Source organism: Musa acuminata, chromosome BXJ1-8, assembly GCF_036884655.1.
Source record: "Musa acuminata AAA Group cultivar baxijiao chromosome BXJ1-8, Cavendish_Baxijiao_AAA, whole genome shotgun sequence".
Taxonomy (NCBI): domain Eukaryota; kingdom Viridiplantae; phylum Streptophyta; class Magnoliopsida; order Zingiberales; family Musaceae; genus Musa; species Musa acuminata.
Window position 1 is genome coordinate 8,894,061 of NC_088334.1, and position 70,768 is coordinate 8,964,828.

The 70,768-nt window shown below is 38.9% G+C and overlaps 6 protein-coding genes and 1 long non-coding RNA gene across 11 annotated transcripts; 4 read left to right on the top strand and 3 right to left on the bottom strand.

Moving 5' to 3' along the window:
- The first annotated feature begins 525 nt into the window (after positions 1 to 525).
- LOC103993217 (mitochondrial inner membrane protein OXA1-like) lies at positions 526 to 8,760 on the top strand. Of its 5 annotated transcripts, none has more exons than XM_065078825.1 (10): positions 526 to 794; positions 897 to 972; positions 2,180 to 2,270; positions 3,689 to 3,730; positions 3,946 to 4,004; positions 6,005 to 6,080; positions 6,213 to 6,344; positions 7,559 to 7,666; positions 7,937 to 7,991; positions 8,121 to 8,760. In XM_065078825.1, the coding sequence occupies exons 1-10, from the start codon at positions 716 to 718 to the stop codon at positions 8,381 to 8,383; spliced, it is 981 nt and encodes a 326-aa protein (XP_064934897.1). In that variant the 5' UTR covers positions 526 to 715; the 3' UTR covers positions 8,384 to 8,760. The 5 variants fall into 5 exon arrangements, with proteins under 5 accessions (XP_064934897.1, XP_064934898.1, XP_009411465.2 ...); XM_009413190.3 differs by lacking the exon at positions 526 to 794 and adding an exon at positions 1,432 to 2,078 and having other exon boundaries at positions 916 to 972; XM_018829569.2 differs by lacking the exon at positions 526 to 794 and adding an exon at positions 1,093 to 2,078 and having other exon boundaries at positions 921 to 972.
- A 2,646-nt stretch (positions 8,761 to 11,406) lies between these two features.
- On the bottom strand, positions 11,407 to 16,258 carry LOC135587424 (E3 ubiquitin-protein ligase At4g11680-like). Its single transcript, XM_065078827.1, has 5 exons — positions 15,590 to 16,258; positions 13,911 to 14,030; positions 13,697 to 13,829; positions 12,715 to 12,876; positions 11,407 to 11,790 (listed from the first exon to the last, which is right to left on the bottom strand). Exons 1-5 carry the CDS (start codon positions 16,123 to 16,125, stop codon positions 11,617 to 11,619), a joined length of 1,125 nt encoding a protein of 374 aa, XP_064934899.1. The 5' UTR covers positions 16,126 to 16,258; the 3' UTR covers positions 11,407 to 11,616.
- Positions 16,259 to 19,593: 3,335 nt separating this feature from the next.
- On the bottom strand, positions 19,594 to 22,413 carry LOC135587425 (protein IQ-DOMAIN 22-like). Its single transcript, XM_065078828.1, has 5 exons — positions 22,264 to 22,413; positions 21,651 to 22,155; positions 20,655 to 20,849; positions 20,495 to 20,566; positions 19,594 to 20,422 (listed from the first exon to the last, which is right to left on the bottom strand). Exons 2-5 carry the CDS (start codon positions 22,089 to 22,091, stop codon positions 19,703 to 19,705), a joined length of 1,428 nt encoding a protein of 475 aa, XP_064934900.1. The 5' UTR covers positions 22,092 to 22,155; positions 22,264 to 22,413; the 3' UTR covers positions 19,594 to 19,702.
- A 1,054-nt stretch (positions 22,414 to 23,467) lies between these two features.
- LOC135587426 (COP9 signalosome complex subunit 1-like) lies at positions 23,468 to 30,138 on the bottom strand. The gene is made up of 6 exons (XM_065078829.1): positions 29,595 to 30,138; positions 27,052 to 27,372; positions 24,940 to 25,056; positions 24,760 to 24,845; positions 24,040 to 24,274; positions 23,468 to 23,874 (listed from the first exon to the last, which is right to left on the bottom strand). The coding sequence occupies exons 1-6, from the start codon at positions 30,021 to 30,023 to the stop codon at positions 23,698 to 23,700; spliced, it is 1,365 nt and encodes a 454-aa protein (XP_064934901.1). The 5' UTR covers positions 30,024 to 30,138; the 3' UTR covers positions 23,468 to 23,697.
- A 4,717-nt stretch (positions 30,139 to 34,855) lies between these two features.
- On the top strand, positions 34,856 to 38,832 carry LOC135587427 (F-box protein At4g00755-like). The gene is made up of 5 exons (XM_065078830.1): positions 34,856 to 35,227; positions 36,411 to 36,827; positions 36,919 to 37,097; positions 37,548 to 37,666; positions 38,110 to 38,832. Exons 1-5 carry the CDS (start codon positions 35,101 to 35,103, stop codon positions 38,432 to 38,434), a joined length of 1,167 nt encoding a protein of 388 aa, XP_064934902.1. The 5' UTR covers positions 34,856 to 35,100; the 3' UTR covers positions 38,435 to 38,832.
- A 15,225-nt stretch (positions 38,833 to 54,057) lies between these two features.
- On the top strand, positions 54,058 to 63,559 carry LOC135587428 (uncharacterized). Its single transcript, XR_010475877.1, has 2 exons — positions 54,058 to 54,359; positions 62,914 to 63,559. It is a non-coding gene; the product is annotated as an uncharacterized LOC135587428 (long non-coding RNA).
- A 3,794-nt stretch (positions 63,560 to 67,353) lies between these two features.
- On the top strand, positions 67,354 to 69,457 carry LOC135587429 (protein DETOXIFICATION 49-like). Its single transcript, XM_065078831.1, has one exon. The coding sequence runs from the start codon at positions 67,546 to 67,548 to the stop codon at positions 69,157 to 69,159; it is 1,614 nt and encodes a 537-aa protein (XP_064934903.1). The 5' UTR covers positions 67,354 to 67,545; the 3' UTR covers positions 69,160 to 69,457.
- The last annotated feature ends 1,311 nt before the right edge of the window (positions 69,458 to 70,768 follow it).

Sequence of the window (70,768 nt, forward strand, 5' to 3'; positions counted from 1 at the left end):
GGGCCCATGACATTGGCCCAAACCAGCCAATTTTGATTCCTTAAATCAAGGATCAAATGAAAAATTAAAACACTTTGCCGAAGACAAGTCAGTAAAAAAAATGATTGTGTATTTATTTGATTAGGAATGTATACCATACTACATATTGCAATAAATTAAATTGTGATTTATTGTTGTTATTATTGATGAGATGCTGTGATGTTTGATATTAGCAAAATATTTTTATAAATTAAAAAATACGAGCAAGAATATATACCTTCTGATTTGACAAATATATACGAGCAAGAATATATATATATATATATATATATATATATATATATATATATATATATATATATATATATATATATGTGCGTGTGTGTGTATTACAAATTTTCATAAATTGTTGCTTCTAAGTTTAAGAATTTTAGTTAATAGACGAACACGGTCACGATTTCCTTTCTCGGTTATAAACTCACGGAGTTAGTTAGCCCATGGACTGTAGCCCATGGACCATTTTCACGGACTCCGCTTCCCAGACATACCCCCGTCTCTCTCTCTCTCTCTCTCTCGTTTGAGACGGTCTCTCTGGTTCGGAGGCATCGGTGGAAAGAAGGCTCCTCCGCCTTGTTGAACCTACTCCTCTCTCTGGTTCTTACCAAGCGGCAGTCCCGTCTTGGGCAGGCGAGAGCTCCTCGCCGTCGTCGCCATCTCGGAGACTTTGCAGCGATTCATGTTTGTATGTGGGAACACGAGCGCCTTCTTGGGGATTTCCTTTCCACTGATGCGGAGAGGGGCTTGCGATGATCCTGGTTTATGTTCTTCCTCCCCCTAATCTATCTGTTGGAGAGTATGCTTCTTGGATTCTTCTTGTTTGTTGATTATTTTCTTCTGGGGTTTTCTTCGAGAATCAGCCAAGAAGAGTCGGGAGTTGGATGCCGCTTTGTCTGTGGTGAGATGGCGAAGGATACTTTGGACAAGGGAGCGCAGGTATGACTAGTTGTCTTCTCGCTGTTCTCCTACATTTCTTGATCTTCGTTTTCGCCATGATGATGAAAAATCTCCCAGGAACGGTAAATGAATATTCATCTGTTCTGGTTGTTGCCTCAGTATGATGCTTCGGTTGCAGTTGAATTCCAAGAAGTCCTGCTGCGACTTGCTTGTAGGGTTTCTTAAGTCTGTTGAGAAAACAACAGACCGCAGAATAAGATCAAGACTTGGGTTCAATAAAATGCTCTAAAAGAAAAGAATACTATCTGTCCTTTTCTTCCTCCTCGAGGAAAGATCTACAGTAATCAAATTCATGTCCTACATATATATGATTTGTGTGTTGCCATCCATTTTAATCGGTCATGAACCCATTTCAAATCCATGTCCATATGCATCCGTCTCGTCGTACAGACCGTCTTGATTATAATTTGTCGAGTCAATTAACTCGATCCGGTGTAGGTTCGGCATGTGTCAGACGGTTTCCGGTTCGCTCGACCCATTTTTCCTCGCGAGATCGACCATAAGCCTGCACAGAAATCGTAGCTCTCGCCGCCACCATAAAGCCTGAACAAGAGATCCCTCCTCTTGGTCGCCGGCCTCTCTTTCGTCCAAAACCCTAACCCACCTCAGATCTTTCTTTCCAGAATGGCTTGCGGCCGGAGAACCCTCACCTCCAACTTCACCCATCTCACCCGCCGCTTCCACCCGTCCTTCGCCCACATCCTCCGCGACGACCGCGAATACACAGAGCCCTCAAACCCCCTGCCTTTGCCCCCAACTCCATCCCGTCGCCACGCTTCCTCCTCTGCCCGATCTGTCTCCGGATTTGGCAGGTGGAGAAGTCTCGGCTTCTCTCTCCCGCTCGGCCTCGAACCCGGCCTCCTTCGGAGCTACTCCTCGGGCGCAGAGGGATCGAATGAGATCTACATCAAGGATGTTGCGGAGGTTTTGTCGGACAGCAGTTTGGAAACTGCTACCGTGGCCGCTGCGGCGGTTCCGACTCCGTTTCCTGGAGAGGTAGCAGCTGCGGCGGCTGATTCGTTCCTCCCCGTGGCAGCTCTGCAGCACTTGATTGATGCAGTCCATTCTTTTAGCGGTCTGAACTGGTTGGGTCCTTCGCCCGTCTTTCCTTGATATTAATCAACGATAAGGTGCTTGGACTTCGGGGGGTTGACAGGAAGTAATATACTTTCTATATATATCTCAGGTGGGCTTCTATTGTTCTGACAACTCTCTTGATTAGAGGGGTTACCATCCCACTTTTGTTGAACCAAATGAAGGCCACGGTGAAGCTTAACGTAAGTGAGTTGTAACTTGTCGTAGCTTCATGTTTTTTCTGATTTCTCTTTTATTGATTGGTGATTTCCATCGTCTTTTGGAGATTAATGTGCTATTTAGAGTTTAGATGTCTTGTATTCGGCTTTTTTATTTTGACGTTTATGGTCAATCAACATGCAAAATCTGATCGACTGTGCTATCTATGCTTACCTCATCAACTAATTATTGAGTTGTTGTACAATTAAGTTTTATCAAATTAGCACCTTTTTTTTATGTTTGACGCATATTCCCAGCACATTTTATAAGCAAGTTCTAAGTCCAAGTATGCTATGTGGATCAAAGTGTTAGGTAGTTGGAAAACACATACAAAAAATTATGATGAAACAAGAGTGTTGAGTTGGATGTATGGGATTACTAAAAATGAGACACTAAGAAAGTATTTTGCATTTGTGATAATCAGGGGTTGTGCTGATTAAGGACAAATTATTTTAGGTGGTATGAATTTGTCTAAATGAGATCTATCGATGCTCTTCTTATATGAGGTGAGTCAACTGGATCAGTTAGTGCTAGGACAAGTATATGAAGATCTAAGTAAACTTGAGCAGAAACATTAATAATAAGCTTTAGTTGCTTTGTCCTCGATAGAGCCTAGTTGCAGGAAAATATAGGCTATCCAACATTTTGGTACCTTATGTCTTGTTGTTGTTCTGTAATAGCCTTAGGAGAATGAGACAGTGAGGAACAGCTGGACAACGTGGGGATTTTTAACAGATGCTCTTAGCCATAGTCTTATCATTGCCACAGCATTGGGCTATGGCAATATGCCAACATATATATTGAGAAGGAACTGCCAATGGCTTCTGTCGGGTTGTTTTTTGTTCTAAGAATTCATCCTATAAATAAAGACATATTTCTTGTGTTTTCAGAAATGCTGTTGAAAAAATTGTATTAGTGAGTTGGAGCTGTTTGATTGAGTGCACCGTAGATATCAATGAAAACCATAATATAATATGAAATGTTATAAATAAAGAGTGTAAAGGTGATATAACATTTTTAAAAAGTTCAAAACACCCAACCACCAAAGTGTAACATCAACGACACACGTCCACCAGATACTGACCTTCACTTCACTTTGTTAACATTTGATAACTATATTCAGTTCTTTAACAGAGCACCAACTCGTTTTCTCTAACGACTACTCACCATGTCAGCTGATAGCATGACATAGTTTTTGACCCTTAATATTTGACACATATCCATCAAATAATTCTTTTCTTACCTTCTTTAGTTTTAACACATTATTGTTTTTCCATTGACAAGTGTTGTGTGTACTATCTTGTACTTTCTAATATCAGGTTATCACACTTTTTTGCAAGTAACCTTGTAGTTACTAAAAACTTGAAATAAATATCTATTTTTCCGTATTTTTTGGTTGCAGGTGATGAGACCAGAGTTGGAACAGCTAAAGGAACAAATTAATGTATGTTTTTACTCCCAAACATGGATTCACTGCCTAATCTATAGAATGAACCATATTCTGAATCTTTTGTAACATGGATATAGTTTAATCATCACCGACGTAGCTTGATCTTAAATTTGATAGATGCTTTTGGTCAATTGCTGCTACTTGATTTTTTTCTTTGTTTTTTATTTATCCTTTTTTTCATTATGCACTTATTTGATAATCTGCTGCAGTCAATGGATCCCGAATCAGTGCAGGAGGGTCAGAAACGAATGAAAGCTTTGTTCCAAAAGTACGTTTCTGTTAGTGAGGGCCTTATTTTTTCATCACTTGTTCTGTCTTTCGTTCCTCTGCTATAGGAAGAGGTTCCTTACTTTGCTAAATTAGCATCATGCTTTGGAATACAAAAAATGTCATATTCTTTTTTTATAGTGCACAGAACCACATGAAACTTTGTCATTAGTGTAAATCTTAGAATTATGTTAACATGTTAGTAGCAAAATGTGAAAAGGTGATGGATAATTGAGCATAAATGTACAGCAACAACAGTGCGTCAGCTAATGAGAACTGTGTTGCATAACCTGACCACCTATCTGGGTCACTGGTTTCCAAACTAAAGATTTGACAAGTTGTGGTCAAGCAAGTTGCACTTAATTTGACAACTTTATAGTGGAGGCTAGAAATAGGAGAATCACAATAAGAAAAGAAGAGAGAAATATGACCTATTTGTGATGGTAGCCATTATTGAAACTTTAGCTTCTAGTGCATGGTGATAAACAGAGAAAGGACTTCTAGTTATCGGTTGCTGGGAGGCATATAAACAAATTTCTTTTGGTTCTGATTTGGGTCAGTTTGAATTGGAATCAGTTACTAAGTTTCCTAACTGGAGACAATACCTGTATTTTGAATTTGCCGGAGCGGAAGAGTTTTTCTAGTCCAGATGCCCTTTCTTGGCTTAAAATGTAGTGGCTGAAGAGGGAAAGAGAAAAAAACAAAAAGAGGGGGATGATTGGCAATTGGCAGGCATTGATGATGATTGGTCCAGACCTATGGTGACAGTTCATCTATTTTTGCAGATGTCTAGTCTTGCAATTTAGGGCATATTCCTGTGAAAGTTGCATGCGGCACTGTATACCTTGCTGGTACCATTATGCCACCATAACAGGATATTTTCACACACACACACACACACACATAAAGTAATCTCCAATTCTAGTTACATTCCTTGACAGCTGCATTTTCTTGACAACTTGTAGGCCAATGGTAACTTGATAAAACTAAAGCGTTAATTGAACGGGCATTCACCTTAAAACTTGATCCAAGGTGGTCTTAAACCTGCTTTTGGATTGGAACTTATACTCTGCAAACTTTACACTGTTTTACTAATATTGAAAGAAAATTGTTCTTAAAAATATTTCATAATTCTACTTTTAAAAATATTTTATAATACATTTAGTGAGACTACTCTTCCACAAATCCTCTTGATGCTGGTTCTCACCTTGCTGATGGTAAGATGAGGGATTGAGAGATCTCAGATTATTTTGAAGCAAGCCCTTAGCCTAAACCATATAAAGTTTTTGACATGGCTCCAACCTTTTAAAGTATTAAAACAATCAACCAAGTTGATTGATTCAAGTTCTGAAATTGCTCGAGCTCAAGAAAAGGTCAAAAAGGTGTGTTCAATATTATATTTGTAATATTTATTTTCCAGAATGCAAGTAAATGCACTTTTTAAATGAGACATGTAATAAATGTGTTCAATATTATATTTGTAAACCTTGAAAACTAACTGGAGTTGAATTAAGTTTCTGATTCATGGGCATGTATTGAGTAAATGAATATCTCAGTAGCTACAAGAGTTCAAGAATGCTGATTAGGTGGCAGTTTGTCAAATTTGATATTTTAAAACCTATATTGAAGCAAGATTCCATACCAGCAACCACATATGATGGCTATTTGTGCTATTACAGTTTTTTGTGCTTAATTTCTTTTATCTGTTCATTGATTTTGTTAAAGTATGAAAAACACAAGTAGTATATAGACTTGGACTCAAGGTTATGCTATAGTTTAGCTACATATAATAAATAATAGGGCTGATGTCACATAGTGCATAAGTTTCATGACAAATCGTGTAGTGCCATGGCTTGTTTCTCATGAATATTCAGTTTATCAAATTTTCATTTTTTGCCATGGGTTTTCACATCATCTTTGGTTTATTAAACAGTGAACTTGTTTTCTCTTTAGATGACATTGTCTAATTGCTTATTATGTGCTTTTTGTTGGTGATTCTAGGCATGGGATTACACCATTTACTCCATTGAAGGGACTTCTTATCCAAGGGCCAATTTTTATCAGTTTCTTTTTAGCTGTAAGTTTATTGACCTCATTTAAGGAAGTTTTTTGTTGTGGGAACTACTTGATATATGCTTGGCATGGCCACATTCAACCTTTAAACTTCTAATGCTTTACAGATAGGTTAATTTGTTTTTGTTTCCTATAGATCTCAAACATGGTTGAGAAAGTTCCTTCTTTTAAAGGAGGTGGGGCATTTTGGTTTACTGATTTGACAACGCCCGATCCTCAGTACATGCTTCCAGCGCTAACGGGATTGACCTTCTTAGCAACTGCGGAGGTAACTTCCTACAATGCTTATCATTACATGGAAAGTATGTTAGTGGATAATTAATTGGACAACTTAGTATTTTGTTGACTCATATGTATCTGAATTATAAAATCTGTTGTTTAAGTGTAATGTTTTATATGTAGTCTTTGTGACTGGCTTTTCTCTAAATCTTACATATAAGTTGTCAATTGGTCTAAGAGGGACATTTTGGCCGGCCAAGTTATTGGGCTTTCTTTTATGTTTTCTAGTTCACTCTTTGTCAAGATAAGGTACATATACTTCTTGCTTGACTGAGACCTTTGTTGATTGGTACAACTTGTGCCAGCATGTTATTTATTTATTTTTTTTCTAAAAACGAAAAGAAAGCTATCTTACTGTGTCAAATGAGTTTATAGAGTGCCCCTAAGATCAGAGCATATCAATATTCAGTTCAAGGGGGAACTTTATATATCTTATTGATCCTACTGTGTGTGGGAAAGTTAGCTAGCCAATCAGCTGATCGATTTTCCTCTTTAAATACATGTGTGGTTCTATGTTCGACAAACATGCCCAAATTATAGCATAAATTTTTATTTTTGATCAGAGATTCTACGTCTATCTCCATCGTATCATTTGCACCCTCCTTTCTCACACATATGGCAGGCCTTCCCTAATGGCAAATGCTTCATTGAATATAGTTGACCTATTCCTTGTGTATCTGCACTCAACAAACAGAACAAACCCATTATTGTCATGGATAATGTAATTAAGCTTTCTAATTTTATTTGTTTTCTTGCCCTCCACCTTCAATAGTATCTACCTCTGTCTGAATGGGATAAAGTAATCTTCATTGAATTTAGAATCTTCTTTTGTTTGTGTAATCTCAATTTTATATTGTTTTTCATTTCCAAACAAAATCTACTTCATGGCTCTCCAACTTTTCTTTGGTCTTTGTTTGTTGGATAATTGATTTGATATGGTTATCCTGAGGCCAGTGAGGTATCTTTCTACACGTCCGAGTGTCGTATGGGTTCTTTGGCATAGTCATGGGCTTAATTTGTGGGTCACAATGTGGTTTTTATGGTCCATGTTGATCCTTTTTTTGGTAGCCTCTCATAATGATGTTGTGATATCAAAGGATGAAACATTAAAATTTGATTTGAGTAGAATATTTTTGTTAGTTTGGCTTTGTATGATTCTTAGTTCTAGTTTAGGCAAACTGAGGTAACTTTCTGACCATTCAGCTTAACATGCAAGAAGGAATGGAAGGAAATCCTATGGCGAATACCATGAAGAACTTCTCCAGAGTTCTTGCATTTATGACCGTCCCGTTTACTGCTAACTTCCCAAAGGTAATACACCTATTGAAATCTTGTTAAAACTTAAAACCATTAATCGTTTCTTTATTATAGAACAAATATCTTCTCTATCAGTTTGATGATGCTTTAGATGAAAGTGTACACCACTTACCATTTGCCAGAAAAAGAAAGTGTTTTATTTATTTTGGTTCTGAATGAGTTCAAAGCTCGAAATCCCGCTAACTGCTGTTATACCATGATTCCATCTTTTGAATTTTATTTATCCATGTAGTGATGTTCTAATTAACTTTTTGTCTTTTCCAGGCCATCTTCTGTTACTGGATTACGTCAAACCTTTTCTCACTTGGGTATGGCTTTGGTGAGTTGTATAAAAGCCAGCCCTTTCATGTAGTTCTGTTTTTTTTATGATCCTTTGTTGCTTCTCTGCCATTACAGGTTTGGTAGCCAAACCCACATAAATATAATTTGTTTTTTGACTTGTTGACAGTGCTTAGACTTATACGGGTGAGGAAGTTCCTGAATCTCCCTGATTCAGTTCCTGAACCCACCAAATCTGCAGCTCAACCAAACTTTACCTTGTTTGGTGCATCCAAGCCAATCTTACCGGCAGCCTCTCCACTACCACCAGCAAAGGACTCCGATCAAACTAACACACCTGCCAGAAGGCTATCTTCGTCTTCTGTTATCAGCCAACGGATAAGAAACCTAGAAAAGACGGTAAAGGCTAGAAATAAACATAAGAAAAAGTAAAACCTGCAAAGCTCATGGAAATTTTTGGCTACATAATGGAGGGTATTTCAGCATGCAAACCGTTCAGTGTTATAATAATTAACAACTAAATAGAAAATAAAATTCTTGAATGTATTTTTTATATTGAATTATGCTTTAACCGCAAGAACTACTTGTATGTGTGTATTATCCTCAACCTCTTTAGTGGAGGATAGCCGTGTGGGAGATGTAGGCAGCTTTTTTTGTTCTGAAAGAAGAAATTTTGCTTAGGCAAAAACATGCAGCAGGAATTGAGCGGTGATCAGTCGATTTGGTACTTCGTTCTCTTGGCGTTTGAGAGTTTGTACCTCTGTACATTTATAAAAAAAAAAATTTTGGCGTTTGACAGCCTTTCCTGATTTTACTAAAATTTGTCAGGAACACATTATTGCACAATAAGTCACTTTTGACGGTGATTCTTGAACAGGAATGGGTTATAGACATGACGAAAATGGATTGATTTGGCCTTAAGACAATAGCAGTAGTTAACATATGGTTAGCTATTGAAGTTCTAGTTTATTAGAACATACCAGGTGTTTTCCAAATAACAGTTGCCGAACAGTGTACGCATACTGCCTTCAGGATGCTCCTGGCATATCGATAAAATGTCTTCTTTCTCAGTGACTGCATTCAGGGCCTTCGCTAGCATGGCAAAGAGAACAAGCCTTTTCCAAATTTTCTGCATCCAGAAAGTAGAGGACCCAGACGTCTAAGATGACTAAGTTCACATCTGAATGTTACATGAGTTACCATAATCGAACAAACGTTACTATAGTCAGCTGAGAAGTCTGAACGATCATTATGATGAACAGTTTATATTACAAAATAGAAAAAGAAACCACAATCAGAAGTTAGTTGCTGCTAAGTAAAAACTTATTCAGTATCTCACTTGTGAGCATATCCTTTTCGACCAGTAATAGATTCTGAATAACTGGTTTGATTATTTTTTTCTTTCTAAGAATCCTTTTCTGTAAATATACTTTAGTCATGATATTACGGTATGATTATGCTACCCACCACTCCCCTTTTAAGATCAGAATAGTTATGAAGCCCACTCATATATAAAGAGGCTCACCACATATATAGTCAATCCATCAATATGTTAATTCATAATTACATATCGATATATGTAAAATGAATCATATTCCCTTTTTACGCTCCATGACAATTTGCATCAGTAGCAATAAAATAGGAACTAAATTCCGACAACACATCTACAAAACTATAACAGCTCTATCCAGTACGTACTTCCTTGTATCACTAGCTCCTAAAAAGGTTGATTGCACGAAAATACAAAAATTCTGAATTAATATTTTCATCTCACAGAGGCCATGTCGGCATCAAGCACGGAAGCTAATCATTCATACCTTGTGCCACGCAAGAAATGAGCATTGACAACAAGAATGACTAAAGAAAAGCATCCATAAATACCGCATGCTATGCTATGATGATGCACATCATACATGACGCAAATACGAGTACATCTCGACAACCAGAATGAAAGCGGCGATATTTGAGAAGGCTCAGCTGAAACTGATTCTGGCCCCCCATTCTGCACCTATTCTTTCTCTAAGACTCCTCGCCGACTGACCATCAAATAATATGACACGAGAATGGAACAACCAAACAAGACACGGACCAGAAATGATAAGCAGATACCGAAGTCTCGAGGCATAGGCAGATAGGCAAAGAAGGGTACATCACTTTTGTACCTGATGAGGCATGCCCGACCGCATTGTAAACATCATGGTGTGATCCATGATGGTATTATACAAGAAAACGTTCTTGATCGTAGCATTCATGCAGCCGTGTTTCATGATAGCATTGCAAACTCATGAACAAACCCCCCCTCCCCCCCAGCAAACATATCTCAAGAACTTAGAAGCACGAGTAGATGGGCTTAGCGGGGTAATTCGAATGAGAAATGTCTAATCACGGTATCACATGTGGTATACAAGACAAGAAAACATGCTTGATCGTAGCACTCGTGCAGCGGATGTCTCAAGACAAGAAAGCAATGAGAAATCGTGAACAGAGCTAATATCCTTACCATGATCGGGTAATCCAGCCCCTCCCCCCTCCTCCAAGGACAACTCTCAGAATCTTCTCAAGGGTCGAAATCTCCGCCTGAGATCACACCAAAAGGACTCCAAGAACCGAAACCAAAGCAGCGACATCCAAGAACCAAGAAACGAAATCTCGGATTAAAGGTTCCGGATCCCACCGCGTAAGGTCATCACACCAAGAACTCCAAGAACCGGAACGAAAGCAGCGACAAGAAACGAAAGCTCAGCGGAAACGTACCGGATCGCCGCAGCCATATCCAAGTCGGCGCCAGCCAGCCAACCAGCCAGCCTAGACAAGGACGGCTGTAGGAGACGCGTCGAGAGGAGTCACCGACGGCGGCCATACCGCTGCAGAAGAAGACAGGATTGATCCTATCCGCCGACGAGTGGAGGCAAAGTGCTCCAAGAAATGCCCTCCTCCTCCTCCAAAGAGACGAATTCTTGGAGGACTACCGGAGAATAAGTGCTCTAAGAAACGCCCTCCTCCCCGTCCAACGAATTCTTGGGAGGAAGTTTAGAGGACGATAACAGAACATATGGAACCTGCCGGACCCGTCTTTTTTATTCATTACAGATAATAAACACACACGTTTTAACAAATATAATAATATTATATAACAAAAATATTAGCTATACTTACTTGCATGATAATAAAAGGAAATACGATATCGTCGATAACACAGAAAATTTAAAGGTCTCTTATCCGAGAGCTATACCCAGAATTGGTAAACTGATTTAAGGCTACTGAAATCCGATTCGACCAAATTGACTCGGGTCGATCAGTACTGAAAATACCATTCTACAAATAAATGCTAGAACAGATTATGGAGTATGAAGCAGGTCCTCATCTTATTTGACAATGAAATGCTGAACTGGAGAGAACAATATGAAGCAACACCAATAACATTGTAATTGAAATGAGGAACAGAAAGAAACAGATGCTGAACACTACTTTTATTCGTGATGAAGCGTGTTTCACATCATAGTTTTATACTATTGACACAAATAACATATCATTCATGAACATTAGGCACACAACACACAAAACATGAGGTTTCTGTTTCTTTTTCTTTTGCAATCATACAGAGTCCACTTCGAATTGCGAGCTAAGTAGGCAAATAACAAACATATCGCATAAGCAGGCATCATCTATACCTCCTCCCTTCCGTGGTTGTTGTTCTTTATTATGTTAAACTTGCAGAGCGGGCAAGTCGCATTTATGTGCAGCCATTTATCTATGCAGCCGCAATGGAAATGGTGCCCGCATGGGAGTTCACGCAGCTCTACACCATCCTCGTAGGTACAGAGGCAGATGCAGCACTCCTGCAGGTAGAGGAGACAGACTGGTGGCATTGGCTTTCATGCAAGAAAATAAAGCTCATAATTTCAAGCTATCAAATTAACAAAACAGATATAACCCAAACAAATCAACGATAGAATATAACTAGATACAATATTTTGGATAAGTTAACATCGGTTGGTTCCCTTGAAATATGTTGAATTTAAAATGGATAAAATCTCATGAAATACCGACACTGACTGCAAAGAGGCACTCGAAACAAAGTGAAATATCCGTCCAAAGCTTTGGATGATATCACTTCCAACGACAGTACCAAATCATGGTCAAACCTACATACTGTTAGGAGCTTATATAAACAATCAGATGACATTGGTGGGAGAAGGGTACTCAAATCAAACTAATACTAATCTGGAGTGTAAAGAGTATTACAGGCACTCTAAAACATGCAAGTTGCTGACGACGAACAAAACTGTGGTGATGTAAACTGCATCAAAAGATTACAGAAACCTCTCTTTCTTGGAAATGTTTTCATGTTTAGTAAGTGTAAAGTAAGACGCAGAGGTTCACAAGAAAAGTTGGATGAAGAGAAGTCCCCATGATTACAGTACTAATAGCATAAAGACTCTTCATACAGAGGAGCCCTTATTTTTTACATCATTATAGTGCTAATAAAATAAAGATGATCCATGAGAGCTTAACTGCAAGTGACAAATAGAGTAGAGAGAACACCAGGTCTTAGAAAAACAAAAAAATTAAGATATTAACAGAATCAACCAGTAGTAGTATCTTCGCACTTACAACTCTCATTGAGATCTACAAGTATTTAGAGAATTTTACTTACTCTGAATTCTTAGGTGCCTGACTAATAATAAATCCATACATGATTAAGCAAAGTAACTGGAAGTAAAAAATGTAAATCTTAAGAGTAGACAGACAGGAAAGCTTACAGCATCGTCTGCTGAAAGAGTGCGCTCAATGGGTGGATCACTGCCACACTCTGTCATGATTCCACCAAAAGGTCCTGAAATCTCATCAATTTTTTCAGAATCTCCAATCTTACGAAATTTGTACTTTGAAAGTTGGCTTATATCATCTTCAGATGCCCCTTCCTGTCTTGGAAGTGAAATGAATGCATCACATACTAGACATCATAAATTCATGGATTGAGCTGCCACACTACCGCACCATATGCTCCCATCAACCACATGGCATATTGGATATTGTTTCTCATGCCTCAAAATATAATCCAAGAACTACGATGGCACAGCATGCCATAAGTACCACAGAAAAAATTGTAGATATGGCCAGCAGACACAACATGCAGCATACTAATGTACACCCTTGTCATGATGGTAAAATAAATCTCCATATCCCCCATTAGTAATTACAAAAAAACCAATTATCGGACAGATGTTTAGAAAAATAACCCATGTAAAGCTGGTCCAGCAGTTAGCATTACAATAATTTGAATATTTTATTAAAAAGGTATTGGACAAGGAACCTCATGTGCCATAAAAAAGGCAAATTAATATAAGATGGAGAACACGTCAATGAAACTACAAAGACTATTGCCTAACAAGAAAAGTTAGGCGTGCAAGAAAAACAAAAAAAACACTAATGATAATACAATAACAATGAAGTATTAACTGGGGTTGGCGCCTGTAATTTTACTAAATCAGATCCAGATCATACAATTACCACATAAATGACAACTGCAACAAATTTAAGAGATAAGGGCATCTATTAATTTATTCCAGTTACATACAATAGTTTATTTTTCAATCCTTATCTTCATTATGGATGAAATTACTCTGACAAGAAAATAAATTTTAGGTCTTAACAAATTGCTCCAAGTCACATTCATCAAGCAAAGGCTGTAGATACAACATTACAACATGATATAGATATGAAAGCATAAAGGTGGCACACCTGATCAGCAATGGCATACAAAATCGCAATGATGCAAGGCAGACAGCAGCAAACAGCTATGCCAATCACACACGCCAAAGCAACGCAGAAAACGACAAAGAACACATCAAACGCCAGAAAAACTATGCACAGCCTGCAAACAAGAAAGGTGCATAGTTATTCAATACTAGAGTTTAAAAATGACAAGAAAAAAATATCTATATTTTAGCAAAACCAGTAAAGTTGGGGTGCATCACGGGTCAGCGCTTGGCCTCCAGCAGATACCCAGTAAAATCCAATAATCCACCATATAAATGAGAACATTGTATTTACTGATTCCAGATGCTTTATACAACTGCCAAAACAGGTAACGAAAGACGTGATCAAAAAGTAAGCATGGTATTCATGATTAAAAGGACATACAAACTTGAGATAGTCTTGTATCCCTAAAAGATACAAAGGTTAAGCATCTGAAGACATACAAATCTGATAATTTACAAGGGACATTTATTCCTAACTATGGCCCTTGTCCTCTTAGAGTGGGGATCTATTTGCAATACAAGTGTTAGAGTTAAATCGCAACACGGTGCAGCTTACAGCATCAAGACTTGCCATTCCAGCAAAAATAAAGTGGCAAGTTATAGCGGACATCATATATCAAAATTTAGATAGATGTAAATTATTAACTAAGTTAATAAATTTACTTCCATATTTTTAAGTCTTTTAAAACTAAAAAAAATCTATGCAGCAATCAGGTGATAATTGCATGTATGGCTACTACGAAGCAAACACATGCGGTAGGATATTTCATTGCCTCCTCAGCATATTTTGGAAGCGACAATTAGAAACAAAGCATAGACAAAGGCAGCCAATATATGGGATTCCTATCACTTTACAGATAAAGGAGAGTCAGATATACGTGGTGATACACCTCTCTGAAAGGGTATTTTTTCGTGCTTCCGACCAATGCAACTACCGTCAGACTAGTCTTCTAAACAATGAAAACAGAAAAGAACATTAAATCAGAGAGACACTAGACCCTTTATCTTTCACAAATCCAAGTTCATACAGCTTCAGATATATTCAGGAACACATATTTTACATTCTGTATTGCTATTCCTGCACCAAAACTGCCTTTTGGAGTTCTATTTTAAGCAATCAGCCCTTAAACTGATCAAACTCAATTCAACCATGACTATAGATAACAATAAGAATGGTTATAGAGGACCAAAATGTGACAAAGAATACATGAGTGAAGAATCAATGAAGACCAAGAAAATAGATTTTTTTTTCTTTACTCTCATGGTTTTTTCACGAACAAGCAACAAAGCCCCAGAAAGAAAAGAAAGAAGTTGATATCTGGGAACATTATTATCCTGAAATGAGGTTTGGAAAATGCATTGTTTTCACGTTTGAACATTTCCGTATTTTGAGGCTTCTCAGTTCACTGGTATCAATTTATGAAACTGTTTCTATGGAAGGATAAAAAATCATAATAGAATTAGTCTCACAATCAAAATGATCTTTTACAATAACAAGTCATGCCAATTACCAGACAATAAAGTTGGATATGTCAGTCTCTTTGTCCAGTTACTCATGTTGAATCACATAGTACATGTCATTCCTACAATCTTCTTGCCATACCATAAAGAGAATCTAACATACTGAAAGATAGCCCATGCAGCGCATATCCTACGGTGACAACCGATGTAAATTACAAGATAATAATAATAATTGAACATTAAAGGAAACAAGCATACCTTTTATTCAAAATCAATAGAAAACCACCAATATATAAAATGATTCTATGTGCATGCTATAAAATGATTCTACGTGCATGCCCATAACAAGAAGGGGAAAAAACTCTAATAGTTTGTTAGCATTATAGTATAAGCCAACATTTAAGCCCCTTACCTAGGATTATCATCGTATCGGCCTTGCTCATTTTCTGAAGCTTCTCCCACCCGCCTTGGTGAATTTGAAGCCGAGCTCCTTCCACTCCCACCCTCTTCCTCGTCCAAAATAGCTCCCCCGCGTAAGTGCCTCCGCCGGTACTCAATACAAACACAGACCATATGAAGTACGCACTGCAGCGCATACCCCACGATCCACGCTCGAAGAGGCATCAACGGCGTCTCATTCCGGCTCAGGATGAGCACCCCAACGGCCACGCCCACAAACGCCAAGTTCCAGAGGATGTCGAGGAACACCACGGGCTTGGAGTAAGCCCAGTCGGTCTGCCGCTCCTCCAGATGCTCCGCCGCCGTCTCCCGCACCATCATCGACGGCTCCCGCATCATTTGCCGGCTGCTCGTCCGGCGGAAGAACCAGGCGGCGCGGAGGAGTCCACCGCGCCGCCCGGACCGTCTGCCGCCGTTCTGGGTGCCGAGTAGCGGAGCAGCGTCGACGCTGGCGTTCCCGCCCGGGTTCGAAGACCTCGCCGTCGCCATCCTCAAGATCGACGAATTGTAATCGGAGAAGGAAACCCTTAACCTAGCCCTAATCGATCCGATCCCCTCGATTCATAATCCGAGACCACGAAACCCTAAGCGAAACAAAGGGAGGAGAGAGCCTTCGATTTAGATAGAAAGGAATGGGTGGATCGCAGTAGCGCCAAGAAGAGCGACGCGAAACCGTACCACCTCGAACGTGACCGGCCGTGTGGCCAAAGAATTGTTGACACGTAGCCGTAACAACGTACAGAACTCCCGGGTCGCGGAGCACTGGAACAGCTTAATTCATGTGCGGTGTATGAAATCAATCGTACACGTCGCGGTGGCTGAAGCGTTACTTTAATCACTACATAAACAGTTACTTAATTACCAAATAATGGCAATTTCTGAACGCATCAGTGGATTAATTATCACCATACTGCATCAAACCTTTTGATGTCCCAATTATCGATCAATGCAAAAAAAGAAAAGAAAAAGTTATATATAAGATCGATAATCATTTACGACTTAAAATATTTTGTCGAGATTGAGATTTATAATTATTTAGTTAAAAATATTTATAATTTAATTAAAAATAATTATTTTTATTTATAATTTTGATAAAGGTGTTTTTCGATGGTGACGGGTGGATGGCTGCCATGAATCATATGAGCCTCGTGATTCTGCTATATTGGCAGTCACCACCACAGCAGACTGTTTCAGATTTCTTGGATTCTTCCATTAAAGTATGCCTTCTTTTTCTTGCACAGATGAGACCATGACATGGATCATGTTAAGACTGTTGCATCTATTTCTTGATGTTGTGCACAGGTACAAGGCACAGCATCGGTTGAGGAGAAATAGACCTGTTATGGTTCATTTCTTATGTAACAACAATACTATCTTGGATTCCTTATCATGATTGGTTCAATAGCACTAAAAGATTGATACATGATAGTTATTTAAAGAAATTGACCTGAAAATGTAATCAAAATAGAATGAAGTTACTAAAAGATTAAATTTAAGTTGAAAAATAATTTTAATTTGAGATAGTATTCTTTTTAATTCAATTATATTAGGTGTTAAACTCATCGGATGAGTGGCTAAGTGGATTTGGTATACTGTCGCAATGTGTCAAAAGAAAAGAGATATGATATGGATACGATGCACTAATTTTATACATACTTTTAAATCCTATAATCAATTGATCGACCTATGCTCCAATTCACAAAGTTATGTTTATCTTAATAATATTAATGGCTAAAGAAGAGGGTGGGTAGAATAGATACGAGATGTTGTTTTAGTACACCGGAGCTTCATTTGATTGCCATCGGTGGTTCCATCCATCTGCCATTCAAAGTCAAATTCCTCATAAAATTAACTTCAATTAAACTATGCACTCGGGTGGCCATCTAGATTTTTTTTTTCTTAAAACTATTATTATTATTATTATTTATTATTATTATTATTATTATTATTGACAAACGATCGATTATCTCAATTATTTTGTTATGTGATGAGGCATATTTTGGGTCCCAGCCATGACGCACACCACACCCTCACCAAGTCAACACTAGGAGTACTTTCATACGTCAAACAAGATCCGTACCAAGACACTCCTTGGCACATCTTGTCTCGAAAAGCTTGAGACGACATGGTATGGCGTTGTTCCGTGCATTCCGGGACGACGACCGCATGAAGGTACCTCCTCACCTCTTGGGGATCAATTGTCATGCTAAACCTATGTACGATCGACCCTCATACAGTAGTATAAAAACCCTAATCGGCATTTGGCCAAGGGGAGATAAAATAGAGAGAGGAAGAACAATCGCTAACTTAGTTGTCAAAGGGCCAAAATCGGGAACCACCCGACAAGGGCCTTGTATACAAGAGCACGGTCGCCTTTGAATGTCTAACCACCCCGATTGAGAGACGTATCCTCCTCAAACAGCATTGGTACCCCGACCTGTGGACAAGATCAATCTCGGCACCTAGCCCCCCTCCCCTCCCTATTGCGAGCTCTCGACATCGACCTGTATATCAGGCCATGCTGATTCACCAGCCATAGTACACCAGTTCACCAGCATTATGGTAGATTGCTCATTGGAGTAGATAAATTATGACAAGCAAGTTCAATCCTTAATGAACTAGAGATGCTCTAATAAATCTTTAAAATCATATATATATATATATATATATATATATATATATATATATATATATATATATATATATATATATATATATATATATAATCACCATCAATTAATTATTACTTTATTATTAATTGATATTGATATCTTTATAATTTTATTATTATATAAAATATTATGCATGCTTTAGATATTTTAATATCTTTTAATTTAGGGTCGTTTGAGATCATCAAATAGCTTTGTGAATAAAAAAATTATAAAATAGTTATTAGATCAATAATAATTTTTTTTGATATGAGTGTTAGACATAAGAAATATGTCTTACTAAGATGAGAATATTAAGATGTATGTATGAGTTATAAAAATAAAAATATATTTTTATTTATGAATAATTAGGTATTATTGAGCATATACTATATATTGTTAGAAGAGATAAAATAATTATTTATTAATGATACGATGAAAATTAGAAGAATATTAAAAAAACCTTAATAAAAATTATAAATACTCTTAGCTTAGTTAAAAATATGACTCTTTATAGACTTTGATGGTGGCATATAGATCTTGATTTAAGTACTCTTTATATATCTTGATTTAAGTGCTCTTTATATTATGAGACTTTACGAGTTTGATATTATTATTGAAATATCTTTTAGTTTAAGTTGACTAATGATAACTAAATTAAAGACTCATCCCCTCCGCACAATTCACCGTCCCAATACCAACGGCGGTAACAACAGATAGCCCCTGTTCCATGGCCATGGATCAGAACGTGGAGCGCTACATTCCAAGTCACCTCCATGCCGGTGTTGTCGCCGACGGCTTGAGCCAGCGTTGCATTCTATTTTGGTCCCTCCCCCTCCGGAACACGTATCGATAAGGACGATCTACACGCACGGCCGCTGCCACCGCTCCTAATAGCCGGTGTGAGGTCGCTGACCATGTTGCGAAGAACACACTCGGTAATCTTTGGACCCAACAGCTACGCCAAACCTATCGCGAACAGCAGCCATCCATCCACGCGTACGTACTCGGAGGTGGGGAGGCAGAGGAGTGCGGTGGAGACGAGGAGTCCCTTCTTCCTTCCACGGGGCCGTCGGATCCACGCGATTGGACTCGTAAGATTACAGTCACTTGCTTCCATGGAACAAACAAAGGCCTGGGGAAACACTAAAGCATTGGAATTGGTGGAATGGCACGATCAGGTAGCAGTCGCTCGATTGAATGCCTCGTTAATGGAGAGAACGTGGAGTAGCCGGCAATCCCCCACCGACACCATTCAAACCCCCGACCTGCTTTGTCCTCTGATTTTAATTGGATCAACACTGTTGACTCGAGGAAATCACAGATTTGAACTAGATAGATACAAGATGACATTGTTAGTTTGACATCATTCAAGAACAGCCATGAATCTGTGAAGCAGGATTTTGTGTTCGAGGTCATCAGATTCTGAGAGGCATCCCTAACCTGTCCAACCTGCCTGATCCAGGGTAGGCCTTGCTCGAGAACTTGGCGCGCAGAGAAGACGAGCTTTGAGCTGATGATCTTTTGAGAGAACCAGGCTTTTCGCTCTCGGGCCTCTGCTTCGGTGCGCTCTGAGACCGCGCTTTCGCCCTCGACGACTCCGTGTTGGCCATGTAGTTCGGGTAGTCTGCGTATCCACTGAAGAGGCTGCGCGAGCACTCGCTCCGCGAAGGCGTGAAGAGGCCCTTCCTCGCGTTGCCGGGGAGGGATGAGGCAGAGTAGAACTGCGGGCTTTCACCGACGCCGGACTCTATCGGGAACCTGAGGGAGCCCAGGCATTGCTGCATGTCGACGGAGGAAGGGCTGGGAACAGAGTGGTGCAGGGTGGTGGAGTCCTTCGAGGGCGAGTCTGGTGCGGCGGCCGTGAAGCCGCGGCTGTTGTGCTCTGAGGTCAAGCTGGAGCACGAGTGCTGGTGGTGGCTGCTCCTCTTTTGGCGGAATTGTGGCTTCCCAGGGTCTACTTCCAGGATCTTAGCGTTCCTCTCGTCGTCCATGGACGCGAAGCTTCCTGCCTTCTTGGCGGCCTCTCGACTGTCCCAATACCTCTCCTCCATCCACCGATCCAGCCAGTTCCATGCTGCCATATCTGCTCTGTCGCAATCGACTGCGTCCCTTCCAGCGGGCTTCGAAGAGTTCCTCTGCAGACGACAGCAGCATGAAGCGATCACTCACGCAACCTCCAACACCAGGGTTCAAGAACTGAGATTTACCTTGAGCATGCAGGACCTATCAGTGGCATTTGTTCGAACACTCGGTTCGTATTTCTCAGGAGTTGGAGGACCCTGAACGCAAAAAGGCAAACACTCCGGAGCGATCGAACTGGAAAAGGAACGACGATTAGAAGAACAGGGATCGGAGAAGAAGACTTACAGCATGAGGTCGAGGAGCTTTCTCAGGCCTGCTCCTCTCGGAGCGGAGGGCTCGGCAGGCCCGAGCTCGGGCCTGGACTCGCACCAACGCCTGCATGCATCGCAGAGTCTCTGCGGCCTGTTTCCTCACGATGTTGCCTCTGACCAACGCCTGGAGCTTCACCAGCCCTCTCAGCGCCCTCAGTGCTCTCCTTGCCTTCGCAGAACCGATTAATCAGTCATCTAACCCAAAAAAATATGCAATAAATTTCAGCAAACAGGGAAATAGGCTCATTTGCTGAAGAAATCGGATTGGCGCGTTGATACCGCACTAGTTGTGAGTAGGGAATCAAGCCCAAAAAATAGCCATCTTTCTCAGACAGGACCAGAGAATTCATGGCGTCACAGTGATCATTGCAAACACGAGAGACGAACCCTATGACAAAGAAGGCGGCTATGATTCTAAGTCCATTTGTGGCTATTACCACCGTGAGATGATACTATAAATGCAAAAGCTAAAGCGACGGAGCAAAAGAGCTATGCTTAAATGAACCGTGTCACTTTCCCCTCTGCGAGAGAGAGAGAGAGAGAGAGAGAGAGAGAGAGAGCTTGAGCCAACTAAAAGGAGGGAAGGTCTGCGATGCAAAAAGATGGCAACTTTGAGGTAAAAGGAGCCATTGGAATCACAGGCCAAAGCTTTACCCATGGCGTGCAAGTATCCAAATGCTTAGTTAATCCGAGATCAATGGAGTGCAATTTGGGGGTGAAATCGCATCTTGCAGCTTCGAGCAGTAACTCCAAATGATACACTCAGTTCACACAAAAAAGATGTAATATGATAAAGAAAATGAAGAGCTTAAGATGGAAAAGAAGCGGATTTTCTTGTAGATTCACATCAAACTTCGAACTTTATGGTTCCAATCGTTGCGAAGTGTTCTCAATTGAAACTTTCAGTAATTTTTCCCTCACTCTTCGAGTTGATATCGAGAGAAGGGAAGAGAAAGGGGGGAAGACTAACCAGATAACCACGGAATGCAGACTGGATCTTGACCGCTGCCCACTTCTCCCGCTTCCCGCAGACGAGCCCCGTCACAGGCCGCCCGCTGCTCGTCAGCCTCACCACCACGGCCGCCGCCTGCGCCGCGGCCACCGCGGCCTCGGCCACCGCCGCAGTCGCGGCCGCGACTGCGATCGCCTGCTTGTTCTGCTCCTCCTCGTTCACCACTGGCGCGGCTGCCGCCCGATACGGCCTCGGCGCGTCCATGTGCGGCCCCTTCCGCTCCTCGGAGGCCGCTGGCCGCGGAGGCTCTCCCCTCCGCTGCTGCGGCCGCCGCTCCTTCTCCCGGAACGATGTCACGAAGCCCCACCTCCGCTTCTCCTTGTGTTCCGCCGGGCGCTCGCCGCGGTCGGCCTTCTTCCCCGCCAGGAGCCCCCGGAGCCACCTCGCGGCGCGTCCCATCCGCTCACCGGTCCACCGCAAGCGGTGACCCAAGTTCTCCGGTTATGGCCCGGCTCTGTTCCCCCTGTAATACACGAAAAGGACAACCAAAGAGCGGGAAATCAAATCCGAAACGAGAAAAAGGAGAAAGGCGAAGGAAAGAAGAAGACTTGGAAGAGTGGGAAAAGTGTACCAAGTAGTCAGGGCAGGGAGACTACAGCGTGGGGGGACGGAGCACTCTCATAACTCTCATTTATATTAACATCAGTTCTCTCACGCTATCTCTCTCTTTCTCTCAACCTGTAATTGTCGTGGTAATAATCAACCTAATGTTCAACGAAGAAGAACGCGTTCTCACGTGAAGTACCGGGATAGCCCTGCATCCGCTTCCTCCTCGTCCGCTGTGTCGGCCGTACAATTCGCTGACCTTGCTGCTACTCGCTTCTAGCTTCACGTGAGCAACCCACGCTACACGACGCTGCAGGGCCGACACGCTGGTTCGATGGCAAATGGCAGCGGCTTCGGCCACCGTTGGATTCGTGATCCAAGTCTTAGGGTGTCCTTTGGCATGGATGTGCGACGGCGAGCGTCTGCTTGGCGCCTTGCTTTTGTTCAACAACTTCTGGTTCCATACAAAAGTAGGCAACAATGGTGCTGACGACAGGGAGAGAAGAGCAGGGAAAGGCGATGTGACGCTTTGGTTGGAGTTCTTCAATTCTCACACGATTTATTCTCGGAAGACCAAAAAAAAAAATGAAACCGAATTCGAGTATGAAGAACGATACAACGGGGGAAAAGCGAGTTCGATTCTCTTCTTCACGTTTGGAAGAGAACATGCGCCAAGGAGTTTAATGATGTAGATTTGGATTGTTCATGAGCGACCAGCCTCTGGCACCAGATCATGTGATTTAATATGTTTGTTAGTGATCCGAGGCAGAGATCGTTACAGCTTATCACTACCACCGACAAGACATCCGACGACGGAAAAGATGAAGTGGTAATTAAAACATTTGTCATCATTCCACCGAATAATTGAGAGTCAGCACCAGTTCACGGTGGTCTTCCTCTCTTCTTCCCTTAGTTTACCCGATATCCATCACCTAACAAGTTGTGTACCCATTAAAGCAGTGCTTTTTATGTCCGGTGCTATAATTTTAAGCAGAATTTATAAAAGAGCAAGACTGGAATCTAAGTTAATTAAAGCATACAGTAAATATTAAAAAAAATTAAATGCCATTCCTAGTCAAAATATTATACTAAAAGCTTATGCACAGTAGAATTATACTAAAACCAGAATGTAAAATTACCAGTTAACCTGGACCGGAATCTCATCATCTTTCTTAGATTTCAGATAAAAAGAATTGTCATGTTAATCAACATGCAAAGTACTCCGATAATTGCCTGAACGGTTATATGTGTGAAGGTGTTTTCATCCTCAAAAGTATGTACATAACCGCTATTGCAACAAAATAGATTACCGACGCACAGGAGTCATTGTCCTGCAAATACATATCAATGTGCCGACGTGTACAATGGACTTGAATACAATGCAAAAGAATAACAATCATTTTCCATCCATGGTGGGTGCAAATCTAAAATCTCCAGTCATGAGATCACCTTTAAGCTTTCAAGGTTTCCTTGCTGCCCTGGTGATGCATTCATGTTTGACCAAATTTGCACGGACCAACATGGCCCTAACATCTCTCTCGAACTCGACACCGGTTTGTAGGACACGCTGGAAGGTTGCATTTCTTTGATCAGCATGCCTCGCATAAAGAATTTTGTTGTGAGAATCTATCCGAGCCTGTAGCCAATCCACATACCAACAAAGTTATAATATCCAACCAAACTGGAGACTTAACATGCAGAAAAAGGAACTAATTCGGATATCTTCTTAATTAACAACAAATATAAAGCAAGCATTTCACAGACATACTTAGGTTCAATCAAAAAAGAGATGTCGACTTACTTGAATTTGGTTATCAGTAATTAAAGCTTCCAGTTCTTTCTCTAACCCAACAACATTAGTTTTGAAGGCACCAGCCATCGTATGCAGATCAACAGAAATGAATGGAATTGTATACTGAATAATGGCTTTGTGGCGAATCTCAGTGTAAAGTGTCTCAACATGATCATGCAAATGGATATCCAGTAGTAGATTTGGTTTAAGGTTCTCGAGATACTCCAGGCATGAGGCATAGCGACTGCAGTGAAACATTGTTCTCAGAATGAGCATAAAAAATGTTAAACCCAAAATTAGAGTTCTGGAACTCTAAAAAGCACACATATCCCATTAAGTGACAACCTACAAAATTTTAAAGCAATCCAGCACTATGTAACTTGCAGTGAGATTAAAGGAATGCTAATTTTAAGCAAGTGATTCGACATGTAAACATGTTGAATTAATTTAGCAGGATCTAATGCGTTTCTTCAGGAAGCTTATGGATCTCATGGTGAAAATATCTTTTCATATGGTAAGTGCCTGAATCTGAAAAGTGCATAGAACTTTAAACAATAAGAAATCTATGATAAATAAGCTAAAAAAATAAGCTGGATCAAGAATTTAGACTAAGACTGATGCATCAATTAATTAGACGGATACATGTCGAGGAACTTTCAAATGATCAATATCTTTCTGTGTTCTACTTCATCTCCAAAAAGGTGAAAAACCTGAAAAGTCCAGTCTCACCTTGCATAGAAGTCATTTATAAGTTCTCTTACTTCAGGCACCAACTCTAAAAAATTTCTGAAAGTAACATTGTCAATGACTTTGTTCTGGCAAAGAAAAAAAGAAACAGTAAATACAGGATGGATGAACGGAAGGTAAGAAGGAAAAACAATTAACATTTAAAAAAAAACAAGGAAAGACCTTAAGCTCTGTTCGATCAAAAGAAGCAAGCGCACAAAGCCCACCATATATAGCAACATCTTGTGGTGCTATCACCTCAGTGTAGTTATTTCCTAGTTCATGCCCAGTCTCCAAAAACTGTAGAATTATTTGAAACCATTAATTAGAATATACAAGAAAGGGCCTAATAAGCAAAAAATATCATTTATGTTGGCACTGATGTAACATGATAGGTATCTACGAATGGAACCCCAAAACAAAAAAGCAATTTTAGATTTTAAAGAGATATCATAACTGCAGTTATTACAATACTATTCACCTCAGATTGTCCATAAAAGCAGCAGATTCCACAAACAGAAACATCAGAAAAACTTCCAATCAATTGTGATGAAATAATTAAATTTAAAAATTACATGATGGGAGAAAGTAAATAAAGCCTACACATTGTTCAACCTTTGAATATTCTGTTCAGCATCAAAATAGAAAATAAAAAATTCAATGTCACACCCAATTATAATAAATATGAGATAACAGAATGTAAACAGATAGACAAAAACTACCTCTGTAGTGTGAGTACAGTTACTAATAATCTCCTAAAATTTTCTTATGATATTTTCTAATTTGACATAGTCAACAGGAAAGAAATGTTGTTCTGAAAATTAAGTTCAAGATCAGCCTAATAGCCTTGGTACAAACTCTTTACATTGATAACACATCAGAATTCTGAAGGCACAAATGGGTGGGCATAAAGACCATAAATATATGAAAACAACAATCTTTCAAATTCCCAAGAATCAGTATCTAAGGACCCTACCATAAAAGTCATATAGCATACCACGAAAGTTCCATAAGGCCACTACTGAAGTAACTTGTCAGATTGATCAAAAAGGTGATACCAGTGAAATTAAGAGGGTGCTTATCTAGATGCTCAGGCTAGGCGAAGCAAGACCTGAGCACCTCAATAAATCCTAGGCGAGGCACATTTTAGGTGATTACCTTAACAGAAGAGCTAGGCATCCCAAGTGCTCATCTGGGTTGGCTTGAGCTACCCAAATCCCCAACCTGGTCCAAATCCAATTTATCAATTCCCTCCTCAGCCTAATCAACATTTTTCAATCAAGAAGAAACCTCCTTATAGTGGAAAATCCTTCTTTTTCGGCTTTCCTTTTTTTTCCTTGGGAAATCATAACGAATAATGTAGAATTATGGAAAACGTTACCAATTGACAATTTACAATGTTTGCAAATTACCTATAAAACAAATAGGAGTTATTCAAACAAGAAATAAAGTACAATAATCTTGCATAACTTCTCCCTCCCAAACCCAATCTGGACCTGATTCAAACCAAACACCTGCCACAAATAACCAACAACTAGGCTCTGCCCTATCATTTATCATTGACCTTCCACCCCCAGCTTCTCTTTCCATTCAGTAATATCTTATTTCCTCACCTCTCTCTTCTCTTTCTACCCTCTTCTCTCTTTCCTCCCTCTTTCTCTCCTCTCCATGGATGCTAGGCTGCCATCATCATCATCTTTTGTCTCTTGTCTATTCCCTCTTTCCTCCTTTTACTCTCCTTCCTCTCTCTCTCTTGACCCTCTCCGCTCTCATCTCTCCCATCCCTCTTCTTCTCTGCATACAGCAATCAGCATTGTCGATGCCCTCCTTTCTCTTCCCGTTCTCTCCTCTTCCTATCCCTTCTCCATCCTTCTCTTAATGGCTTAACTAATCAATTTAACAAGACAATTTAAGCTAAAATTTAGGTACAATGATAATTATAGGTTAGTCAAAGAAAACATCATCGGCTAACATTAAAAAGGATCTTGTGTGAAGGTACACCTATCTAGGGGATCCAAAAGACACTAATGTTATCACTTGCACATTTCGTGGCTATACCACTAGAAGCGGAATATTTTGGGTAGAACAATAACAAGTTCTTGTATTGATAAAATGATATGAAGATCATTTTGATTAGAGTTATATTCTTGATTACCTTTGCTTTGCTTGGGCAAGTACCTAGGGGAGTGCCTAGCGCAATGACCAATAAGGGATAGTATAGTGCCTAGTGCTTTTGACATCATTAGATGATACTAACAATGGCATTAAAAGATACAAATGTTGCAACAAACTTACCTTGCGGGCTGCAAGCTTATATTTTTTTGTTTCTAGGTGAGCCAACCCTGCAGCACATCGCAGTTTTGAATGGGTTACAGGATCCAACTGTTCTGGTGTTTGCTCTGCTTTACTGACATAATTGGAGACATGCATGAACTGGCTCAACTCGATGCTGACCAGAATAACATTCAAACACATGTGGATAATGTGTTTTGAGGTAGTGCAATAGTCACGTGTACGAACATAATTCTTGAAGGCATCACCAAGCTGACCATGAGCATAGAAAAAATCTGCTAAATCATTGTAACCCATTCTGATGCTTTCTTTGATCAAATTTGTCTGCACAAAAAGTTCAAGAAGACAGTTGATAATTCATGAAGAGACAAAAACATAAGATAATGTAGTACATGAACTTAAGAGGAAGCATCACACAAGAGCTTCTAACAATGTATTGATACATTAAGACAATGATTTTAAGAACTTCATAAGTACATACCTTAAGGGAAAAAAATAAAGATCAGTCAAACTTGCTAAGGTAATTTAAAATCAAGCATTAGCTAGGACAATAAAAGGAAATTTAAAATTATCAAGATCAAGTTAAAAAGTTGACAGAGGACTTGACAATCATGTGTACACGCTATATCTTCAACAAATTCAGGCAGATAGTGAAGATTAAAGATGCTTACAGCAAGACACTATGATGTTAGAAGTGGAAAAAGGAAATAAATTATTCATATATGCTCTAAATAAGATTCTTAAGATAACAATCATTCAAGCTTTAATGGTACATTCAGATTCATCTATCCAAGGTTCGTAATTTCATACCATACCGGAGCTTCAAGCTTTGCTTGGTATGATACGGTACGGACGTACTGAGCAATACACCAAAGTATACCACTATATATATATATATATATATATATATATATAAGGAGGTGTACGCTACCTCGACGACATCACTTTCCTTTTTCTTCTCCTCGTCGTATTAGATGAGGAGAAGATGTGGTCTTCTCCTCATCTGCAATGTTTGGCGAAGACGTCGAAGGCCGCAGACATCTCCGACCTTCGGCAAAAAACGTGGCGAAGGCCGCAAGAGTCTTCGGCCTTCAACGAAGAACGCGACAAATAAGAAGTTGAGCCGTCACCTCTTCGTTACCTCCTAGATCGGGATCGTCGAGGGTGGGCAACGTCGGATCAGGAAGCGTCGAGGTTCTCCCGATTCTCCCTCTTCTTCGAGTGCCTTCTCCCTCTTCTCCCTCGACGCTTCTTCTTCCCTCACTACAGCCAGGCCACAGCTAGGTTGATACCGCTCGATAACAAGCGGTCTGCGTATCGATCTGCTAGTGAACTAGTACGTACCGCCCGATACGAACGATATCATTCGAAATTAAAATCATTGCATCTATGACTTTCATAATTTCAACTTTCACTAGTAATATAAAAAATTTAAGGTTTGTGCTAGGATATTTTTAATGTGGTTTTGTTATTGAGTTTGGGAAGATTCTCAAGAAACTTCTCAATGTGTATTTCCAAAATTTTGGCCAGCAGCAAGAGGAAGCTTGGTTGTGTGAGGGTGCCAATTTATCCAACAACAATGCTTCCACGCATGAGGTCCTGATTGCTGAAGGGTTGTGGGTGCTTTGGAAGGCTTGGAATGATAATCCATTCCATAGCATTCATCCCAAGCTTAATGTGTTGATTGGTAGACTGTGGCTTCATTTCATAGCTCGGTGTTGAAGCCAGAGTCTGAGGTGCCAAATGTGATTTGTCTTAGAAGTATAGATGGGATCATCATGATGTGAGATGGTTCGAACTTAATTAGGATCATGAAATTGATGAGGGTATCGATTTTGTGATCCAAGATGAGACTATTGCAGGTATTATTTTTTTGGTGCAAGTACTTGACCGGTAGAGACAACTTATACTGTGAAACAGCCTTAAGGGATGACACATGCCAGAAAGACTATACTGCTTTGGCTAATTTGTTGCAGGCAAGGAGCACTCATCCTTGGAGGATTTTAAATCTCGGTGGAGCATTGTATTTCTTTCAAAGGAATTTATGGGATTTCAGGTTTCGCATGTACTCCGTAAGGGGAATCGGGTTGCGAGTTAGTTGGCTAAGTTTGATCAAGTTTAAGAAACGTGATGTTTCGTTTAGATTTAGTTCCTTTCAGCAAAGTTTAGTTTCTCTTTCCTTAAGATGTGTGCTAAGAACTTATGAGTACTGAAAAGAAAATAAGTATTTGACTAATCACTACAATAAAATAAAATAATTCGCTTGAAAAATATAGAGTCTAAACATCTTACGGTCTGTCATATTGTCATGCAAACTTCAGATGGCAATCTCAAGCATGATTAATGATCTCCTCATTAGAATGCCATACCTTATTCCTTAAACTATTATCTAGCATGGTCAATCCCTACTTCTAGGGCACTGCGGCTGAACCCTACAAGCCCTATTACAAGGTTGTGGATCATTTCACCAGGAGTCACGAAGAACAGATCGGGGGTTTTCACCAAGGGCGACAAGAATCGGAGAGAAAGATGAAGGCGGAACGCACCTTATAGATATTAAGCTCGTTCTCGAGCTTCTCCTTCCGCACTTCCGCCCGGCGATCGACGGCGTCTGCCCAGACCTGGTCGGTGGCATACCGCGGACCGAGCCGATCGCCGATCTTGGCCATGGCCTCGCGGTAGAGGTGGGAGTCCTCCCCCTTCTTGATCTCGTCGTGGGCCAAGCGGAAGGCCTCCAGCTGCATGCCCTCGTTGCCGCACCGCTCGGCGATGAAGAGCAGCCGCGCCACCTTAGTCCTGCCGGTGTATAGCGCCGCGTAGGCCTCCACGTCCATCAGATCTCCTCCGCTGCCCACGGCCGCCTTGCCCGACCTTGGTGTTGGCGGCAGGCGCGGGTCGTCACCGGCGTCGCCGTTGGCGTACATCGCCTCGTAGCCCGTCGCCGCCGCGAACGTGGCCTCATCGTCGCCCTCCATGGCCTCTTCCCTCGCGTCACCCCTTCTCCTTGGCTTCGAGGCGCGGAGAATGGCTTCGAAAAACCCTAGCAGAATCGCGTGATGCTGCGATCGGTAACGAAGGCTCCTCTCTCCGATACAAATAGTTTTAAGCCCGAAGGTATGAGTATCCAAGTAAGGTCAGGCATTTCTGACCGTCAGATACGATTCCCATTGCTAAGTGTTGCTTTGAGATGCGTGAATCAAAGATGTGAGGGTCATTAGTGTCGTCTCAGTTCGATGATTTTATCTCCACGCGGAATTCGAGATTTTCATACGAATATCTTAATTTCCTAAACAATTTATACCATAAAATAATTACTAGTGAACGTTAACAAAACTATATTGAGAGGTACATTAAAATATTAAATATATAATTATTATTTTCTATCAACCAACAGTTGACATATGAAATATTATAAATATCTATTGAACACACAGACATGATGAAACATCTACTCTACATTTTATGTCAATAAAGCATATAAAGAATAATATTAAATAATTAAACTCGTGATTATAAAAATGATCGTATATAAAATAATCTCCTTATATACATGACAAAAAATGAATTTACTTATGATCTTTAAAAACTCACAAACACATTAATTTAATTATCAAAGAGGTTTTGTTTTAAAAAAAAATCCTAACATAATATTTTTATATAAAATATTATATAAGATATGAATATAAAATATTATATAAGATAAGGGAGATAGAATACAAATATTTTTACCTATGGAAAAATTCCTCCTATCGACATCTAAAATGTAGGATTGGAACTCCATTTTCCAATAGTATGTGTCCTTCCTTATACTTTTCTATTGGTTTGTGTTGAAAGTTTTGTTGTAATCTATCTAATATTTTTATTGGAAAGTTAGTGAAAATAGCTTGAAGGCAGGATAAGCATCAAAGCCAGTTAAGAATACGATAAATCTTAAATACTTGAGATTTCTCTCTTCCGAATAAAATAGTATTCAAAATACGACACAAACAAATTAATTTTGCTAACTCAAATTGATGACCAAATTTGATTTTATCAAATTTGTACTACGAGAGCTCTCAAGATAATATCGTAGAAAAAGTGAGCATAGATTATCCCATAAAGCACATAGTAAAGAAACCCATCTCGACTATTATTCTAACTATAGAGGCAAGAATTCTTTACTTTCCCAATATCTAAGCATATGCTACCAACAATACGTCTTGAGTGATCATAGATTTTTTTTTTTTCTAACCAGAAATCTAACCAAACTGATTGTTCTTATTGAGGTCTTCTTTGGCTTCATCCACAAATTCAAGCGGCTAACAAAAATACGTAATGTTTATCAGCCATAAGAAATTCTTCAATCGAAGCTAATTCTAAGCATTATAGGAAATTTCATATTAGTTATCCTTCTAGCTGATAAAATGTTACGTGCCCATCTTAAGACATTATAATCACTTCCTTGAAAGGCCAATCAACACCACAAGTGCTTCTTGAAGAAATCAATTTATTTCAATCTCAACTACCTCTAACCTAATATGAGCAAACTTAATTAACGAGATAAATCTTATTTTATATAAATAATTATGAGAAATAGATAAACAACTCGATGACATGAGCACGAGACGGAAGCGAAAAAAACTCAACAAAGCGACACTTTGGAACTAATTCTCTTTCGCTTATTATATTTGAAAGGAATATATTCTTTCAAAAAATTTATCTACTCGATCGATCTAGAGAGCCTTTATGGAAGCTCCCACCTCTCAAAGCATGTTATTGTATTCATGAGGCAAATAGCCCTATATGCCACATCCAACACGTTTATGTGTTAGACATTTCCGACCATTCTTAGTGAAAATACTCCAACTGACAAAAGGAACTCGTTGACACTCAAAGATTCTTTTTGTTACTGCAAAGGACAAATAACCATATAGCAACCAAAGTCCTTTATGTCTGAGAAAAGAAAAAAGACAACATTAAGAAGTGACACAAAGTAAAGTATTCTATATAGCTTTTGCCTTCACAATTTCATTATGTCATGTCATCATAGGTGCAATGTGTGCCAAAGATTATAATAAGTTCACACCCTACTCTCCTAAGCCCATAGTGATTTGGTCTCTCTATGTTAATCGCTTTCTTAAGTCAACCACACCTTCAAAATAATTGCTCTTCATGTTAGTCGCATTACTATGACAACAGCTCCTTTAGGATAATTATCTTCAAGATAATTGTTTATATGATCATATTCTTAAGATGACTATTTTAACCTAATTATACCTTCGAGATATTTTCAACTTGATATCATCTCCTAATCGTCATCAAGATGACTTTTTACAATACGTCTTCTTCCTGTATTAATCCTTTTTCCTTTTAATCTCACCAGATTAAACTTGTGACCAACTTAGTCTCAACATGAAAAAATAACTCTACAATTTTTATAACTTGAATTCTTGATCATTTGTTTGTGTGATAATCCTTTATTATCATATATGATCTTATGATAAACTATCAAAGTTTTTATCAACAAAACTAGTTGACACGTTTAAAAATATGTTGTATGAGATTTTGAACCCACAGTAAATTAGTTTGATACACCACTATTGTATCAGTGATTAGGGTAAAATATAAAGAATGAGATTTTGAAGTCTCAAACTATAATAATATAGTTTTTTTTATATTACTAACATAACTACATAAAAGATTTATCTATGTATGTTTCTCACAGCATATCTTACTAGATCATACACACCTCATCCAAGCATGCTCACAAAGCTTTTGTGTTGGGTCAACTTGACTCAACCATCTCACATAGGGTCACATTGCTCAACCAACCTAGTTTGGTCAATTTGGCTAGTTCAGGTTGAGTAAGCTCATGATAGGTCAAATAGCCAAATCAACCTAGAGTAGGTTCACGTGGGTCCAATATCTACATAAGTCAAATCGGGTATGACCAACCCAACCAGTCTAGGTTGGCTCAAACTAGTCTGACTAATTCTGGAGTTCATAAGCCGCCTAATTTTATATGCTTCCTTATTAAAAAAAAACCCTTTGCATCTATTTAAAAAAAATTTATATTAAAAAATAAAATGATTACACAAAAACTTATTGTGTTGTAGCACTCAACACACCCAAAGCATCCACTCAAGACAAAAAATATTTGAAAAATTCAAAACACCCAAATACATCTCATTTGTATATGATAAGACCACTCACGACTATTAAATTATTTAAAACACCCTACGCATCCTAAAATATCTCGTTTGTATATAATGTATTCGTCCAAGATAAATAACATTTGAAATGCTTGACCACCCAAAAGTATATAATTTTTTGAAGTGTTTAGGCATTCAACACACTCCAAGATATCCCATATGAATATATCTATCTAGGATAAAAAAACTTAATATATGATGCATTTGAAAATATTTTATTTGTTCTTAATGCATATACCTATGACAAAAAAACATATGAGGCACTCGACTGGTGTTATATTTATATATGATATGTTCACCTAGAATAAAAAAAAAATTGAAACACTTGATGTACCCAAGATATGCCCTTTGCACATGATATATTTATTTATAAAAGAGAATTATAGACATACACTCTAAGGTATTGAGCGAATCATTAATATAAGGCATAACAGCATTTGATACCACATAAGGTGTCTCTGTTATATATGTTATATCCATCTAAAATAACAAAGCATTTAAAGCACTTAAAATATCTCAAAGCATCATTTTTATCCCTAATACATCTATATAGGATAAAAAAAAAATAATTTAAATATATTTTAAAAATATTTTAATATATATAGTAGTGTTTAATGTTTCAAATCAAATAATATATTTGCGGATGGACAAGCCCTTATCTTAAAAAATAATGGATAACTAAAAGTCAAATAAAATCCAATCAATATGTATGCGATATGACATGTCAACTTCGAGAGATAACAAAGCATTTGTCGGACATCCCATGTCGGTAAAGCATATAAAGTGAATATTAGCTCATTAAACTGATGTTACAAGAACAACACTATATAAAGCAACCTCCTTAGGCATGTGGAAGGAAATGAATGAACTTATGCACACGTGTTAACTTGTTCTTCAGATGAGTTTTATCGAATAAACTCTTAATATAGTCTTTTATAAGAAGCGAGACACTGGATATATAGTTTTTTATATTTGAACTGAAGTAAGATAAAAAGACATAAGATATAGACCGTCTTTTTTTTCCTTATCTAAATTACGAACATATAACGATTTTTCTTTTTTGAGCATCAATTCCATTAAGTTAAGTTGACAAATGAATATGACCTTATCAAAATAAATAAATATTTATTTAATAAAATAATTTAAAACTTTTTTTTAAAAAAATAATAAAAAATAAATTTGAGCTCAGGACTTTACGATAAATTATTAAAGCCTTTATCGACCAAACTAGTTAACACTTTCAAAATAAATCAAATAAGGATTTAAAATCATTAGTACGTGAGTCTAATATACTACCACAACAATGATCGATCAATCGTCATATTGCCAATCGAAAGAGTTACGATTGAAACGATATTTCTAATTCATCTTTTTCGCTCGCTCTTATAATCCAAGAATACATTATAAGAGGAGTCTACGTTGATTTGTGATGCAAAAATTTTAGTAAAAGATAGAATTTGGCATTCTAAATATTCTGTGCCGTGTATAATCAAAGAGTGAGAGTTAATTCTTGTCAACCGGCACAAATAGAAAACATAAGCTCGAGTCTGCTTGTTGAGATAGAGACGGAGTATAAATATAATATTATTTAGAACCTAAACTCGGCGTCTCATGTTTCCTTGACGGCCAGCTGTGTCGGTTGCTGCCTTCCACCGTTCCCATTCCTTTCCTTCACTTTCTCTCCTTCTCAGATTTCTCTCCTTTTTCCCTTTTTCTCGATTTCTTTCCCCTTCTGCTCTCTCTCTCTCTCGGTTGGGTTTCTCTTCCCCTCTGCTCGTCCTCCTCTACCGATTTCTTCCGCGGCCGTGTCCTGGTTTGGGGCCCGACTGGGGTTGAGTCGGATCGCCGCGAATCGTTTACGATGGAGAATCGCTGGGATTTCTTGGAATGGCTGGGGCCGGACGCCTCGACGGCCGTGCTGATGCTCCTGGACGATCCGGGTGATCTCGTGCGGGTCAGCTCCGTGTCCCGATCGTGGCGCCGGTTCGGTGAGTCACCTCGTCCTGTGCGGGCGAGTAGAATCTGGTGTGGATTCTTATTTTTCTCGGTTGCTATTACGCCATTGATTGTTTGGTTTGTTGGTTTCCACCATTTTGCGTCCATTGAGGATTTTGAAGCAGTTCTACATTCACAGCGGGGAAAGGGCAGGATATGTGATATGTTCACCTTAGACTCGATGAGTTTGATGTGTCACTGCAAATTTATGTGCTGTAAAACAGTTGAAATGTCTACAAATCTAAGAATAGCATAACTTTTATGTACTTCCATCACTTTTCTTTTTGCAATGGTGCAAATAAATGAGAGGGAGAGTCTTATATTTAGACAAGAGAACCTTTTAGTTTGAAATAATAGTGGGCTGAGGTACATGAACAATGGTTATCTGAAAGGAGAAAACTAAGCCAGGTCAATGTACAAAATGTGATCCTTGACAAGGGATTTTTTTATGGTTTCACTAGGTAAAAAACTAGCACTATTGTAGAAGGGCATTCTTCTACAAGTTATGTAGAGCTTGTTCCGGACATAAGAGTTTCTTACAAGTTTTGCTTTTCTATGTATTCTGTCATCTGTGGCATTGTCATTAACTAATGATTTTTATTGAACCTCATGGAATTCTTTATGCAGAGTCTACAGAAAGATTTTTTGAAATATTTTTCATATTTTTGAAGTTTAGGCTTTGAGTGATACACATTTTGCAAATTTGGTATTGGACCATCGAGTTGATCCCTGAAGTAGTCTAATGAGGATGGCATTAGATGCTTTTTTGTAGGGTTTTGAAACTGCAATGTAAAGTTGACCTATTTTAGTTGCCTTCTTTCTCGTATAACTATGTTTCATAACCAATTAAACTGGGTAATGAAAAACTGAGGATGTGTGCTTAACAGTGTGCAGAGTAAGGTAGGGGTTTTTGTTGCATGTTTGCAGGAGTGATGAGAGATAGGAAAGATGGAGGAGAAATTGGGGATAGCAAGGAAAGGGTTATGCAGCCCAGTCCAGACAGCAGGACATAGTTTGAGTCAAATTTGAGTTAAGTTTGACTCATTTAGTTTAGGTTTAAACGAGTTGTATTTGTTGTCTTTTAGGAAGTCCTGCTGGGAAACATTTTTTTCTACGAAAGTTTTATTTCCAACTTTCATATGTGATTCTGATGCAGCTGTTTGACATATACTGCAGTTATTGCAAATGGTTTCACCAAAAACTTGTGCCTAAGGATTTCCCCTGAGGTGTCGAAATTTGCTCAAGTTGTTGAAGTAAGTACAGTTTCCAAGACTACAGAAGTTGGATCTAGCTCTGCTGTGGAATGGCAAAGCATGGAGAGAGAACACAAAGTGTATCTGTACTTAGGTCATTGTCTTAGTTCGCCTAAAGGTAAAAGGGATTGCATTTATCAGGCAATTTGTGCTTCCAGCACTGACAATTATCCAGATGAGAGCATTGAAAATACATTGGAACCTAGTGAAATAGCGGACCGTAGGCCTTCTTATTGGTCAAGTGGTGGACAGAGAGAAGCTAGCGTTCCAGAGAGTCTAACGTACAGATTGGTCGCAAATCTCTGTATTGTCAGCGAAATAAAGATACGGCCTTTCAAAGGTTTGCCTTTTTAACATATCCTATTAGTCATTATAATGCTTGGATAATGCTCCTTCCTATTGATTATCCATAATTGTGTTTATTTATTCAGCATTTTTTCAACCTGGTGATCCCGTATACTCAGCAAAGTCTGTACGTTTTCGGATGGGCTATTCCAGATTAGGACAAGGACAGAGTTCTTGTATCACAAATGAGTATGCAGAACATCAATCAGCCGATGATGACAACTATTACTGGACATATACTTCACCTGAATTTCCAATGTTGCAGGTGACTTGTGAATGTCGATTTTCTTCTAACATAATAATATAGTTCTAAAAGATTCTCATTTAACTGAGTAGCAGGTTAATAGAAACTTACAGTTACTATTTTTAATATTTCAGTGGTCTATAATAATGAATTTAAAAAAACGGCTTAATTAGGAAACTCTGGAACTGCATGCATCTAATGCAGTGTGGCATTGCACATGATTTTACCTGTTGGGTGATGGTCTTGCAATTGCATCAGTTGTGACTTGTGAAGGAAAAGAAGTTGGTGGATGTTAACTATGTTATAGTAGTAAATATGTCATGCTGGGGCTTGAGGTCAAATTACAGAGGATGTAATATTTATTATTACTATTTGATCTAGGTTCAAGAGTTAGTTCTTCTGAAACATATCCAGCAGAACATTTTTTTTTTTCTTCTAGTTCTTACCTCCTTTGAAATTATTGTTAACCAGGAAAATGTTTTGCAATCGTTCAAACTTCGTAGCCCAGTTATCTGCCTTGGTGGAATATTGCAAATCGAGTTGCTGGGTAGGGTCCAGAAACAAGAAACGGACGATTTGTATTATATATGGTGAGTATTGATATGATTATGATTTTGAAATTTATTAATTGTGGCTATTTCGTGTCCTCCTTTCTTTTTTTGTATTATATATGGTGAGTATTGATATGATTATGATTTTGAAATTTATTAATTGTGGCTATTTCGTGTCCTCCTTTCTTTTTTCTTTTTTAACTACCCATCATCTTTTATTGTGATTCATTTTATTTGAATTTTACTGCAGCAGCAGTTTTGATGATCATGTATGTGTAGCAAATGCTCATAATAGTACGGAGTATGTAGAATTTGCTATATAAATGTGGAAGAAGGTGTAAAACATGATATCCTAAGACTTGACACTGTTTGAAAGCATGCCAAGCATCCATTAGCCTGCTCATCTGAGTCCAGTTAGAAATTCCAAAGTTAGATTTTATGAATCAATAAACTAACGCTTGATTTGTTTTTGCATGTTGAAGTGTGTGCCATGTACAAGTAATCGGCCGTCCACTATCACCTGTGCTAGGTCTTGACATTCTTGAGAGCACGGGCAGTTTGGTTTTGAAGTGCTTCCCGGAAGCTAGAAGCTGCACTGTGTCAGAGGGTACTGAAGAAGATGAAGCTGGAGAGTCATCTTCACGGCATTCCTCTACTGTGAGACTCGGGCATTTGAGAGCTGTTGGGAGATGGAATGGAGTAAGTCTAAGCGCACTGCTTGGACCCATGCAGTTTTCTGATGATGACACTGATGGTGACAGTGATGGTGGTGACGATGATGCTTTGGAAGAGGAGCCTGCAGCATGATAAGCTTCTAGACCGTCTCCCCTTGTGCCCATCATAACAGGATATCACAGAGGGCGTCAACATCCTTCTTGGGTCTGTGGGAGTCATAGGTCCACTTGTTCTGCTGTGCTAATGTAATAATCTTGTGTCAAGAACTGATATGTATGGCCCATTTTGATTGCTATGGTTTTCTGGTTATAGGTATGTATAGGTTTCATAAAATTGCTGCCTGTCTCCCAATGATATTACTGGAGATGGTTCTCCAGTGGTAGCTTTTTCGCTTGGCTTCACGGGTTCCATAGTTTTAGAGAGTATTGTGTTGGGCAATTTTTAGAGGCTCAAGAACATTCTGCCTGAGTCCATGGATGCAAATTTCTCTGATAGCTGCATGGTATTTAATGCAAATGTTTTATTGGACATGGATGTGCCCTCCTTGGATGATTTACTTGTGTGGATCCTATAGCTGAGGTTAGTCTATAGAATGTGAGAAATGTGGCTTTTGGACTGGTTAAATAAGCCAAATTCTCCGTTTATGCTGTTTGGAAAGCTGATAGGCACAGGATCTTTGCTGTATGTGTTTTACTCCTGTCATTTGCCTGTTTTGTTATTATCGGACTTTTAAATGGACGACAAGAGATTTTCGATTTCTTCAATTTTGATATTGCAGCTCGATCCCTTAGAAAAAAAAAGAAAGAAAATTTGCTATTTTCTATTGATCTTTTATATTCTTCAGAAATAATAATAGAAGAAATTATATAAAAAGGAAGGATGTAAGGTATTATTAGCCCAAGAACAAATGATCTTAACGTAGTTTCTCAACAGCATCACCAAAAAGTAGTTTCAAAATTAATAGATGTTCGTAGTTTCAACCAAAAAGTATTTGCCTCGATCTTCATACCATTCGAATAATCTTCTTTATTTCTAATATTTTTTCTTTAATTTTTACATGATAATTTTTTTTGATATGATCTAACTTATCGTACTTATACCACTTGATCTTCTTTCGATTTGCACAATTGTTTGACAAAAATTCTTGCTTATTGTTAGTATCATCTTTCTTCTCTTTATTATTATCATTATCTTTTTTTAAAAAAAATAAAATAAAATATCTCCATCTCCCTCTAAAATAGAAGCTTCGACGAGTTTCGAATTTTTTAGAAACAAGAAAATTTTCTAACTTTATTAAGGATAGTTGTTGAACCCATCCTTCAGTAAATGAATTTCGAAGACCATAAACAATATAAAGTTTCATTTAGATATAAGAGTAATATATTTAAATATAAATTTTTAATCTTCAAAAATATTATGAAATTGAGAGATCAACCTGGATAGTATTCGTCAAATTATTTTTTAATTACTAAAGTCAAGCTATATTTTTTTTATTGAGCAATGCATCAAAAGTGATTTAAATCTCTAAAGTTGATTTGTAACAAATAATATATTCAAAGAGATAATAAGAAATAGATATCTTTAATACAAATTCAGTTTGTATATTTAAAATCCTTCGTTTCTTTAATAACTATATCCTATAGATCTTCTCGTATAAGCTTAAGACTCCAAACAAATCTTTCAAATCTTATAATTAGATTGATTGAGAAGTTCAATAATGATTCTACCAACTCAACTATAATTTTATATAGTAAAAAAAAAGAGTTATCTTCTTAAAACACATATTACGACTCTTGTGGTTATAATACTATGTGAAGAAAAGGAAGATCACATGCAAATGTAAAGAAAAATTTTATTGAACTTCTAAAGAAAACACTTATAGATCTTAAGTGATCCTTAAATTTAACTTGAATAATTGAAACTTGAATTGATATATGCCACCTATCTATATATGTAAAATATAAGACTCCCTAATTTCTATAACTCTATCTAATCTTATTTGAAATCTTCTAAAATATATTTTAAATTAAGAATTTTTATTCATAAAATTCTATTTGATATCAGTTAAAATATAAAAATATTAATTTATGATATTTCAAAATATGCTTTAACTTCTTAACAGAAATGACCTCATCGTTTTGTTCTTTTAACGAAAAAAAAAAGGCAATAGTTTTCTCCCACTCTCATGCTGCGTTTACTTCTACGATATATTAGTATCTCGTGATCCGACTCTCCCACTTTAATCAAATCGGCTGTGGAAACAATAACACTTAATGATTAACAATTAGTATCGGCTAACGACGGGTGACAGACCTTAAACCATTTCAGACTACTCAACGAATGAACTGCATGTATCAAATATGAAACAGCATCACAAGTTCATGATCGTTATTTCTGAACAATTCCAACGAAAGTGAAGTAGGGAGTGGCAGTGCCTGTTCTTCTAACCAATACGAATACAAGGATAAGAATCTACCTCGAATGAGTCAAGTGACGAAGTTCTTGCGGCATGTGAAGAGATAGGTTGCCATCAGAACAGATTCTTGAGCATGCGGCAACAGATGCTTCAGCAATGACAAGACATCCATCGCAACCGAATTGAACTCGAAGCTGTAGATATCAGAAGAAATAGTCTGCAACTAGAACGACTAATATGCCAAACAAACTTTGTTTGTGTAAAGGAACAACATACTGCTCAAAGATTTTGGGAAGAAAGTAGTCGTACTGTTTGTTATCATCTCCTTGATCATGTGAAGGTTGCTCATCGTCTTCGTCTTATTCCTCCTCAGCGACCGGCCCTTCCTCGCTTCAGTGATTCAAGACAAGCAGTCCATTTCCCAATGTAATGGATATGCCAATATGCAGAACAAGGTCATGTTCTCATCACATATATTAAGAAAAGGTTTTTAGGAACAAGTAATTGTATAATAACAGCAAAAAGAAAGTTAACTGCGCAATAAATTCCACAATCACTACTCGATGCCACATCTAAGTATACTTTCTCTGGTGCTGAAAGGAACATATGATGGAACTGTTGTCATTCATTAAGATAAACAACTGCAGAACTGCATGAAATAGTGAAATAAAATTCATTTTCTGTAATTTCTGCAGGAAATTACCAGACCAACCTTCAATTGAAGCTAATCCAGCAAAATAGTACCAGAGAGTAGCTACAAACTAATTCTATTTCCTCTAGCAGATGAAAACTTGCAGTAAGCTGGTAATTAAAGAGAAATAGAGAGAAAGAAAGAAATCTTGCTTCCTGCTTTACCGGGGAAGAAGAACAAAATGCAATACTATAAAGCTTCATATGAATCTTCCCATAAACAGAAATCTTGCTTCATAAAAGCACAACGCTAAAGAAAAATAAAAAGAAGATGATGACAAACTAAACTGGTCATTTATCTTTTGTTCAAACGAATTAAACAAGCAATGAGATTCTAAAATCTACTTATACAATGAGGAATAATTAGTACCTTTTTCTGAGGGAACACAACATAGTAATTTTTTCTTTTCTATTCAACATAAATTTTCACTAAAGTCAACTATCGTCAATTTGGTGTTCTTAAAGGGGAAAACACAAAGATAAAAATTTGAGTGTTTACTTAAAAAGAAGGTGATATATATCCAGAATAAATAGAACAATGCTGAGGCAGTCGACTGGAGAAAGGATCGACCTATGCTTTGTTCTATTTGGGATCACTTCATCATTAATGTTGATCCTGTTCTTTAGTTTGTTATTTCATCTCATATATTTTCTTGGAATTTAGCGGCAAGCTGGAAGAGCCTCTCTCCATCTGTGGAAGGGTTTTGGTTCACCTGCTTCCTGTACTCTTAGATCCTCATCTTCCAGCTTACTGTAAAGGATTTGGGCGTCATCCCTTGCTTTCTTGCAGTCCTCCAACTCCTTCTGCTTCCTCTCTGTCTCAGACTGTCATAAGCAAGACGGAACCATTACCGCCAAAAACAGTAAAGCCTTTGGGAAAAACGAATCAACGACCGAACAAGAAAAGAAGAATCCAAGAAGCAACAAAATCCCGATCGATGGATTAGGCGGAGAAAGAACACGAACATCGCGCTTTCGCAAGGTTTCCCCCCTCGACTTCAATTGGGAACCAACAGCATCCTGTAACCGTTATTATTAAATATTATATTTAATAATAATGTAATCATTCTCATTCAGATTCATAATTCATTATCATGAATTTCTTCATTAATTATGATTTAAATGATTTCAATTTTTTATTCTTTATACATGAAACCGTTAATATTAAATTAAATATTTAATATCATTAAAGTTCTTCGTTATGGTCTAAACGTTACAAATTTGAATTAATTCTTGAACGTTTTGAATTGGTGATAATAAATATTCTTGATGGGAGAACATCTATATATATGAGGATTTTGATCTCTGGGCTCAATCATTTCTTTGAAGCGAAAGAGTTTCCTACACCATCTAAAGTGAGAGTTCTTAGTCGAGAAGTGCCAAAGTTCAAGAAGAAACATCTGTAGAAATTCTTGGCGACAATGGCTGGAGGTACGCTATTTTGTTTCTGCATTAGTTTTTATTGTGTTTCTATTATAACGATTTAGAAACACAAGTTGATTTCTTACATTTGGTATCAGAGCCTTTTGACCTCTGCCTTGATAAGAAATAGTTTTCATTTTTTTTATGCCATGAAAATGATTTGATTTTGGTTTTTTCTTGGAAACTTCTTAATATATTTTATTAAAAATTATGAGGAAATATCATTTTCAACATTTTAGTCGATAAAATGCTCATATATGCATATTTAGTTATATTAAATTATACTTATGAGTAATTTTTTTATGTTTAAAATGTCTAGTGATCCATATAATCTTAATTAATTAAGAATTAGCCATAGCATCCTTAATTAATTAAAATTATATATAAAGTTAAAATAAGGATCACATAAGTAATTAGACATCATATTGTGATTGATTATATTTTGTATAATAATTGTTATCCCACAGGATCTTTTATTATATTTAATATAATTAATTAGGATAAAATATCATATTACTTTCATAATTTACCTATAGGGATTATGAATTGGAATATAATTTGATAGTTTTATCATAAAGACCATATGAATCTATTTGAATTAAGAATTTAGCCCACAAGCAATTTTTATGTCATGAGATTCATATTTTTTGGCATGTTTCACATTGATAAAACATGTAATTTAGTCTATTAAGCTTCAAATTTTGACATAAGCATGTTTGATTTTATGCAGTTTCTCAAACTGTTAATTTCTCTGATATTCGATGTGATATTCCTGAACTTAACGGTGATAACTATAAGATATGGAAGGAGAGGGTTCTCCTCCATTTAGAGTGGATAGATATCGATTATGTTATCAGGAAAGACGAACCACCTATAATCACTAATACCAGCACTCCAACTGAGATCACGTTATATGAGCGATGGGAGCGATCCAATCAGCTCAGCGTGATGTTTATCAAAACTAAGATGACTGCTGGCATACGTGGTTCTGTTGACCAGCATAAAAATGTCCGAGACTTGCTAAAAGCTATTGATGAACAATTCGTCACTTCGGATAAGGCACTAGCAAGTACCCTAATAATGAAATTCTCATCCCTTAGACTCACCAACATAAAGGGTGTGCGTGAGCACATAATGTAATACGAGATATTGCGGCTCAACTTAAGAAACTTGAGGTTAATATGTCAGAATCCTTCCTAGTGCACTATATTATGAACACCCTTCCACCTCAATATGGCCCTTTTAAAATTTCATACAATACACATAAGGACAAATGGTCAATCAATGAATTAATGACCATGTGTGTTCAAGAAAAAGAGAGGCTAGTGATGGAATTGGGTGAGAGTGCATTGGTACTAACCACTCGAGGGAAAAACAAAATGACAAACATCAAGCCAATCAGAAAGCTCATTAGTAGGGAAAAGATAAAATACCACCCCAAGCTGATATCAAGAAAGAAGCAAGGTGTTTCTTTTGTAAAAGAAATGGACACATGAAGAAGGAATACACGAAATTCCAATAGTGACTTGAAAAGAAAGGTAAACCAACCTCATATGTATGTTATGAATCTAATATGGTTAATGTTAATATTAACACTTGGTTGATTGACTCTGGATCAACAATCCATATTGCAAACTCTTTGCAGGGTATGCAAAACCTAAGGAAGCAAGTGGGAAGTGAGCAAAGCATCTTATCAGGAAATAAGATGCGCTTACATATGGAAGCAATTGGAATATACATTTTAACTTTAAGTAGTAGTTTTATTTTAAAATTGGAAAGAACCTTTTATGTACCAAGTTTCTCACGAAACTTAATTTATGTTCCAGGCTCGTACCATTTGGGTATTCCTTTAATTTTAAAGACACATCATTTCGTTTATTACATAAATCTGATTGTGTTAGGAATGATATTTTGTCTGATGGTCTTTACCGTATTTTATTACAAAATGATAATACTCAAAGTTCAATGCATGTTCACATTGGCATTAAGAGGTGTAATATTAATGAGGACTCCTATATATTATGGCATCGGAGATTAGGACATATATCCATAGAGAGAATTAAAAGATTAGTTAAAGATGGGGTACTTAGTACTCTTGATTTTACTAATTTTAAGACTTGTGTGGATTGTATTAAGGGAAAGCAGACCAATAAGTTCAAAAAGGGTGCTAATAGGAGTTCAAACTTATTAGAGATAATTCATACTAATATATGTTGTCCAGACATGGACATACATGGTCAGAAATACTTAATCTCTTTTATAGATGATTACTCACGATATATGTATATATATTTGCTTCATAACAAAAATGAAGCATTTGATGCCTTCAAAGTCTTTAAGGCTGAAGTTGAGAACTAATGTGGTAAGCAAATTAAAATTGTGAGATCAGATAGGGGTGGAGAATATTATGGTAGATATACTGAAAATGGATAAGCACCTGGTCCTTTTGCTAAGTTTCTTCAAGAACATGGGATTGTTGCCCAATACACTATACCTGGTTCTCCAGACCAGAATGGTGTTGCAGAAAGAAGAAACCGAATATTATTAGACATGGTGCAGAGTATGCTTAGCAACTCCAGTCTTCCTAAGTTCTTGTGGATTGAAGAGCTAAAGACGACTGTGTATATATTAAATCGAGTTCCAACCAAGGTTGTCCAAAAGACACAATTTGAATTATGGAAAGGCTGGAAATCGAGTTTGCGACATATGCGCGTTTGGGGATGTCCGTCTGAAGTCAGGATATATAATCCACAAGAGAAGAAATTGGACCCGAGGACTATTAGTGGGTATTTCATTGGATATGCCGAAAAGTTCAAATGTTACAAATTCTATTGTCCATCTCACACAATTAGGATTGTGGAATCAAGAAACGCTAAATTTCTTGAGGATGATGTGATTAGTGGGAGCGATCATTTCAAGAACATAGTTTCCGCACATGATCATATAGAATCTCAACCTTCCACATCAAATGATAGATTGGTTATAGTTCATAGCACTCCTCAAGTACAAACTAGTGTTGAACAACTAATCATTGAAATTCCACAAGTTGTTGATAGTATTCTAATAGATCAAGTAGTTCAGGAATTACAACAAGCTCCTGAACAACTAGTTGAACCACAAGTTCCTCAAGGAACCATTGGTACAACATTAAGAAGATCTACTAGAAATAAAAGATCAGCAATTCCTAGTGATTATGTTGTATATCTACAAAAATCTAATTATAATATTGGAGCAAAAAATGATCCTGAAATATTTTCACAAGCCATGAGTTGCAAAGAGTCAAATTTGTGACATGATGCCATGAAAGAAGAGATGAATTCCATGATGCCATGAAAGAAGAGATGAATTCCATGATAAGCAATGGAGTTTGGGATCTTGTAGAGTTGCCTAATGAAGCAAAGGCTATTAGTTGCAAAGTCTTTAAAACTAAGAAAGATTCGTTAGGCAACATTGAGAGATACAAGGCAAGACTTGTTGCAAAGAGATTTACTCAAAAAGAGGGAATCAATTATACGGAGACATTTTCTTCTGTATCTAAGAAAGATTCTCTACGTATAATTTTGGCATTAGTTACTCATTTTGACCTTGAATTGCAATAAATGGATGTGAAAACGACATTTCTTAATGGAGATCTAGAGGAAGAGGTTTATATGAAACAACCTGAAGGTTTCTCCTCTAGTATTGGTGAACACTTGGTTTGTAAGCTTAGGAAGTCTATATATAGCTTAAAACAAGCCTCCGGCCAATGGTATTTTAAATTTCATGAAGTGATTTCTTTATTCAGATTTGTTGAAAATCCCATGGATCAATGCGGAGTAAAATATGTTTCCTTGTTTTATACGTAGATGATATTTTGCTTGCAACCAACGATAAGGGTTTGCTGCATGAGGTGAAACAATTCCTTTCTAAAAATTTTGATATTAAGGATATGGGTGATGCATCTTATGTCATTGGCATTAAGATCCATAGAGATAGACCTCGAGGCATTTTAGGTCTATCACAAGAAACCTATATTGATAAACTTTTAGAAAGATTTCGGATGAAGGATTATTCACCAAGTATTGCTCCCATAGTGAAAGGTGATAGGTTCAATTTAAACCAATGCCCAAAGAACAATTTTGAAAGGGAATCAATGAAAAACATCCTATATGCTTCTGTCGTAGGAAGCCTTATGTATGCACAGGTCTGTACTAGACCTAATATTGCATTTATTGTGGGGATGCTAGGTCGATATCAGAGTAATCCAGGTATGGACCACTGGAGAGCTGCAAAGAAAGTGATGAGGTATCTACAAGGAACCAAAGATTACATTCTTATATATAGACATACAGACAATCTGGATGTGATTGGTTACTTAGATTCTGACTGTTAGAGCTAGCCCTAGGAAATTTATCACAAGATAATTTTGACAACCCAACAAAGACAATAAAGCGGAAGAATAAAAGAAGCAACAAGAACACCAGATTTATGTGGTTCGATCAATTGACTTTGACCTACATCCACGGACGAAAGAGGAGCAAATTACTACTGCAAAAGAGGGACAATTACAAATGCCTTAGAAAGATGTTCCTAGGCCATAAAACACCCGAAAATACTAAACAAGAAAAACCAAACTATAAGTCCAAACTATTTAACTGAGTATGGACTTAAACCAAAGCAAACACTTAGGTTTTTCTTGTGGTGCCACTTGTGGTACCTCTTGTGGTGCATCTGACTTCAAAGCCCAGGCCCTTATTTATAGTTCTAAGACGAGATAACAAGTCTGATTTTCCCGATATGGGACTATGGGACTTGCCAAGCTAACAAATCTCCACCTTGGCATGTCCTAACAAAACTTGCTCCACCTTCTTCACAAAAGCCCCAACGGGCAATCACCAACAATGAATACCAACCAAGTCCAAGCACTGCTTGAACTTGTAAACCGGAAGAGGCTTCGTAAACATATCAGCTGGATTGTCCTTCGTATGAATTTTCTAAACAAAGACTTTTCCCTCAGCAATGATATCCCGAATAAAATGAAACTTCACATCGATGTGTTTTGTCCTCTCATGATACATCTGGTCTTTAGTCAAATGAATAGCACTTTGACTATCACAGTAAATTGTAGTAACACTTTGATGCAGACATAATTCGCTGAACAATCCTCTTAACCATAAAACTTCTTTGATCGTCTATGTCACTGCCATATATTCTGCCTCTGTAGTAGATAAAGCTACGATAGGTTGTAAGGAAGCTTTCCAACTAACTACACAACCGCCAACGCAAAATACATAGCCTGTCAAAGATCTTCGTTTATCAAGATCCACAGCATAATCAGAGTCGACGTAACCAACCAAAGTGTCACGATTTTTCCCAAATTCTAAACAAACATCTGAAGTCCCTTGCAAGTATCTAAGAATCCACTTCACAGCCTGCCAATGTGTTTTACTTGGGCGAGACATATATCTACTAACCACACTGACTGCTTGTGAAATATCTGGACGAGTACAAACCATTGCATACATAATACTGCCGATGGCACTAGAATATGGAACTTTCACCATATATTCTTCCTCTTCAACTGACTATGGTGACTGAGCAGCACATAGCCGAAAATGGCTAGCAAGAGGAGTACTCACTGGCTTAGCATTTTTCATGTCAAACCTCTCCAAGACTTTCTTGAGGTAATTTTTCTGAGTCAGAAATAATTTTCCAACTCCTCGATCTCTTTTGATCTCCATGCCAAGAATTTTCTTAGCTGCTCCCAAATCTTTCATTTCAAATTCACTACTCAGCTGCATTTTCAAAGTGTGAATTTCTGACAAATTCTTAGTTGCAATAAGCATGTCATCAACATAAAGCAACAAATACACAAAAGAGCCATCAGTTAACTTCCGGAAGTAAACACAACTATCATACATGCTCCTCGTGTAACCATGACTCAACATAAAAGAATCAAACCTCTTATACCACTGTCTTGGAGATTGCTTCAATCCATACAAGGATTTCTTTAACAGGCAAACATGGTCTTCCTTACCATCAACTTCAAATCCATGAGGTTGCTCCATATAAATATGTTCTTCAAGTTCACCATGTAAGAAAGCTGTTTTGACATCAAGTTGCTCCAATTCCAAATCATACATGGCAACTAAAGCAAGCAAAACACGAATAGAGCTATGCTTAACAACAGGTGAAAATACGTCATTAAAATCAACACTATGTACCTGACTATAGCCCTTTGCAACCAATCGTGCTTTGTACCTTGCATCTTCAACCCTTGGAATACCTTCCTTCATTTTGAAGACCCATTTGCATCCAACAATTTTCTTACCCGAAGGCGGCTTCACAATATCCCAAGTTCTATTCCGATGAAGAGACTCAATTTCTTCATTCATCACAATCAACCACTTAGCGGAATTATCACAAGAAACTGCATCTGAGTAGGAAGTAGGCTCACCAACTTCACTTGTCTCTTCTGCAACAGACAAAGCATATGCAACCAAATTTGCATATCTTTGTGGTGGTCGAATATCTCTCCGTGGTCTATCCTTGGCTATGGAATATTGCTCTTCCTCTGGATCATCTACGTCAGTAGACTCGGGACCATCTACTGACATTCTTTGAGTAGAAGAGTTCGACTTAAAAGAATCTGAACTTCCAATCTCAAGCTCCACCTGCTTCTGCACACTATCATTTGTACAACTAATAGATTCCTCTTTAGAAGATAACATAAACAATTCATCAAAAGTAACATCTCTACTGATTATAAATTTTGGGGATTTGAGATTAGAACACCATAATCTGTATCCTTTCACCCCAGAAGCATACCCAAGGAAAATGCACTTTTTAGCCCGAGGCTCTAATTTTCCTTCATTTATATGCATGTATGCTGGGCACCCAAAAATTTTAAAATCAGAATAATCAGCAGGAGTACCTGACCAAACTTCCTCTGGAGTTTTAAAGTTAAGTGCTGCAGAAGGAGCGCAGTTGACAACGTAACAGGCCATATTAATCGTCTCTGCCCAAAAGTCCTTTGTCAACCCTGCATTTGAGATCATACACCTTACTCTCTCCAAGAGTATTTTGTTCATACGTTCGGCCACACCATTTTGCTGAGGCGTCATCCTAACAGTGCGATGCCGAACGATTCTTTCATTTTTGCAGAATTCTTCAAAATCACCTTCACAAAATTCCATGTCATTATCTGTTCGAAGCCGCTTAATCTGTTTACCTGTTTGCTTCTCAATCAAAGCCTTTCATTGTTTAAATGTTAGAAAAACATCATTTTTATGCTTCAGAAAATAAACCCAAACTTTCCTGGAATAATCATCAATGAAAGTCAATATATACTTGGCACCACCCTTAGATTGAACATGAGATGGACCCCAAAGGTCTGAATGAATATAGTCAAGAGTACTTTTCGTTTTGTGAACTGCCGGAGAAGTGAAGCTGACTCTTTTCTGCTTTCCAAAAATGCAGTGTTCACAAAAAACAAGTGGCCCAGTACTCTGTCCGTAAAGTAGACCCCTTTTGCTCAATATGCTCAAACCTTTTTCGCTCATATGACCCAAACGCATATGCCATAATTTGGTGATGTCAGAATCAGACAATGATGATGATGAAACTGCAACCAAACCTGTGACAGTAGTTCCCTGTAGAATATACAAGCTACCAGACCTACAAACTTTCATAACAATAAGGGCACTTCTAGAAACTTTCATAACTCCACCTTCAGCTGTGTATTTACACCCAAGGGCCTCTAGGGTGCCTAAAGAGATGAGATTCTTTTTTAAATCAGGAACATGTCTAACATTAGTGAGCGTCCTCGCAATACCATCATGCATTTTAATTTGGATTGTGCCTCTACCAACAACATCACATGCGACATTATTGCCCATCAAAACAATTCCACAATTACAAGATTCATATGTGGAAAACAAATCCCTATTGGGACACATGTGATAAGAACAACCCGAATCTAAAATCCATTCATTTTTAGACCTCGTCCTGTTATCAATAGCAAAAAAAATATTTCCAACAATCTCATCAGTTGCTACACTAACTTCAGCGGATTCAATAGTTTTCTCAACAAATTTTTCCTTTTGCTTTAATTTATTTTTCAATTTAAAGCAATCAGATTTAATGTGCCCCATTTTATGACAATATCTGCATTCCAAATTTCTATGTCTGGATTTAGATCTAGATTTAGATCTACTAATGTCAAATTCTCTTTTATCTATTCTCCCCCTAACAACCAAACCCTCCTCAGCCTGATTCTCTCTACTTTCCCCAGTGATATTCTTGTCTATCTGCTCCTTAGATTTCAGTGCAGATTTAATTTCTTGATAAGAAACTGTTTCTTTTCCATAAATCAAAGTATCACGGAAATGCTTAAAAGATTGGGGAAGAGAACACAAAAGTAACAAAGCCTTATCCTCGTCATCAATTTTTGCATCTATATTCTCCAAATCCATAACCGAAGAATCAAACTTATCAAGATGCGAGAGTATAGATGTACCTTCAATCATCTGAAGCATATATAGACTCTGCTTCAAGTAGAGACGATTCTCTACTATCCTCTTCATGTACAAGGCTTTAAGCTTGTCCCACATGCTCTTAGCCGTAGTCTCCATAGCTACCTCCCGTAAAACCTCATCAGAGAGATTTAGAATGATGCTTGATCGGGCCTTTTTATCCATACCCGCAAGCTCTTCTTTTGACATATCATCCGGAATGCTCTCGGCGCCCTATAGTACCAAATCAACTCCGTCTTGAACCAGAATGGTCTCCATCTTGAGTTGCCACAAGCCGAAGTTGACATTTCTGTCGAATTTCTCGACAACAATCTTTGTTATTGTCATCGTTGCCAAAAGATCCCAGAACCAGGCTCTGATACCAGTTTGTTAGAGTTAGCCCTAGGAAATTTAACACAAGGTAATTTTGACAACCCAACAAAGACAATAAAGTGGAAGAATAAAAGAAGCAACAAGAACACCATATTTACGTGGTTCGGTCAATTGATTTTGACCTACATCCACGGACGAAAGAGGAGCAAATTACTACTACAAAAGAGGGACAATTACAAATGCCTTAGGAAGATGTTCCTAGGCCATAAAACACCCGAAAATACTAAACAAGAAAAATGAAACTATAAGTCCAAACTATTTAACTGAGTATGGACTTAAACCAAAGCAAACACTTAGGTTTTTCTTGTGGTGCCACTTGTGGTACCTCTTGTTGTGCATCTGACTTCAAAGCCAAAGCCCTTATTTATAGTTCCAAGATGAGACAACAAGTCTGATTTTCCCGATGTGGGACTTTGGGACTTGCCAAACGAACACAGACTTCGCCGGTTATGTTGATTCTCATAAATCAACATCAGGATATATTTTTATGATGGTCGGTGGAACTATTTCTTTGAGAAGCGCTAAGCAGACCTTGACTGCTACTTCTACCATGGAAGCTGAGTTTGTCTCCTGTTTTGAGGCTACTTCACATGGTGTATGGATTAAGAGTTTCATTTCTAGGCTTAGAATCATGGATTCTATTTCTAAGCCATTAAGAATTTTCTGTGACAATTTAGCTGCTGTCTTTATGGCTAAAAACAATAAAAGTCGAAGTCAAAGTAAACATATCGACATTAAATATTTAGCCATAAGAGAACGTGTAAAAGAAAAGAAAGTGGTTATTGAGTATATTAGCACTGAATTGATGATTGTTGATCCTTTGACTAAAGGCATGCCACCTCTGAAATTCAAGGATCATGTAGAGAAAATGAGACTTGGTTCCATTTGTAATGATATTGAAACTCTTATATATTATGTAATTTTCTCATGGGCACATTATTTTGAGAAAATATATTGTTACTAGACCAAGAATAAACATAAGATTTATTCATTAAGTAATATTACCATATTAAGATTAAGAAACTAAATACATCGTGATACATGGATGATAATACTCGCTCTTAGAGGACTTATCGCTATGATTCGTGTATTTATTTCTTAAGAAAGTTGTTCAAGAAAGATTAATTCAAATTATTAAGATAAACGTATGGACCAAGTGCGAGAATATAACCGTTATTATTAAATATTATATTTAATAATAATGTAATCATTCTCATTAAGATTCATAATTCATTATCATGAATTTCTTCATTAATTATGGTTTAAATGATTTCAGTTTTTTATTCTTTATACATGAAACCGTTATTATTAAATTAAATATTTAATATCATTAAAGTTCTTCATTATGGTCCAAACGTTACAAATTTGAATTAATTCTTGAATGTTATGAATTAGTGATAATAAATGTTCTTGATGGGAGAACATCTATATATATGAGGATTTTGGTCTCTGGGCTCAATCATCTCTTTGAAGCGAAAGGGTTTCCTACACCATCTAAAGTGAGAGTTCTGAGCCGAGAAGTATCAAAGTTCAAGAAGAAACATTTACAGAAATTCTAGATACGTTATTTTGTTTCTGCATTAGTTTTTATTGTGTTTCTATTATAACGATTTAGAAACACAAATTTTGTTTCAGTGATTTTTTACACATCCCACTCCTCTTGAAGAAGCCGACGGTCCTTTTGACAATCTTGGAGCAGTTTCCGCAGAATCTCCAGCAATTTGGACATTGCTGCTCAGATGATTGGGGACAATCCCGAAGACTGAAGGAAACCTGCAAAGTAGGGATCGAGCAAGGTAGGAGAAATTTGACGGCCCGAGAGAAGATAGAAGAAATTAGAGAAGAGAGGTGGGTTCAAAACTAGAGATGAAAAGAAGACCGACTCAGAGAGAGAGAGAGAGAGCGAGAGTACGCGCGCACAAAGAAAGGGGGAAAAGGGGGGTCCCACTAAGTAGTATGCGGACCAACCAACTCCGGGGCTTCCAACTGACAGACCGAGTCGGTTGGTTCTTCCTTGGCCCGCCGTTAGGACACATGTCGGGACCACATGGGTGCAACGTGGGACCCACCGGGGAGGTGCATCGGGTGAAGCTCACTCGTGACTTGCGGCAAGAAAGTGCTTTCAACCAGTGCCTATTCGCCACGTTCTCCTCCGACATTGGCACGTTTGCCACGTTCCTACTCGAACCATTGGACAGACTCCACCGACCCACCTGCGGACGACCAGCGCGCCCAACATGGACGAAACGATGGGACCCACTTGGACAGCGGTTCGCAGTGTGTCGGTGAAACTCGTCGTGGCTTGTGAGCGAGAAAGTGTTCCCGTTCGAGGCGATCAGAAAGCTCCTGCTTATCAGACAGCAAAATCCCCGTTCATCCATAACCTATTTGCCACGTCTCCTTCAGAAAGCTCTGTGGGTGTAGTGGATCCGACTTCCCAACAGAACATACCGAAGAGAAAACAAGGGACTTTGCAACCCGCGGGCGTACCTTCCTTGTGATTGGAAGTTATGTGGCTCCCGACAGGTGTCCTGTAACAGGTAGAAAAAACCCTCATCCAAGAGCACCCTCTCGTTTACCCTTCCCTACCTTTTTCCTCCAGGGACGATTCTAGAGTGTCTTCTCTTCGATCGAAGGGTGCAAGGTATGCCTTCGATTCCGATTATTTCAGTAACAAATTCTAGTACATGGATTCATATGATTTCTTGATGATTTTGCCTGGATTAGTTTTTGCAATTACCGTTGTCTCGTTCGTCGTCTTTCCAGATATATGCGGTAATCAAAACTGTTCCTTTTTGGGGTTAATTAGCATGAACAATTTTGCTTCCTCGTTTTCTTCTCAGTTCCACTTGCTAATCGAACATACCTTTCCTGATAAATTATTCTAGACGTCGTGAGAATGAATTAAAATTGCGTGCTTTAGATGTTCGATTCTCTTTTGTTGTTTTGTTGGACTTGTTGGATGTTTTATATAACTGTTCATCCGCGTGCATGTCGAAACGATGGGTAATGTGGGTTGGAGTTGTCCTAAACAACATAAATTGTGGGATAAAAATGTGCTGCCAAATCCAAATAATTGGGAAAAAAAATTGTTTCGGATGTTGTCGATGTTGTTGCTATCTCCACTGCCATTGTGCTCTCTCCCTTTTCAACTGCAAAACATGCAGTTATCTTATTTCCACAGAAGGCGGAAATTAGCACTCTTTTTCTTTAATTCTTTTAATCTTCTTATTGGTCCATTTTAGTGGCTTTGGAATTTAGCCCATCTTGTTGGATATACTGTTAAAGCTCTAGTTTGTCACTAGTACTCTCTCTTTAAAGGAAATTTTGTGATTAGAATTTAAATCTTCACTCGTTTCTTTTTTATTAATTGAGTTAGCCCAATTTGTAATGCCAAGATGCTGTTCTTGTTTTGTGAACGTAAAAGCTCTTTTGAGACATTTCAGCTGCTTGTGCAAAAGTTCCTACAGTTTGTTGTGCATTACATGTTTGTAAAAAACTAAAATTTCTTATAAATATCATATGATCTGATGTCCAATTATAAGATGAGACATATGAATGGCACTCTCCTAGCAGTCTGGAAAATTTTTGAGCAACCATGAGTTGATTTAACTGAAGTCTCTTAAGTTGCATTAGAAGACCTTTTAATTCAATACCAATGAAGGATTGAAAGCCAAAGGTTAGATACAATAGTAGGTGGATATTAGGTTGCATGTGCTGAATTATAGTCCAGTATGTGTGTTTCTTTTAAAGATTTTGTTTGAGGTTGGATTTCTTAAGCTAAGATAATAAATTGATTTAAGATGCAAAATTGGTATTTATTGATATGTAGGAACTAATTGATAATAGTCTTTTATTTATTTTCATGTTATGAAGTGTAAGGAAAGCAAGAAAGGGAACAAAGGGCACTTGAATTGTTATGTTAGACATTAGAAATTTTGAATTTGACTGTGGAACAGTATTTATTGTTGTAGCTCTGTTGTTTGTTGTACCAAGGTTTGCAGGATTGAACATTGACTTAGGATTGATCATAAGAATTGTGATTTGGCTCATCCAAATGAGATCATGGATTTGGTTTTTTTTGGAAATGATCAAAATTTGGTGGGATTGATAATAAATCAGCTAGAAATGAGCAGGAAATCTAACTGGACCAGCAGAGTCAACTAAAACCAATAATGAAGTTAATGATACCAATGATGATGATGATGGTAATTGGGTTCTTGACTGTAGTGATTGTCATACTGTGTTCTGGCTGGCCTGCTGAATCAAACTGATGAGCTAACCTCACTACATTGGAGGGCCTGAGGTGCCAATCACTGAAATTTAACCTGTCAAAACTGTGAAAGGGATCATCGGGAAATTCGCCTTCTGCCAATGCGCAAATTGAAGTCCAAAGTGGGAGAAACACTCTGGAATTCTTGAACTGAGAGAGAGTCTAGTCCCTTTACTCACCTTGGAACTCCCCATCTACACTGAGATGCCATCACATGGCTTCAGCCTTCATATCTACTTTCGGATGTTAAGCTTTGTGCACTCTTGTGTAGTATGGTTATCTAATCCATCAAAGAATCGGATTGGTATGGGTTCAGTAACTTAGTCCACTCAGCTTACTCTCGTATAATCCAAATTTTCATCAAAACTTTTCCTTGTCAAGTATGGGTAGCTGTAACCAATTTCTATAAGAGATGTTGCAACTTGTAATGCATTATTCCATTAGTAGCCAGTGCCAGATCTAGTAAGCAGTGTATGCTTTATCCTAAATTACAACTTTTCTTTGACACTCTTTTTGATGCTTAAGATAAGCTTACATCTCTTATTAAACAAATCATGGATAAGATATAAGCACATTGTTATTAGTGACGCATTGTTGTTTCCTGGATCAAAATATGTGGGCAGCCAGAACAGGATTATACAAGGTCTGTGTTAGGAACAAGTTGGCACTAAGAGGGGGGTGAATTAGTGCAGCGGTAAAATTATCGGTTTCAAAAAATTCTTCGTACGATAAAAATAATTTCGGAAAGATAGCTTGAAATTAAAAGCGTGGAAGCGTATAGTGGATGTAAAGCAAGTAAGAGTAAGGAAGGGCAGTTTTTACAAAGCTTCCCTCACACTCTCCCTTAGAATGGTCTCTAAACTTTAGGAGGAAGGATTCTATACTTTACGAGGGATTTCAACTCTAGAAACACAGAGTTTTTGTTCACTTTTCTTGATGCTCCATGCAGGAATAGCTAGGGTATTTATAGACTCCAAATGGCTTCAAAAATGAAACAAAAATTCAAATCGCCTAAAATTTCAAGGTACGGGCGGTACCACCGCCTGCAGTCTGACACTGGGCGGTACCACCACCTGACACAGTCTCGAAGACTGTGCCACGACGGTTTCACCTATTGATTACTGTTTGGGCCTTTCTCTTAGCCCAACACAATCCAAACTTGGGCCCAACTATCCCCTAATTGGGTTGGCTCAATTCTAATCTCAATTATATGCTAAATACGAATTTTAAGGCATATAATAAGCTAAATAAGTCCGGTTTCTTCCGACGAGCTTCCAGCGATCTTCTAGCGAACTTCCAACGATCTCTCGGCAATGTTCCGGCGGACTCCCGGCAAGCTCCTGGACTTCACGACGATCTTCTTGGCGAGTTCTGACGAGCTTCTTTGGCAAGCTCCTGGACTTCTCGGTTGGTTCCGACAAAACTTTCGACAAACGTCCGGACTTTTTACGAACTCTTGAACTCCCAACGAAATCTCGTTCATGACTTCAGGACTTCATTTTGTTTTATGTCTTACTATCGTAGTTAATCCTGCACATATAAAAACACACTTCGATCTAGACAATTATTACTAAGCATGAATCATGTTGTTCGGCATATCATTGGTCCATCGACGCTTCGTCCGATTCTTCGGCGCATCGTCCTCTCTTGTGGTCTATTGTCCAATCGGCCAGTTGTCCTCCGCAACTCCGATATCCTTGGCGCAATATCCATGCATCATATGAATGCATGATATACTCATGATATTGTTTTGATGCTCTAAAATGATATAAATTTGTTAGCTTATGAGTATCATATATGATATGATGATTGATTTACGTTTAGTATCATGCATAGAATAAGGATGATATGTAAAGTTTTAAAATTGTGCATGTTGTAAATTGAAACTATAATGATGCACAAACATATTGAAATAATGATTGAAACATTAATATAATTATGAATGATGATTTGATATTTTGCATGCAATACTTCAACTTATGATAATGATGCATGCAATGATAAAATATTCATGATGAAAAATTGTTTTGACATTCATAACTTGATTTTTCATCTTTGTTATTCATCATTTGTCATGATTTGAAAATTGTTGTAAAGGGAAAAAGAGATACAAAATTGTATTCTCCCCTTCTTTTTGACAATGATAAAGGGGGAGATAGCTAGCTTGTTCAAGTCAAGAAGATGCAAAAACTTGCTTGCTTGCTAGTACATCTAAAGTGAAGATACAAGCGTACTTCATGTAGCTTTCTTCATGTAAAACATTGTATCTTGCTAGCTTATTATCTTGCATTATTTTTCAAAAACTTGCTAGCCTTCATACTTAAAAGAAAAGTAACACTTGTCAAATTGCTAGCTTGTATGTTGTAAAATAATATAAAGTTTTATTAGCTTGCACTTTGCAAATGAAACAAAAATGACACTTCTCAAAAGAGAAGAAATAGCTTGCTATCTTGAACATCACTAGCTTGCCTATCTTAAGAAGCAAAAATACAAACTTACAAAATTTACAATCATACACATCTTTAAAATTAATGATGATTTAGTGATTATGCATGTTGTAAAGTGATATAAAATCTGCTAGCTTGCATATTCTAATATGATGTAACATTTGCTAAATTTTCTAGCTTACAAATTGCATGATAATAAATGCAATATTTGACATTATATCTCTAAACACTTGATAATTGTACTTCTCCTTTTTGTTGATGACAAAGAGGGAGAAGTATGATGTTATGCATTAATTTATGATAACATGTTGCTTGGATTTTTGAATCCAAGAGTTCTATCAATATGGCATATTGATAGGGGGAGTTTGTTTAAACTCCAGGAGTTAAGGTTAATTCCGTCATCAATTGGTTGTCATCATAAAAAAGAGGGAGATTGTTGAATCTCGGATTTTGATGATGAAACCAATTGATAGTATTTATGATTTGATTTGCGTTTTGAGTGACGCGAGATGCTTCGATCAGTGAGAGACAATTAAAGCAGGAAGAATCATGTTGCGTCGGAGGAAAACATGTTAGAAGATTGGACGTTGGGCCAGAGGATCGGTCGACGTATCGACAGAAGGCTTCGGGCCATGGATTCAAGAAAAATACTTTCCTCTTTTTATATCAACTTATTGATTGATTTCATACATGCATGTTCTTTTCTTTTATGTCAAATCCATGCATCATTCATTAACACCGAAAAAGAACTATCAAAAGATCGCAAAAATTATCATGCATAAGTTCGAAATATAAACTTGTTAAGCATGCTTTCAAATCATCATTACATTTTCATTAAGACATCAAGCATGGTTTCTTTGAACATAATGTTGAATGATTCTTAAAGATATCTAAACTTCTTTAGTTTCAATTTGTGTGATTGACTTTATATTAGCATGCACAAATATTTGTTCTTATGTCAAACCATGCATCATGTTAGGATCGAAAAGTAGATTTCATCATAAAAACCATCAAAACCAAAAAAGTATAACACATTAAACATAAGGCTTCTTTAAACAAGAGATTTGGTTCATTATTTTAATTCCAAAGATAATATATTTTTCTTTTTATGTGTTTCATTTTAAGTGATTGATTTCATATAAGCATGATCAAGTTTTTCGTATGAAAAAATACATCATAGTTTAAAATCGAAAGAGCAAATCTCATCATGAAAGTAAGCATGATACTTACATTATTTCATTTAAGCATGCCTTTATCATTTATGCCAAATCAAGACATGTATCTTTTTTAAAACCGAAAAAACCACTTTCATTATGGTAAAAATCGATAATCCATAAATCGTAAGAATCACCATGTATAATTTCGAAAGATAAACTCATTAAGCATAATATTACTTCAAATCAAACATGATTTCATAAGATATTTTTAATCAAAATCATTTTGTTTGTTTGTCATAAAATATGTAATTTTCATGATTATTTTTAAAATCACTAAAAAGGTAAGCATGATCCAATTTTATTTTTGTATTTTTATTAAATATGTAATTCAAAAATATATATAATTTTCTAAGCTAATTTAAGAACAACTTATGAAAAACATTATGTAATTTCGAAATAAATTAAAGGAGTTTTGTTTGAGTTGTTTACCTCATTGTCGAATGTCGTTAAAGCGTAGTTTGCCATCTCGCCTTTGTTGATTTTCTCCTCGCCTTCGGAGGAGCTCGATTCATCCCAAAGTGCTTCCCTCTTCTTGCGTTCATAACAAGTAGTTACATTCTTTTTAAGTTTATTTTTGTTCTTTAATTCTTGTTTCATGAACTTTGTAAATTTCATAGTGATGAGTTCAAGTTCACCATCACTTGAGCTTATGCTCGAGTGGTCTTCGATTGTTCTTAGTCCAAAATTCTTCCTGTTCTTTGGAAGGTTGTTCTTAAGTTCATTTTGTGCCACATATGTCATAAAACTCATTTCATAGGTCATTAAAGACCCAATTAGTTCTTCGAGTAGAAAATTATTAAGATCTTTTGCCTCTTGTATTGCGGTTATTTTCGAATCCCAAGTTTTAGAAAGTGAGCGTAAAATTTTGTTCACAAGTTTAAGGTTTGAAAAGCATTTGCTAAAAGCTTTTAAACCATTAATGACATCCGTAAAACGGGTGTACATGTAAACAACGGTTTCACTTGGCTTCATTCGAAAAAGTTCAAAATCATGTATTAAAAGATTTATTTTAGAATCTTTTACTCTATTAGTTCCTTCGTGTGTGGTTTCAAGAATGTGTCAAATATCGAAAGTCATTTCGCATATAGAAACACGATTAAATTCATTTTTATGTAATGCGCAAAACAAAGCATTTATAGTTTTCGCATTTAAAGAAAAAGTCTTCTCCAAATCATTCTAATGGTTCATTGGAAGAGAAGACATTCGAAAACTGCTTTCGATAATATTCCATAAGTTCAAATCCAAAGAAAGCAAGAAAACTCTCATTCGAGTTTTTCAATATATGTAGTCCATCCCATTGAACAAGGGAGGACGAATGAGAGAGTGACCCTCTTAAAAGCCGAAATGAGCCATTTCTCTTAGGTGTTAAACCAAATGAGAAATACGAGGCTCTGATACCAACTGTTAGGAATGAGTCAGACACTAAGAGGAGGGGGGGGGGGGGGGGGGGGGTCAATTAGTGCAGCGGTAAAATTGTCAGTTTTAAAAAATTCTTCGTACGATAAAACAGAGTTCGGAAAGATAGCTTGAAATTGAAAGCGTACGGAAGCGTGTAGTGGATGTAATGCAAGTAAGAGTAAGGAAGGGCAGTTTGCAGTAAATATAAATTGCAAGAAGTAAATACAAACTGAGTTATAGTTATTCGGTCGTCGTGACCTACATCCACTCCATCGATTCCTCTTCCGTCGAGGCCACCGACATCCACTAACGATCTTCCTTTGATAGGCGAAGATCAACCTCCTTCTTACAACTCTATTCTCCTTTTACAGGCTCACGAGAGAACCTTTACACCCCCTTTTTACAAAGCTTCCCTCACACTCTCCCTTAGAATGATCTCAAAACTTTAGGAGGAGGGACTTTATACTTTACAAGGGATTTCAACTCTAAAAACACAGAGTTTTTGTTCACTTTTCTTGTTGTTCTATGCAGGAATAGCTAGGGTATTTATAGACTCCAAATGGCTTTAAAAATGAAGCCAAAATTTAAATTCCTCGAAATTTCAGGGTACGGGCGGTACCACCACCTGCACTGGGTGGTACCACCACCTAGAAGACTGTGTCTAGGCAGTACCACCGCCCAGACTGGCGGTACCATCGCTTGACATAATCTCGGAGACTGTGCCACAACGGTTTCACCTGTTTGGTCACTGTTTAGGCCTTTCTCTTGGCCCAACATAGCCCAAACTTGGAACCAACTATCCCCTAGTTCGGTTGGCCCAATTATAATCTCAATTATGTGCTAACTACAAATTTTAAGGCATACAATAAGCTAAATAAGTCCGGTTTCTTCCTGCGAGCTTCCGGCGAACTTCCGACGATCTCTCGGCAATGTTCCAGCGGACTCCCGGCAAGCTCCTGGACTTCACGACGATCTTCTTGGCGAGTTCTGACGAGCTTCTTTGGCAAGCTCCTGGACTTCTCGGTTGGTTCCGACAGAACTTTCGACAAACATCCGGACTTTTGACGAACTCTTGAACTCCCAACGAAATCTCGTTCATGACTCCAGGACTTCATTTTGTTTTATGTCTTGCTATCGTAGTTAATCCTGCACACATAAAAACACACTTCGATCTAGACAATTATTACTAAGCATGAATCATGTTGTCCGGCATATCATTGGTCCATCGACACTTCGTCCGATTCTTCGACGCATCGTCCTCTCTTATGGTCTATTGTCCAATCGGCCAGTTGTCCTCCGCAACTCTGATATCCTTGGCGCAATATCCGCTCTTCTTAGCCCGAAGCCTTCTGTCGATACGTCGACCGATCCTCCGGCCCGACGTCCAATCTTCTGACATGTTTTCCTCCGGCGCAATATGATTCTTCCTACTTTAATTGTCTCTCACTAATCAAATCATAAATACTATCAATTGGTTTCATCATCAAAATCCGAGATTCAACAGTCTGTACATTTGGCTTCTTTTTCAGTTTTTCTTTCTCCAAGTTTTCCTGCTTGAGGGGTTGATTGGCTGATTGCTGAAAATGCATCTTTTAAGAATAAAGAACACCTAGAACCAATTGGCAGGATATCTCCTTCTTTTTGTGGGCTGTCCAACGTGCACTACTTTGCTTGTGGTTTGTGCTTATGTTGTTCAAATGACCTTTACAGATGGGGACCTCAATAGTTGATAGTGTTGCTTTTTTCTCTTTTCCTGTAAAGAGACATTCCCTTTTGTATCACGAGTGTCAGCAGTTGTTGATTTTCTTATCCACTGTCTGTTGCTAAAGTTTAGTTTCAACTTGTCTCATTTATAACTTGCAGAAGTTAGAAGATGATTTGAAACACTGAAGAAGCCGGAGAAGGAACGGAAGCAAGTTGATCGATATGAGGTTGTTTCATGTTGCATTGCATGCTTCTGCTGCATGTCTCGGGTTCTAGTTCTTTATATCAACCATCTGGATTGCAGTACGAGGAATACTGCATTCCGATGAAACAATCAAATCAGAGACTGCTGGCACCAAAAGAGGGTGATTCCTCGAGTTACTGGAGCCTTTGGATTCACAAACTTGTTCATCTCCTGTTATCAGGTAGTATTTGCAATTTGATTCTTTCTATAGAGATATGAACTCAACTCATTGGATTCTAGTACCACCATTTTCTACTTGACATGCAGCTGCTTCATAGTCCATGGTGACAGAGGTGATGTATAATGACAGAGTCTCTGGTCTTTAGGTTTCTTTTTATGTAATTCCTGCCAAGCAATCTAGAGTTTACAACCCCTATTCAAATATGTCGAGTGAATGACTAGTGGTATGAACGCACACTTGCCACTTGCCATCCACGAACCATGATTGAATGGGGATATCATCATCGGATATCTTTTAGATTATAAAAGTTCTATTCGATTGTTGTTAAATGAAGGATGCTTTATGGATCTCAATATTAGAAAGTTCAGAAATTTTATACATATAGTGCTATCTTGTCTCGATTTTGTTTTGTAGATCAATTTTACACCGATAGACTTTTCATCTTAGGGTAAATCAACCAACTCGCAAGTTTGATTCTTTTCAATGACGCTTATCTCCTCTTGCATCGTTTTCCATCACTTTTCATCATGTGACGCCTCTTCAAAGCTGATTGGATCACCATATACAAACGGAGCAAAGTGAATTAGCATATTATCAGTTTCTTCTTTAGCATTTATAAAATCATGAAGATTAGTACCATAATCGTTCATTCATTCTGATTGTCTTTTAATTCTTTCAAAAGTTGTATAGGAGTTTATGTTGATAGCGATGTTGAAGATTTTTCTGAAATTGATAGGTTTAAAGAATCTTTAGCTGGAGAAGGGTATCCTCCTGATGTATTGGGCTCCTCTATTATTTGTTCATTTGCCTCTTCTCTAACTACATCGTATTGGAATATAATTAAATTTTGTGATTAGATATAATTTTATGATTGGATATGATTTTGATTTAGGAATTAAGATAAGAGTCGCTAAAGTCAAAGTCTTAAGTTTATTCCTCTATAAATGAAGATTTTATATAATGTTTTAGGCATACAATTTTAAATAGAGATGGATGAGACTCGGATGTTTTGGGTTTATGAGATTATACGTTTTCATGTTTAGTTTTTAGTTTTTCTTTTTTGAAAATTTTGTGTTCTTCTCGATACTTTCTTCACTGATTTTTTTGATGCCTATTATTTTCATAAGAGATTTCCTAACATAGTATCAATCAATCAAGCCTTTTTACCTCTAACATTAGGCCTCAGGTATTATGTGATCTCTGACTTCTGGGGTTATCATGTGGTTCTTTCTGTTTGAAGCTTGGACATGTTAATGTGGCTTGGCCTTTCAGCTGTTCCAATCGATCGACTTATTGCAGATATTTGCTATTGGTCAAAGTAGAGTACAAAGATGTCGATTCTTTCAAGGGGCAATTTATATCTCATCAAGAGTGGAGAAGTCTGCGACTTAAGCGATCATCACCCACCCCCATTCATGCATGTGGAACAATCGACGGGAGACTTTATCGTTCCTGAGGAAGCGGTCGGTCAAGCACCGAACCAAATCTTTGCGGCTCTGCTGTTGCTCCGCCGACATGCTGACCGTGATACGGACATGGGAAGGGTCAACCCGACCGAGTCCGGGCGATGAGTCGGATTCGGGTATGGTCTACTTTTGCCTGCTTCCGTGTCAACAAGCAATTACGTGGTATCTTCGACCCGCTACGGCTGCTGCGTGTTCAGGAGACGTACCAAGTGAATGATGCCATAATATGTCATATGTTCTCGCTTACGTAATATAGACGCCACGTGGGTGTCACTTATGCGACGTCGATACGTGAACAAAACGGGTGCGTTCCATATTGCTGCTACCGAATCGATCCAATCCGAGCTCGCGACTCGTCCGAGTCAACGTAGATCTAACTCAGTTTCTCCGTCGTGATTTGGTCTCCCACGTCCACCTTCTTTTCCATGGATACAAAGACAGCGTCTTGTGGGAACGCCAGAAAACTTTTGTTGATGCTTCTCCCCACTTGCCCCCGTCTCGTCTCCTTCATTACGATGTCGGTAAACCACCGCGGCCGGCCGGAATCACCCTCCCATTCACACAACTTGAGGAGGGAATTCTACCACCAAGCGCTTCTAGAACAACGTAGCCTTCTCAAAAAGTGTAGATGTCAAGCACTAGTGGAAATTTCATCCGGTTATCGGATGATCTCCTGCTTTCCCTCTTCGGACCGTCGTTTGGTCGACGAGACTTGCGCCACCGGCGCAAGTCAAATTTACAGTGGGAACTGGTTGAACCGATTCGGCGTCAAGAGCATCTCCCGAAGTGACAACATCGATGTAGAATTCTGCCATTGACGTGAGCTTGATCGCGTTTGTAATCTTCGCCGTATCAAGGAGTTCGAATACGTAGAAGCAGCGCGAGAGCTCCTCTTCCTCAGCTACAGCCATCGGCATGAACATAAGCGACTTACTTTTGCTTGTATGGATGGGGCTCTCATCATCATGAGATTTCAATCAGAATACAAGCTGGTAGAACAGTAGGTAGTGTGAGAGGAACCCAAAAGATGGGGCTTTGGATCTTCTGACATGTATATATACCGAGCAGGTCTTTAAAGGTTGAATCAATTCCTTTAGCTGCTATCACTATCTTTATTTTTCCAAAAGACACCTTCAGTTTCCCTCAAAATAAGAAAAGACACTATGAGGAACTATTGCACACCCCTGAAAACTCCATAGCTTCTGTTCTTCTGATTCCAAGCATCAGCTACTGACTGTTTTTCTCCTATGAAATGGAAAATGATCTCCGACATTATAGTATCTACCAATGTGTGCTACTCTGCATTGCGTCTATGAGTACAGGACATACATGAAGCCTTTTTACAGTGTGGAATTTCTCTCGTTAAGTAGGAAGAGAGAGAGAGAGAGAGAGAGAGATGTGACATTTTGAAGCAATGCTCCAATCGTTCCTTTCTCTCTCGATGCATGACACGATCAAGCTTCTTTTGAGTCCTGTAACTACTTCTTTTGCAGGTTGGATCTTCCAGGTTTTTTGCTTTGGTCTCGCTTTCCTTAGGATCCAAAGCCAGGCCAATGAAAGAAGGGAGACTATGACTGTTCATGAATTGATACCAAGACGGCACTCATCTAAAGGCCAGCTCAAAGCAAGTCCTCATCTAAAAGCATATTGGGGAAACAAAAGGCTGCATGAAAAGCAACATAAAGATGGCCAAAAATGAGCCTCATCCCACTAGAGTTCAAAGTACATTTGAGCCTTTGGCATACCTTTGCGAAAGTACAGTCTCAAAGACAAGCCGGTCTACACACAACCAACTCCAGCAACAGGAACAGTAATGTGGCCACCGGAGGAGGAGGCCAATCTCATTGATGGAGTCATCTTACCATCATCCCCACCCTAAACCCCACGAGTATCAAATGGAGAACAGACAAATGGTCGTTTCGACGACTTGATCCAAACGAGATGGTCCACTATGGCCAACCGCCCGTTCTTGAACATCTCCCAGGTTTTTGGATTTGCTCAGAGCCATCTTACCATGTCGTCTTCCGGCTACAGGAAGAGCCGAGAAGACGACAGTCAAATCTCCTACATGGCATGTTAATTACCGGAAACGATGAAGATTTATTTAGTGATTCCTTCCGACCTCGGCAAGGCGCATGTCATGCATTCTCTTTAGCTCCACGCGTGTTACCGCATCATTTCGGCATGTTTCAGCCAGGATATGCCTGCAGAGAAATCTACACGAAGAGATGCCACAAATAGATCACAGTTATGATGGCATGCAAATCTACCGCGCGGCATTACTCATGACCGTCGGAAGGCGTTCGGCTTGCTTCCACCGGTGGTGTGAGTGTGGCGTGCTGGGATCTATCACAGCAGACGACGACAATTCTGATGAGCCTCTAAAGTCCAACGCTAATCTAGAGAGATCAATGGTACGCGTTCTCATCAGAGAAGAGGTAATGTTAATAGGTCATGTAAATAAAGGGTGTTGGACTTCCGCTCACGGTCTTAGAAAATTCGAAGCATCAACAGCTGTTCAAGCATCGTTGCAATACAAGGTTAGGTTTCATGTCCAAGTCTACATGTGAATCGTAATATTTGTCATTTAATGGAGTCGAAATATATTCCAATTAATTAAAAAGAAGGAAAAAAAGAAGTCAATGGACACCGCTTATATAAACGTGCCATGCCTCGCCCTCCTCTCTCCATTCCCACCGAGGAACGAGGAAGCGGTGGGTGCCGTTGCCTGCAGGCCGAACGGCCTCTTCTGTGGCGACAAACATCTCCTTCCAACATAAAGCTTAACAAAGCCTTCCTACTCCCGCTTATTTTTAACTTAAAACCCATACCAAAATCCTTTCTTCTTTGCTCTGCTTCTTCTTCTTCTTCTTCTTCTTCTTTACAACAAGAAGCTCACCATGTGTAACGGGGCTATCCCCGGTTCTGCTGCACCATGCCAATGCGACCACCACGATGAGCCGCATGGCCTACTCACCGCACCCCTGGTGGTGGTCGAGAAGCCGGTGGCGAAGACCCAAGCAGAGGTGGCACCGGCGCCGGTCCTGACGCCGAAGCCTCTCGGCTCGGTGTCCCTGGCGCTTGTGGAAGCTACGTCCGTCTTAAGCCTCGCGCTGCCCATGGTCCTCACTGGGCTGCTTCTCTACTGCCGTTCCATGGTCTCCATGCTCTTCCTCGGCCGGCTCGGTGATCTCGCCCTCGCCGGTGGCTCCTTGGCCATCGGTTTCGCCAACATCACCGGTTACTCCGTCCTCTCTGGTCTGGCGATGGGCATGGAGCCTATCTGCGGTCAGGCTTTCGGTGCGCAGCGCCACCGACTCCTTGGCCTCGCTCTCCACCGGAGCGTTCTCCTCCTCCTCTCTGCCTCCGTCCCCATCGCCCTCCTATGGTATTACATCCGTCCTCTGCTCCTCCTCGTCGGCCAGGAACCAGCTCTTGCCGCCGCCGCAAGCTCTTACCTCCACGCCTGCCTTCCTGACCTTCTCCTACAGTCGTTTCTCCACCCTCTCCGCATTTACCTCAGGACCCAGTCCATCACGCTCCCGTTGACTGTGTGCGCGGGGCTCGCCGTCGTCCTCCACCTACCCATCAACTACCTCTTGGTCTCAGTTCTCCGCCTTGGCATCGGCGGCGTCGCCTTGGCCTCTGTTCTGTTTAACTTCAACGTGGTAGTGTTTCTTATTGGTTACGTCTACTTCTCCGGTATCCACCGTAGCACCGGTGGACTCAGCTTCAGCTCCGAGTGCCTTAAAGAATGGAGGTCGCTTCTGAACCTCGCCGTCCCCAGCTGCATCTCGGTGTGCCTGGAATGGTGGTGGTACGAGATCATGATCATCTTGTGTGGTCTTCTCTTAAACCCACAGGTCACTGTTGCTTCCACGGGCATTCTGATCCAGACCACCTCACTCCTCTACATTTTCCCATCGTCTCTAAGCTTTGGCGTGTCGACACGGGTCGGCAACGAGCTCGGCGCGAATCGTCCCGACAGAGCGCAGCGGGCCGCAACCGTCGGGTTGTCATGCAGTTTCGTTGTCGGCCTCCTCGCGTTGGGATTCGCTTTCTCGGTGCGCCACGTGTGGGCCAGGATGTTCACCGGCGACCCAGCTATCCTCGATCTCACCGCGTCGGTGCTACCGATCCTTGGCCTGTGCGAGCTCGGAAACTGCCCGCAGACCACCGGGTGCGGGGTGTTGAGAGGAAGCGCCCGACCCAAGCTCGGCGCGGACATAAACTTGGGCTCATTCTACGCCGTCGGCATGCCGGTAGCTGTCGGGCTGGCGTTCTGGACGCCGCTCGACTTCAGGGGCCTCTGGCTGGGGCTGCTCTCGGCGCAGGCCACCTGCGTCGTGTTAATGCTCGTCACCATCGACAGCACCGATTGGGATGCGCAGGCCGAGCGGGCGCAGCTGCTCACCGGCGCTGCCATCGACGAGGACTACAAAGAATCATTGCCAAAGACTAATAATCCAACAGGAGGAGACGACACTGATGTCATCGTAAAGATTGAGCGATGAGTCCCCCCCCGCATCGTTCCTTTTTTTCCTCTTTTCTCCAATTTTCGTCTTTTTCCTGATGTAACGAAAAACAAAACTACAGAGCACGCAGTATTTTTAGGTTGCATGTGAGATTGTACACTATTTTTATGAGATTCGGCAATTCTTCATCCATCTCTGGCCGTCAACATGTAACCCTGGAGAGCCGGCAGCGTCGAAGACTCGATCAACCGGCCTTGGTTGTACCAACCGGTCCTCCAACACCGCCATTTGGGTTGATTTGGCTTGTCTCATGTCAACGGTTTGACTCATAGACTCGGTCAACCAATGCTGGTATTTTCTTCGGCCGGTAGGCCCCGCGTAACGCCGGAACTTTCTTCTGTCCCATTCGATCCAGGTTGAAGTCGTCGTTCTTGCGTTTGATTTGGCATCGTGTTGGGGGTGGGGAGGGGAGGGGGTACGAGTCTGGCCTCAGCTTCGCATGACGCAACACACGCTGAGAGGATCCGTTGCATTTCTTCCTCGTTAGTCATTGCCAAGGAAGAAAACCATGGCAGAGAGCCAGGTGGACTTTGCAGGTCTACGAGGCGGCACTGTTGATTTGCTTTCAAGCAAACCGTACGAATATGATTGGCCCAGTCTTTCAACCACAGCAAATTATATCTGGATAATGCCAACCCCCTCCGCCACTGAGATGGTAGGTATTCCAGACCTCCAAGGGCCATCGACAGGCGCAGGAAGAGACTATGATGCGGAATCTCGAACGTGATCTCAGAGTAATATAAAGAAACGATTCCATTTCTTAATGCTCAAAGCTGGCCATCACTGATACCACTCGCGGCGTCGTCGTATCCGTAACAAATACGTGGATTAATGGCGATACAGATTTATTTTAGCGCAGCTCATCCAATAGTAGCCGTGCTGAGGTCAGAACGCATCATCATCCATTAGTTCTTGCGTTGATTTTAGATTCAGTGGCGGCTACCTTTCGATTGTTATAATGCTTCAGATCGGATGGATAAACTTGAGAATGTGAAGCCACAAGTAATCATATTACATAGTGCAGACTATAACGCTAAACAAAGCTCGGTCGGCGCATGGCGAAACAGGTAACGTTGGTGATCGAAGAACAAGTTCTATGTCAAGGCCGGCACAGCGTGGTCAAAGGACCTGCACGGTTACTTCTCCGTGTCACTCACTGCACTCCTTTTGACAACCCAGAGTGCAAGGGAAGCATATGACGCTTCTGTTCCCAAGTCGCCCTCTTGATTGGAGAAGAAGGGAAGCAGGAGACAAAAGAGGCGATTCGGGGGCGTGTTCTGATCTCGGCCTGCATGCGGCCATGGATCTACCTTCGTATCCTCCACTTGGCGCTCGTTTTGGCAGCAGTCAACGCTCGAAGTCCGGCACGATCTCGACCCGAAAGCCTTATCAAACTCGTTATCCTTAGGCCATCAGTACCGAACGATCGAGGAGGGGAGGGGGGGTCGGGTGATGACCGCTCGACATCAACAGCTGGCTCTCAACGACGCCCGGCTCGCTGCTCCGCGCCCATTCGAGCACGCAGAATATACTAACGCCTGGTAGCTGCTTAAAGTAATCCGCCTGCTTCCTATCGATCGAACATCGA

Bases quoted from the DNA above. Each gene is read 5' to 3' on its own strand.
- LOC135587424 (XM_065078827.1), bottom strand. From the start codon at position 16,125: ATGGCGACGGCGAGGTCTTCGAACCCGGGCGGGAACGCCAGCGTCGAC. The intron at 14,031-15,589 runs GTAAGGGGCTTA...CTGTTTTGGCAG, and splicing joins CGATACGATGATAATCCTAG to TTGTATAAAGCATCTGGAAT. The intron at 13,830-13,910 runs GTTTTGCTAAAA...TCTTGTTTGCAG, and splicing joins GATGCACCCCAACTTTACTG to GCTGTGCATAGTTTTTCTGG.
- LOC135587426 (XM_065078829.1), bottom strand. From the start codon at position 30,023: ATGGAGGGCGACGATGAGGCCACGTTCGCGGCGGCGACGGGCTACGAG. The intron at 25,057-27,051 runs GTAAGTTTGTTG...ATAATTCTACAG, and splicing joins ATAAGCTTGCAGCCCGCAAG to TTTTTGGAGACTGGGCATGA. The intron at 24,275-24,759 runs GTGAGACTGGAC...GTTTCACTGCAG, and splicing joins ATAAATGACTTCTATGCAAG to TCGCTATGCCTCATGCCTGG.
- LOC135587425 (XM_065078828.1), bottom strand. From the start codon at position 22,091: ATGGGACGCGCCGCGAGGTGGCTCCGGGGGCTCCTGGCGGGGAAGAAG. The intron at 20,567-20,654 runs GTAAGTCTTCTT...TTTTGCGTTCAG, and splicing joins AAGCTCCTCGACCTCATGCT to GGTCCTCCAACTCCTGAGAA. The intron at 20,423-20,494 runs GTAAATCTCAGT...TGTCGTCTGCAG, and splicing joins ATAGGTCCTGCATGCTCAAG to AGGAACTCTTCGAAGCCCGC.
- LOC103993217 (XM_009413190.3), top strand. From the start codon at position 1,618: ATGGCTTGCGGCCGGAGAACCCTCACCTCCAACTTCACCCATCTCACC. The intron at 4,005-6,004 runs GTACGTTTCTGT...TGGTGATTCTAG, and splicing joins ATGAAAGCTTTGTTCCAAAA to GCATGGGATTACACCATTTA. The intron at 7,992-8,120 runs GTGAGTTGTATA...ACTTGTTGACAG, and splicing joins CTCACTTGGGTATGGCTTTG to TGCTTAGACTTATACGGGTG.
- LOC135587427 (XM_065078830.1), top strand. From the start codon at position 35,101: ATGGAGAATCGCTGGGATTTCTTGGAATGGCTGGGGCCGGACGCCTCG. The intron at 35,228-36,410 runs GTGAGTCACCTC...CATATACTGCAG, and splicing joins CCGATCGTGGCGCCGGTTCG to TTATTGCAAATGGTTTCACC. The intron at 36,828-36,918 runs GTTTGCCTTTTT...TTATTTATTCAG, and splicing joins AAAGATACGGCCTTTCAAAG to CATTTTTTCAACCTGGTGAT.
- LOC135587429 (XM_065078831.1), top strand. From the start codon at position 67,546: ATGTGTAACGGGGCTATCCCCGGTTCTGCTGCACCATGCCAATGCGAC.